Source organism: Rana temporaria, chromosome 1, assembly GCF_905171775.1.
Source record: "Rana temporaria chromosome 1, aRanTem1.1, whole genome shotgun sequence".
NCBI lineage: Eukaryota > Metazoa > Chordata > Amphibia > Anura > Ranidae > Rana > Rana temporaria.
Genome location: NC_053489.1, coordinates 652,203,715 through 652,275,803, shown reverse-complemented (window position 1 = coordinate 652,275,803; position 72,089 = coordinate 652,203,715).

Sequence of the window (72,089 nt, the reverse complement as noted above, 5' to 3'; positions counted from 1 at the left end):
AGGGATTGTGAGTGTCGGCTGATAACATGCATCTGTTCATACAGCAAGTATCTCCCCTGCATTCCCATCCTGTGGGATCCAGAGGAAAGGAGGAAAGAACAGCCAATCCACTCAAGGCATCCTTATGGGACTTATAGCTAAGGCTTGAGGTTCCACAGAGCATATGAGGATTGATAAAGAAAACAATACGAAGGAGTTTCTGCTGTACAATTAAGGTGAGGAGGCAGCAATTATGGGATTTCTCCCAGGACATAAAAGACATAGGGAAAGGAAAATAAAACGTAGAAGCACATGTATTGGCTCTATAAAAAAAATTAGATGTTGCAACGCCTGCTTATACTGTCAGGACCATCTGCCCCTTTAAAAAATCACGTGTAGCGGATGGTTGCTACTAGTTACTAACACCCACCATATCACCCTGCTACCAGACCTCCATCTATCACCTCAGAGACAATGAACAGTCATTTGCGTTGTTTTGTTTTATTTATTGGGGGATATAACTTGGTTGGGGAAAAGGGGATATGGGATGCCCATAGAACATGATGATTTGCCATTAAAGAACTTGAAATTTGGTTGACCCTTGAAGTAATAATGCACAGATAATGGGCCGGATTCAGGTAGGGGCGCGCATTGTTACGGTGGCGCCGCCGTAAGTCAGAGAGGCAAGTGCCGTATTCACAAAGCACTTGCCTCCCAAGTTACGGCGGCGTAGCGTAAATGGGGCCGGCGTAAGCGCGCGTAATTCAACTGAGGACGAGGGGGCGTGTTTTATGTTAATTTATGGTGACCCGACGTGATTGACGTTTTTCCCGAATGGCGCATGCGCCGTCCGTGGAATTTCCCAGTGTGCATTGCTCCAAAGTACGCCGCAAGGACGTCATTGGTTTCGACGTGAACGTAAATTTCGTCCAGCCCCATTCACGGACGAGTTACGCAAACGACGTAAAATTTTCAAATTTCGACGCGGGAACGACGGCCATACTTAACATTGGCTACGCCACCTAGGGGGCATCTTTACGCGGCGTATCTCTTACGGAAACGGCGTACGTTCGTGAATCGGCGTATCTAGTAATTTACATATTCTACGCCGAAATCAACGGAAGCGCCACCTATCGGCCAGCGGAAAAATTGCACCCTAAGATACGACGGCGCAGGCTACTGTATACGACGGCGCAAGTATCTACTGATACGCCGGCGTAACTCTTTGTGAATCCGGCCCAATATCTACAGTCACTTCCCTTGCATCACTATGCAGACTATTGCTCCTCCTCTGCATATCTCCTGCAGTCTATTTCTCCCAGGACTTCTCTCCTCCTGCACAAACTTCACTGTAGATCCTTATCTTTTCTGTCACATCCCCCTCATGTAAGCTAAAGAGGCCGCTCTGAACAGTCTCAATGGCTGGCTATCAAAGATGCCATTACTAGGCAAGAGGTCTGCAGTACCTCTCCCCGGCGGCCTCGTAATTTAGTAGCACGTGTTTGAAGGACTACTGCTCAGAGCTAGTCTGGTCTGCAAATCCTGCACCCTCAGGCTGCATCGCTTTGACACTTTCCCCACAGTCTCTACTCTGGCCTCGCACCAAGCTCCCCTGGCATGCCTCATCCAGAAATCCACTGTGTTCCACTCATTGACCTTTTCCTGCCCAGAGTCTATGATGAAGAACTTTATCTGGACACACGTTCCGACAGCTTCTCCAGCCCCTCTGTTCCAGGACATTCCATCCATGACCGTGTAAGGATGTAGCTCCCTCCCAGCTCTCCCAAGCTCCTCCGCAATCGGCACCCCCCGATTGGCTCCTGCTGCTGCCTAATGCTCCATTCTCCATGTGTCCTGGTCGACAACGTCTCCCCAGTGGGCTGGGACCAGCTTATATGGGAGGCCTGCCCCCTGCCAATACCAAGTGGGGATTGGTCAGGGCTCCTCACATGAGCTGCCTGCCACTACTGCTTCTGGTCCTGCCCTTCTTCCAGAACCATCCACTGAAAGCAGGGGAGGCGTCCAAGTACTGAAGCACAGGTGATCATACCCACTGCTACACTAACCACTCCCTGTCCCCAAATCAAAACAAGCAGGCCTAGCCTGAAGCATAGGCCTGCCTAAATTTACCTGCACTGGCAGTTTCCCTAGCAAAAAATCCTATTCTAACACCTACCTACAGTAGAGGGTACTACACACGTAATGTTAGTACTATCTGTATAAAAAAAAAGGGTAATTTATACTTTAGTTACCCCCATTTTTATCCTGCAGTGCTTAGATTCACATTTCTTCTTGTTAGAGTCTTTTGAATACAGAGAAGTTAAAATGTAATTAGAAGACGCTCTACATTGGACTTTTTGTGAGGGTTCACTTGCTCTTTCCAGATGGCTGGTGATGTCACACCAGGTGATTTGGAAGATGGGGGTAAAGTAAGTAAGTAAGCTATCTAACTTTGGAACTACTAACTTTATGAGACTTTTAAAGGGGGAGGAACATTGTTTGTGGACCTTGCAGGTCTCCTTTAATAAACCTTAGGGCTCATTTACACTTGCTTCGGCTTCAACAACCATTAAAGCGCCTGCCGCTTCAACATGCTTTTTTGCTGCTTTGGTGGCGCTTTGGTGGTGCTTCAATGATGCTCCAGTGGGGCTTCGATGATGCTCCAGTGGGGCTTCGATGATGCTCCAGTGGGGCTTGGATGATGCTCCAGTGGGGCTTCGATGATGCTCCAGTGGGGCTTGGATGATGCTCCAGTGGGGCTTCGATGATGCTTCAGTGGGGCTTCAGTGGTGCTTCAAGTGAGCTTTCTCATAGACTTTTATGGAGGCTTTGAAGATGATGCACCACTAAAGCGATTTACGGTATAATTTTGGAAGCAAAGCAAGGTGTAAACAGGACTGTAAGCTAACCATTTTATTTAGTGACATGAGCTTTGACTAGTGTTCAGAGAGCTTTAACAAAGCGTGTCCAAAGCCTTGTTTTGAGGCAAGTGTAAACTAGCCCTTAAAGTAATACTAAACACCAAGGGCCAGATTCAGAAAGAATGGCTTAAGTTTAGGCGGGCGTAGCGCATCTCATATAAGCTACGCCGCCGTAACTTAGAGAGGCAAGTACCGTATTCACAAAGAACTTGCGCCCTAAGTTACGGCGGCATAGCGTAAATTGGCCGGCGCAAGCCCGCGTAATTCAAAGTAGGCTGGTAGGGGGCGTGTTGTATGGAAATGAATCGTGACCCCACGTAAATGACACGCCTAACCAACGGCGCATGCGCGCGCATGCTCAGTATCACGTCAAATTTTCTCCCTAAGTTACGCCGGCTCAATGCTTAGTCGACGTGAACGTAACCTACGCCCATCCCCATTCACGCACGACTTACGCAAACAACGTAAAATACGACGCTGTTCCGACGTTTCCGCCGTCCATACATTTTCTCCCTTAGTTACGCCGGCTCAATGCTTAGGCCCCGTACACACCCGTACACACCATAGAATCCATCCGCTGAAAAATCTCAGCGGATCGGTTTCAGCGGATAGATTCTATGGTGTGTACATTCCTGCGAATATTTATCCGCGGAAATTTCCCAATTCCAGCAGATAAAAATTTGTAGACATGTCTACAAATCTATCCGCTTAAATTGGCTCCCGCGGATCGATCCGGTGGTCTGTACAGACTCACCGGATCGATCCGTCCGAAGGGATCCCCCGCATGCGTCGTAATGATTCGACGCATGCGTGGAATTCCTTATATGACAGCGTCGCGCTCATCATCGCGGCGACGGCGCAACACGTCATCGCGAGGGGATTTCGGCGTGGATTTCGATCCTATGGTGAGTACACTCCATCGGATCCAAATCCGCTGAAATCCTCGAGAGGATTTATCCGCGGAAACGGTCCGCTGGACCGTATCCGCGGATAAATCCTCTCGTGTGTACTAGGCCTTAGTCGACGTGAACGTAACCTACGCCCATCCCCATTCACGCACGACTTACGCAAACGACGTAAAATACGACGCTGTTCCGATGTTTCCGCCGTCCATACCTTAACATGACTTACCCCTGCTTTATAAGGCGTAAAGTTACGCCGGACCGACGCCTTACGTAAACGCCGTAGCTAAATCCGACGGGAGCAAGTACGTTTCTGAATCGGCATATCTACCTCATTTGCATATTCAATGCGGAAATATACGGAAGCGCCCCTAGCGGCCAGCGTAAATATGCACCCAAGATACGATGGCGTAGGAGACTTACGTCAGTTGTATCTTGGCAGGATTCAAGCGCAAATGATTCTAAGAATCAGTCGCATAGATACGACGGCGCTCATTCGGACATACGACGGCCAAACTGTTTCATTTACATTATCCATTCTATTTCTAAATGTGAATAATGTCATTGCAATTATTTAAATAAACTTCCAAAAAAAGTACCTTTTTTCTAATCAATATATAGCTGTCACATGACCCAGATCTTTCCATCTGCAGGGAAACATAAGCAATGAGGAGTTTCTAGTCCTCTGCTACTGGTCACATGTCTAAAAAAAAAAAAAAACAGCCTTTGGAATACAGAGTAAATATAAATTAAAACATTTTTTTTTTTTTTTAAATTAATATCAATAAACAAACTGTACAGGTTTAGGAGATATCTAGGGTAGCTACAGGTAAGCCTTATTATAGGTTTACCTGTAGCATAAAGTAGTTGTAAATACTCACCATTTTGTCCCTCCTGTTGGGGCCATAGCCATCATGATTGTGGGCATGTGGAGCCCGATCAATAACTCTTCCTCTATAAGTGTTGGAGAGGTGCATGCTGGCTAACCAGCATGCACCTCTCGATTTCGCGCATGCGTGATTCACCGGCGGCCGTAGCGCCGATTGTTTCTAAAGTTGCCATAACAATGGGGGCACGGAGGAAGGCCCCGCCCCATTGTTATGGCTACCACCTTAAATCGCATCATTTCCTGTCAGGAAATAACACGATTTTTGATCACAGTACTGCCCACAGACTCCTGGGAAAAGATGACACATCATTTCCCAGGAGAACAGGCGAGGGAGGAAGTGACCAGGAGCTCCACGGACCAGGAAGTGGCAGATTAGGAGGACTGCATAGCAACAGGGCTTTCTGGTAAGTATAAAAAAAATTTTTTCCTCCAAATGTTTATTTCTAAGTTAAAAGGAGTCTGTTAACGAAAAAAAAAAAATTCAGGGTGGAACTCCGCTTTAAAGCAGAACTATACTGACCTTTAGTCCAGCCCGTCTCAGAGCTCCCCCTGGCCGTTGACATCTTCGGGTGGCTGGCTTACGGGATTCGATTGCCAGCCACTTTGCCAGCTTCGACATTGCGGAATTTGTACAGTGAGCCCTCCTTAGCTCTCCTTTATTTTGTTGCATTTTTTTTCAAAACACTGGTGGTAGATTCATGTAACGCTGCGCACTTCTTACGGAGGCGCAGCGTACCGTTTTTACCCTGCGCCTACGTAAATTATCTGCGCTACGCTTCATTCATGAAGCAGTAGCTACGTAATTTGCGCGGGCGCTCCTTAAAAATGCCCGATGTAAGGGCGCGTAATTTAAATGATCCCGTAGGGGGCGTGGATCATTTAAATTAGGCGCGTTCCCGCGCCAAACGTAGTGCGCACGCTCCGTCGGGAAACTTTCCCGACGTGCATTGCGGCAAATGACGTCGCAAGGACGTCATTTGCTTCAAAGTGAACGTAAATGGCGTCCAGCGCCATTCACGATTCACTTACGCAAACGATGTTAAATTTTAAATTTGCGACGCGGGAACGACGGGTATACGTAGCATTTGCTGCCCCTGCTAATAGCATGAGCAGCCATACGCGGAACCCGACGAATGTAAACGACGTAAACTGCGTACGCAGGGCTCGCGTAGGGTTGTGAATCGGCGTTAGTATGCAATTTGCATACTATACGCTGACCACTACGGGAACGCCACCTAGCGGCCAGCGTAAGAATGCAGCCTACGATACGATGCCAGTCATATCTTAGGCTGCAGTCGGCGTATCGAGCTCTCTGAATCAGGAGCGCTCGATACGCCGGCGCAACTAAGCAATTGCGCTGCGTATATATGGTTACGCAGACGCAATTGCTTTCTGAATCTACCCCACTGTTTTTTTTTTGTTTTGTTTTTTGTATACCCAAAAAGTAAAAGAAAAAAACTTCCTTTATTCTCTTTGGAAATAACTTTGCCATGCTTTGTTCTGCAAACATTTTTTTGGTGTCAAAATAAACTGGACAATTTATGGAATAAAATTGGCACTTTATACTGTATCTATAGTAACGCTTGTTATTTTAAAATGATCACTTGCCAAGTGTAAAACATTTCCCTTTTTTTGTTCTTTTATTCATTTTTGCCTTTATAATATATAAAAGTTTAAATACATCTTCGAAGACAATACCTCCCAAAGAAAAAAAAATATATAATAATACATACCTCACTTCTCCATCATAATTAATACCTTTAGTAACACTTGTTATTTTAAAAATAATCACCTGTCAAACTGAAAACATTTTACTTTTTTTTTTGCCTTCAAAATATATAGAAGTTTAAATACATTTTTGAAGACAATGCGACCCTAACAAAGCCCTTTTTTTCTAAAAAAAAAATACTTCTCTTACCCCTTATAATTAATATCTGTAGTAGTAACACTTAGAATTATTATTATTGTTTATTTTTTTTTTTTATTTCAATATTATTAATTTAAAATGACAACTTGTCAAGCTGAGAACATTTTTCTTTTCTTTTATTACTTCTTTTTGCTATTAAAATATATAAATGTTTAAATAAATCTTTGAAGACAATGGGTCAGATTCTCGTACTTTCTGCGGCGGCGTAGCGTAAGCCATTTACACTACGCCGCCGCAACTTACTGGAGCAAGTGCCGTATTCCTCAAGCACTTGCTCCGTAGTTTGCGGCGGCGTAGTCTAAATGGCCCGGCGTATCCCCGCGTAATTCAAAGGGGGCGGCTTGTATTTAAATTAAGCGCGCCCCCGCGTCGATTGAACTGCGCGTGCGCCGGGCTGAAAAATAGCCCAGTGCGCATGCTCCAGCTCACGACGGAAAACGTCAATGACGCCGACGTGTGCGTCATTGACGTGAAGTCGTATTCAAGATCGACTTAGGAAAACGACGTACCCGACGGGAAAAGACGACGCGGACCCGACGCCATACTTAACATGGCATACGGCGGACTGGCGTAAGGTTACCCCTCATATAGCAGGGGTAACCTTACGCCTACGGAAACGACGTAAGCGATGAGTACGAGACGCAAATTCGTTCAGGAATCGGCGTATCAGGCTCAGGCTTTTCAACAGAAAAAAAAAAAATCAGGCTCATTTGCATAAACAAATGAGACCTGAACGTAAACGCCACCTAGCGGCCGGCGGAGTAATTACATTTAAGATCCGACAGTGTAAGTGACTTACACATGTCGGATCTTCAGCGTATCTATGCGAAAATGATTCTAAGGGCCAGATTCACGTAGCTCAGCGGATCTATAGATCCGCTCGATCTACGTGAATTAAGATCCGCTCCCGCAAGTTTAGGAGGCAAGTGGCTAATTCACAAACCACTTACCTCCAAACTTGCGACGGCGGATCCTAAATCCCCCGGCGGAATTCAAATTCCGCGGCTAGGGGAGTGTACTATTTAAATCAGGCGCGTTCCCGCGCCGATTTAAATGCGCATGCGCCGTCCGGGGAATTTCCTGGCGTGCATTGCTCCCACTGACGTCACTAGGACGTCAGTGGTTTCGACGTGAGCGGGGCTTGCGACGCGCGTGTTCATGAATCGGCGTACGCAAACGACGTTGGAAAATTCAAATTAGACGCAGGAACGCCGGCTATACTTAACATTGGCTGCGCCTGCTAAAAACAGGGGTAAGTATACGACGGGAAAACCGCTACGGAAACGACGTAAGAACACTGCGACGGGTCCGCGTACGTTCGTGAATTTGCGTATCTCGCTGATTTACATATTATTTATCGTAAATCAGCGGGAACGCCCCCAGCGCCATTTTTAAATTGAAAAAAAGATCCGACAGTGTAAGTCAGAGATACGATGGTGTATCTGTAGATACACCGTCGTATCTCTTTGTGAATCTGGCCCTAAGAATCAGTCGCATAGATACACTGGCCAAAAAAGAGAGATACGATGGAGTATCCTGAGATACTCCATCGTAACTTTACTCAGAATATGGCCCAATGCCACCTAAAAGCCCTTTTTGTTTCAAAAAGAAAAATATATCTTACTTTTCCAAGTAATAACAAAGATATTGCTGCGGCCTGTAGTTTAAAATATATAAAAAAAAATGGTGATGGAGCCAAAGTCCATAAAATGACCACTTTCCGCCAAATCTCGTACATGATTGACTTCAAGTTGTTATACCGGGGTTATGGCTGCAGCTGTCAGCCATAACCCTGGTATCGTTTTTTTTCAGCCGGTGATGCCCTACAAAGTAAAAGCAATCCTGCAGCTAATTAGCCATTGGATTGCTTTTACAAACCCCCTCCCGCCACACCCCAGGGCCTCTCTGGGCCCTCCTGTCCTTGCAGAGAGCCCGGTATCCGATCCAGTAGTTGCGCCGGCTTACAATAGAGTTGTTTGGAGACCAGATTGTCTCCAATCACCTCTATGGTATAGGAGACCAGAAGCGACATGCATTTTTGTCACTTAGAGTTAGAGCAGATGTGAACACTGCCGTTTTCTTCTGGAAAGGATGAGATCAATGGCCCAGATTCACGTAGGAGAGCGCATCTTTGTGCGGGCGTAACATATCCTATTTACGTTACGCCTCCGCAACTTTGACAGGCAAGTGCAGTATTCTCAAAGCAAAGTTGCGGCGGCGTAGCGTAAATAGGCCGGCGTAAGCCCGCCTAATTCAAATGTGGAAGATGTGGGCGTGTGTTATGTAAATTTAATGTGACCCTACGTAAATGATGCTTTTTCCGAACGGCGCATGCGCCGTCCGTGAAAGTATCCCAGTGCGCATGCTCCAAATTAACCCGCAATAAGCCAATGCTTTCGACGTGAACGTAAATGACGCCCAGCCCTATTCGCGAACGACTTACGCAAACGACGTAAAACGTGAAAAATGTGTCGCTGTTCCGACGTCCATACCCAACATTGGTACGCCTCATATAAGCCTCATATAGCAGGGGTAACTTTACGCCGGAAAAAGCCTTACGTAAATGGCGTATCTGTACTGCGACGGCCGGGCGTAAGGTCGTGAATAGGCGTATATAGCTGATTTACATATTTTTAGGCGCAAATCAGTGTACACGCCCCTAGCGGCCAGCGTAAATATGCAGTTAAGATACGATGGCGTTAGGAGACTTACGCTGGTCGTATCTTATACAAAGTCTGGCGTATCTGATTCTTTGAATCAGGCGCCAAGATACGACGCCTCACACTCAGAGATGTGACGGCGTATCTGGAGATACGCCGTCGTATCTCCTACGTGAATCTAGGCCATTGTCTTTTTTCCTTATCTCATGCTTTCAAGGGTTCTTTCAAGAAGAGATCCACGGTCAGATGTCTCCATAAAGAGGACCTGCCATGCTTTATTTTTATCACATGGGATACTTACATTTGTGATAGAAATAAAAGTACAAAAAAAATAAAATAAAGGAACAGTGTTTAAATAAAATAAATAATAAAAAATAAAATTGAAAGCGCGCTCCGCTCCACCGTGCTCACGCGGAGAGTTGAATGCATACGCAGGTCACTCACGCATATGTAAATGGTGTTCGCACCATACATGTGAAGTATCGCTGTGAATGTTATAGTGAGAGCAATAATTCTAGCTCCAGACCTCCTTTGTAACTCAAAACATGTAGGGGCAGATCCACGTACCTTTGCGCCGGGCGCAGCGTATCTAAGATACACTACGCCGCCGTAACTTATTTATTTTATTTTGAATCCTCAAAGAATTTGCGCCGTAAGTTACGGCGGCGTAGTGTATCTCTGGCGGCCTAAGGGCGCGGAATTCAAATGGATGTAATGGGGGTGCGTTTTATGTAAATACGTCGTGACCCGACGTAAAACATGTTTTTTTTTAACTGCGCATGCGCCGTCCGTGGGGGTATCCCAGTGCGCATGCTCGAAATTAAACCGGAACCAGCCAATGCTTACAACGGTGACGTCATTCTACGCAAATTCCTATTCGCGAACGACGTAAAAAATGCAAAATTGGACGCGGGAATGACGGCCATACTTAACATTGAGTACGCCTCAGAATAGCAGCTTTAACTATACGCTGGAAAAAGCCGAACGCAAACGACGTAAAAACAATGCGCCGGCCGGACGTATGTTCGTGGATCGCCGTAACTAGCTAATTTGCATACTCAACGCGGAATTCAACGGAAACGCCACCTAGCGGCCGCCGAAAAAATGCAGCTTAGATCCGACGGCGTACTAAGACGTACGCCTGTCGGATCTAGCCGAGATGCCGTTGTATCTTGTTTTGAGGATACAAAACAAAGATACGATGCGCAAAATTTGAAATTATGTGGCGTATCAAGAGATACGCCGGCGTAATTTCTTTGTGGATCTGCCCCGTAACCTGTAAGAAATTTTAAAGCATCACCTATGGGGAGTTTTAAGTATCGCAGTCTGTTGTCATTCCATGAGCGTGTGCACATTTATTGCTATTCACTCGGCATAACCATATCTTTTATATCTTACAAAAAATGGGTTATAAATTGTTGTTTGTTTTGTTTTTTTAATATATTTTTCCCCCCAAAAAATTACTTGAAAAAAAGCAGTGTAAAAACCGTGTGACATAAAAAATTGCAACAACCACTCTTTTATTTTTTAGGGCCTCTGCTAAAATATATATATACAGTGGAACCTTGGATTACGAGTACAATCCGTTCCAGGGGAAAGGTTGTAATCCAAAGTACTAGCAGATCAAAGCGAGTTTCCCCATTGAAGTCATTAGAAACGAAAATCATTTGTTCCTTCAATGGCATGCAATACCACATAAGGCCAGATGTGGGGGGGCGCCGTAGAGCCTTATAAACATTCGGAAAGGGTTGAGGACACCTCGGCTGAACTCGGAATACCTCGGAAAGGCTCGGGAGTATTTGTGGGATTTTACGAGCATTTCTGAACGGCGCCGGCGCCCCCCCACCTCAGGCCAAACGCTAAGACAACACTCGCAAACCGAGTCAAAATATTTAAAATACATTGCTCGTATTGTGAAACGCTCGTTAACCCCGTCAGTCGCAATCCGAGGTTCCACTCTATGGGCTAGATTCACATAGATTAGCGGATCTTTAGATCCGCGTAATCTATGTGATTTTCGATCCGCCGGCGCAATTTTGCGAGGCTAGTGCAGTATTCACAAAGCACTTACCTCCAAACTTGCGCCGGCGGATTGTAACTCCCCCGGCGGAATTCAAATTCCGCGGCTAGGGGGAGTGTACAATTTAAATCAGGCGCGTCCCCGCGCCAATTTAACTGCGCATGCGCCGCCGGCTAAATTTCCCAGTGCGCATGCTCCAAATGACGTCGCTAGGACGTCATTGTTTTCGGTGTTAACGTAAATTACGGCCATCCGTATTCACGTCCGACTTACGCAAACGACGTAAAAATTCAAAACTCGGCGCGGGAACGATGGCCATACTTAACATTAGCTACCCCTCATATAGCAGGGGTAACTATCCGCCGGAAAAAGCTGAACTCAAACGACGTAAAAAAAAAAGCGACGGGCGGGCGTTCGTCTCATTTGCATATTCGTTGCGAGTAAAACACGAAGCGCCATCTAGCGGACAGCGGAAGATTGCAGCCTAAGATCCGACGGTGTAAGTCACTTACACCAGTCGGATCTCAGAGATACGACGGCGGATCAGGAGATACACCGTCGTATCTCTTTGTGAATCTGGCCCACTATATATACATATATACACACTATATTGCCGAAAGTATTAGGACGCCTGCCTTTACACGCACATGAACTTTAACTTCAGGCTCCGCTCTAACTCATCCCAAAGGTGTTCTATCAGGTTGAGGTCAGGATAGTTTGACCTTTCTTCTAGAAGCGCATTTGTGAGGTTGAGGTCAGGACTCTGTGCAGGCCAGTCAAGTTCCTCCACCCCAAACTTGCTCATCCAAGTTTTTATGGACCTTGCTTTGTGCACTGGTGCGCAGTCATGTTGTAACAGGAAGGGACCATCCCTAAACTGTCCCCACAAAGTTAGGAGTGTAAAAATTGTCCAAAATGTCTCGGTATGCTGACGCCTTAAGAGTTACTCTCACTGGAACTAAGGGGCCAAGTCCAACCCTTAAAAAACAAACCCACACCATAATCCTCCCTCCATCAAAGTATTTGGACCAGTGCACAAAGCAAGGTCCATAAAGACATGGTTGAGCAAGTTTGAGTTGGAGGCACTTGACTGGCCTGCACAGGGTTCTGACCTCAACCTAATAGAACACATTTGGAATGAATTAGAGTGGAGACTGCGAGCCAGGCCTTCTCATCCAACATCAGTGCCTGACCTCACAAATGCACTTTTTGGAAGAAGGGTCAAAAATTCCCATATACATTCCCTCCTAAACCTTGTGGACAGCCTTCGCAGAAGAGTTGAAGCTGTTCTAGCTGCCAGGACCGGGGCTACCACTAGTTAAACTAGGCAGCCGCCTAGGGTGCACTGCTGCCTTGGGTGCCCAGCCACTGGTGTTCCTACTCTCTTCTTCCTGCAGCAAGCCACTAAGTCTCAGCATCAGCAGGCAGCCGCCCTTCCATTCGCACATAGTGTTAGAGGCGCAGCGGCGGCGGAGGACTGTGTCTGTGTCCCGACTCCTGAATGAATCAAAGCAAGAAAACATTCATTGATGGGCACTGGTAGGCTGCATTGATGGGCGCTGGTGGGGTTGCATTTGATGTGCACTGGTGAGAGTGGATTGATGGGCGCTGGTGAGAGTGCATCGATGGGCGCTGGTGAGGCTGCATTTGATGGGCACTTCATTAAAAAGGTGGGGTATATATGGGCAGGGCAAAGGGCGTGGAGTCAGGGGTGGAACCAAGAGGGGGCGACGGCAAAATGAGGTTTCGCCTAGGGTGTCAAAGATCCTTGCACCAGCCCTAATAGCTGCAAAGGGTGGGCCAACTCAATATGGAACCCTATGGACTAAGACTGGGATGTCATTTCATATTTTGGGGCAGATCCACAGACATCTGTGCCGGGCGCAGCTTATCTAAGATACGCTACGCCGCAACTTATCTTTTTTAGTTTGAATCCACAACGAATCCGCGCCATAAGTTACGGCGGCGTAGTGTATCTCTCACGGCGTAAGGGTGCGGAATTCAAATGGCTGTGATGGGGGCGTGTTTTATGTTAATACGTTGTGACCCGACGTAAACAAAGTTTTTTTGGAACTGCGCATGCGCCGTCCCTGGGGTATCCCAGTGCGCATGCTCGAAATTAAACCGGAAACCCGCCAATGCTTACGACGGTGACGTCATTCTACGCAAATTCCTATTCGCGAACGACTTACGCAAACGACGTAAAAAATTCAAAATTGTACGCGGGAACGACGGCCATACTTAACATTGAGTATGCCACCATAAAGCAGCTTTAACTATACGCCGGAACAAGCCGAACGGAAACAACGTAAAAAAATGCGCCGGACGTACGTTCCTGGATCGCCGTAAATAGCTAATTTGCATACTCGACGCGTAATTCAACGGAAACGCCACCTAGCGGCCGCCGAAAAATTGCAGCTTAGATCCGACGGCGTACTAAGACGTACGCCTGTCGGATCTAGCCGAGATGCCGTCGTATCTTTGTTTTGAGGATTCAAAACAAAGATACGACGTGGGAATTTTGAAATTACGCCGGCGTATCAATAGATACGCCGGCGTAATTTCTTTGTGGATCTGCCCCTTTATGTGAGTGTAAATGCAGGTGTCCCAATACTTTTGACAATATAGTATATATATATATATATATATATATATATATATATATATATATATAATGTTTGGGGGTTTTAAGTAATTTTAAAGCAAAAAAAACACTGGGGTAGATTCAGAGAACAATTACGCCGGCGTATCCATAGATACGCCGCGTAATTGCTAAGCTGCGCCGGCGTATCTACTTTCTGTATTCAGAAAGCTAGATACGCTGACATTAGCCTAAGATACGACTGGCATAAGTCTCTTACGCCGTCGTATATTAGGGTGCATTCTTACGCTGGCCGCTAGGTGGCGCTCCCGTAGTTTTCAGCATAGAGTAGGCAAATTGCCTACTTACACCGAATCACAAACGTACGTTCGCCCGGCGTTCGTTTTTTACGTCGTTTGCGTTAAGGCTTTTCCGGCGTAACGTTGTTCCTGCTATTAGGAGGCGCAGCCAATGTTAAAGCGGTGGTTCACCCTCCTTAACGTCATTATACCATTACATTCGGCATCGTAGCGCGAGCTACGGTATGCCGGTCTTAAATTTTTAATCCCCGTACTCACTGTGCTATCGATCATTGAAGTTTCCGACTCCCGCGGGGAATGGGCGTGCCTATGGAGAGGGAGGATGATTGACGGCCGGCTCTGGCACGTCACGCTCCCCGAAGACAGCCGGAGTAGGTCTCGGCTCTTCACGGCGCCTGCGCACAGGCAATGCGCAGGCGCCGTGAAGAGCCAAGCCTATTTCGGCTATTTCCGGAGAAGCGTGACGTGCCAGGGCCGGCCGTCAATCACCTTCTCTCACCATAGGAATGCCCATTCCCCGGAATCTTCAATGATCCATAGCACAGTGAGTACGGGGATAAAAAATGTAAGACCGGCATACTGTAGCTCGCGCTACGATGCCGAATGTAATGGTATAATAAAAACATTTTTTTTTTTTTTTTTTTTAATAGGGTGAACCCCCGCTTTAAGTATGGACGTCGTTCCCGCTTCGAAATTTGAATTTTTTACGTCGTTTGCGTAAGTCGTTCGCGAATAGGGCTGGACGTAATTTACGTTCACGTCGAAACCAATACGTCGTTGCGCCATACTTGGAAGCAATGCACACTGAGATATGTACACGGAAGGCGCAATCACGTCAGGTCATCATAAATTTTAATAAAACACGCCCCCCTTCCACATTTGAATTACGCGCGCTTACGCCGGCCCCTTTTACGCTACGCCGCCGCGACTTGCGGAGCAAGTGCTTTGTAAATACAGCACTTGCTCCTGTAAGTTACGGCGGCGTAGCGTAAATATGATATGCTGCGCCGCCGTATCATTGCGCGCCGTACGTGAATCTACCCCATCGATGTTTACATGTAGGAGAGAAGGGTCAGAATATGCCCGGGTCTCTAAGGGGATAAAGAATACCCACGTGGATATAACCTGATATTATGCCAGATTATGGATGGCTTTTTGCCTGGATTAAAATCCTTCAAACGGTCAAGTGTTTGTCATCATCACGATGAAAGGAGCTTCTTTACTGCCCTGGGAAGATAATACATGTACTTTGCATCTATTTATTTGTATCACACTGTTTGTATTGACAAGTATTTATGCACTGAAATGAAGTGGAACCACCTCCTCATTATGCGACCCCATCTTCCTGGATGAGCTCCTTACCCATTTACAGGAAAGGCGCTGTGAAGGCGCATGATAACCCCGCAGAACGAGGAGGGGGGAGGGGGTTAAACTAATGTCAACAGGCATAAATCTGCTTTATTCTCCATGCTTTTTAGCTGATTCACCTGCGCTGACTCTTAACTAAATGTACTTCAGTTTTCAGCATTAATATGTAAGAGTAGGATTTGTGTAGCGAGGAAATTGAGGCATAATTGAGCGAAACCGTTGAGGACCACTTGGAAAACAAAGCTAAAGGATCTCTAATGTATACTTTAAGTTTACAGAGAGGATTAATAGAATGCATCTTTGAAGGTAATAGGTTTTATAAGGGAAGAATGTCGTTGACTGGTAAGTTTTAGTTCTCGTAAAGTAGAGAGGGAGATTAAACGCAGGTCAATGTTATACAGTATGGCTGTTTATTTAACCACTTAAGCCCCGGACCATATTGTTGGTCGAAGACCAGAGCACTTTTTGCGATTCGGCACTGCGTCGCTTTAACTGACAATTGCGCGGTCGTGCGACGTGGCTCCCAAACAAAATTGGCGTTCTTTTTGTCCCACAAATAGAGCTTTCTTTTGGTGGTATTTGATCACCTCTGCGGTTTTTAGTTTTTGCGCTACAGTGGGTGACTGCGCTATTGTGTCAATCTCGCTCCCTTTCTCAGCGAGATTGACCACCTACGAGCCCTATCGCGGGAGCCAGCACCGAGCTGGCTTGCCGCGATGGAGACAAAGCCGTCATAGAAGAGACGGGGATCTGACTTGGATTCCCGCCAATACTAGCTGCGGCGTTTGGTATGCATCCTGAGAAGGAACTCCACGCCAAATTTTAAATAAAAAGCCGGCATGGGTTCCCCCCCAGGAGCATACCAGGCACTTAGGTCTGGTATGGGTTGTAAGGAGACCCCCCCTATGCCGAAAAACCGACGTGGGGGGTCCCCCCACAATCCATACCAGACCCGTATCCAAAGCCTGGTACGGCTCAGGAGGGGGGGGGGGGGCGCTCGCTCGTCCCCACCCCCATTCCTGACCGGCCGGGCAGCGTGCTTTGGATACGGGTCTGGTATGGATTGTGGTATGCTCCTGGGGGGAACCCATGCCAGTTTTTTATTTAAAATTTGGCGTGGAGTTCCTTCTCAGGATGCATACCAAACGCCGCAGCTAGAATTGGCGGGAATCCAAGTCGGATCGCCGTCGCTTCTACTGTATGACGCGCTCGCTGGAATGTGCTTTGTCTATTCCAGCGAGTGCGAGATGTCGGCACCATGTACTGTATAAACAAAAATAGAGCGACAATTTTGAAAAAAATGAAAAATTTTTACTTTTTACCATAATAAATATCCCCCAAAAATATATACAGTATATAAAAAAAAAATTTCCTCAGTTTAGGCCGATACGTATTCTTCTACATATTTTTCGTAAAAAAAAATCGTAATAAGCGTTTATTGATTGGTTTGCACAAAAGTTATAGCGTTTATAAAATAGGGGGTAGTTTTATGGCATTTTTATTATTATTATTTTTTTACTAGTAATGGCGGCAATCAGCGATTTTTTTTTTCGGTACTGCGACATTATGGCGGACACTTCGGACACCTTTGACACATTTTTGGGACCATTGGCATTTTTATAGCAATCAGTACTACAAAAATGCATTGATTACTATAAAAATGCAACTGGCAGGGAAGGGGTTAACACTAGGGGGCGGGGAAGGGGTTAAGTATGTTCCCTGGGTGTGTTCTAACTGTAGGGGGGGTGGCTTCACTAGGGGAAATGACTGATCGCTGTTCATACATTGTATGAACAGACGGTCAGGCATTTCTCCCCTGACAGGACCGGGAGCTGTGTGTTTACACACAGAGCTCCCAGTCCTCGCTCTGTAACGAGCAATCGCGGGTGCCCGGCGGCGCGCACGTGCCCCTATTGGCTGCTGGGCGAGGTGACGTATAGCTACATGCTCTCGCCCAGCAGAGCCGACCTGCCGCCGTAAAACTGCGGCGGCTGGTCGGCAAGCAGTTAAGCAACAGAGCATACTGATAATAATGTCAACTCAAATTACATAGGCTATATCCAACGCAATGCAAAAGTGGACGTACTTTTTTTAATAACATATATAGGTCGTTCAACTTTTCCAGGTTGGTAGAGTAAAGCCCCGTACACACGATCGGAATTTCCGATGGAAAAAGTCAAACTGACTTTTTCCATCTGAAATTCTGACCGTGTGTATGCCCCATCTGACTTTTTTCCAAGGAATTCCGTCAGAGTTTAGATAGAGAACATGTTCTCTTTTACTCCCGTCGGAATTCCGATGTGAGTTTGGCCGGGCAAAAGCCAGATCCTGTGTACGGGGCTTAACTTTTCCTCTATAGCCCATACCGTATTTATAGGCGTATACCGCGCACTTTTTTGCCCTGAAAATCAGGGCAAAATCGTGGGTGCGCGGTATACGCCGATACCCGCTTTCCCACGCCGAGTTTTGAATACTGCGCCGACATATACCGAGCACAGTACACTCGGGTATAGTCGGCCAGTCTCGGCTTCTTCCGCGCTCACGTCCTGGACGTACAGCCCGCAGACGGACCCCGGACCCGACGAAGAGGACACCCGAAGCCCGCAGACGGACCCCGGACCCGACGAAGAGGACACCCGAAGCCGCAGAAGGGCGCCGGACCCGACGAAGAGGACACCCGAAGCCGCAGACGGCCGCCGGACCCGACGAGGCCGCCGATGGACGCCGCGCAAGACACCAAAACTGTAAGTACAAAAAAAAATGTTTCCACAGGATTCGGGGCCACTTTAGGGGTGCGCGGTATACGCGGGATCGCGTTATACCGCGATAAATACGGTATGTCAAACACAAGGCATGTGGGACTTGCCATGTGGCCTTGCCACCCAGTTTTGCAGCTGTATCTTGGAGGAACCCCATTTTGACAACCTCCGCTCCTGCTCTCCACTGTCACTTGTAAACAAAGTGTGTTTACAAGGCACAGCTTTGCTTATAGTGGCTTCCAGATATAACAGATCCCTTGCGGTAGGGTAGGGTATGGCAAAGACAAGACTGAATATGAGAGCAAGAACTATCTCCCTGGGAGGTAGGAGAGAGTAGAGATACAAGGAAGCTTTGGGGAGGTGTGAGGTGGCTGGGGAGTTTGGTGTTGCACACCGTGCATAGTGCACCCCTAAACCCTGCACTATGTACATAGCACACCCCTGAACTCTGCACATAGCATACCCCTAAACTCTGCACTCTGTACATACAGTAATGCACTCCTGAACTCTGTACATACAGTAACACACTCCTGAACTCTGCACTCTGCACATAACGCACTCCTGAACTCTGCACTCTGTACATAACGCTGTCAGGGAAATGGCCGTAGAAGAACTGGCAAAGTAGCCAAAATCCATCATGGGCACATCTGGCAAACTTCCATGCGCAATGGCGCATGCAGTGGAAAACCGGCGCATGCGGATGCACAATGATGCAAACAGGCAAAAGCGTTTGCACAATGGCGTGACATCGTTTGAAAGGGACAGCTTTGCTTATAGTGGCTTCTAGTTATAACAGATCCCTCATGGTGGGGCATGGAGAAGACATATTCTCCTGAATATGAGAGCAAGAACTATCTCCCTGCGAGGTAGGAGAGAGTAGAGATTAGGGATGAGCCGAACATCGCCCCGTTCGGTTCGCACCAGAACCTGCGAACAGGCCAAAAGTTTGTGTGAACGTTAGAACCCCGTTAAAGTCTATGGGACTCGAACGTTTGAAAACTAAAGTGCTAATTTTTAAGGCTAATATGCAAGTTATTGTCCTAAAAAGTGTTTGGGGACCTGGGTCCTGCCCCAGGGGACATGTATCAATGCAAAAAAAAGTTTTTAAAACGGCCATTTTTTCGGGAGCAGTGATTTTAATAATGCATGAAGTGAAACAATAAAAGTGAAATATTTCTTTAAATTTCGTACCTAGGGGGTGTGTATAGTATGCCTGTAAAGTAGCGCTACCCCCGAAGGAGCCGCTGATTGTTTTGGGATCGGTGTATTAAGTTACCCTGCAGTGTGTCTAGGGGTGATAGCAGGGAGCCAAAACAGTGAGCGAATGTCCAGACAGTGAATAAAGGTTTTTTTCCAATGCTTTATTTCCAGGCCAACATCAACATTAAGTGGGAAGAGCAGGTTGATGAAGAAAAAAAGGAGAACCTTGCAGTATCAGGCCCGGATATTAATTGAGCAGTCCTTGCTCAATAAAGTACCAAATTATAACACGTCACCACTCTTAGCTGGAGTGGGTGAAGTGCCCCCGGACAGACCCCTCTCACAAGCCCATACTTGCCAACTGTCCCGTTTTTAAAGGGACAGTCCTGTCAAATAGGACCTAGTCCCGGCTAATTTAGCCTGCCGGGACTTGTCCCGGCTAGTGCAGAGCTGAGCGCACATCACATTTGTTCCCCGCCGCCTGGGGTGGGATTACATTACTGCACGTTGCAACGGCGGACTAAGCACACTGGGGGGTGTCAGGCCAACGCACCCCCTCCGCGACTAAAGCATGGGCGGTGAAAGCATGGCAGCGCCACGCCGCCAGCGCAGCGGCATACTAGGTAAGGTAACACTGTCAGCCTGGCTATTGGGGGGGGGGTGGGGTGCGTGCGAGCAAGCCGCACCCGAGTGATACCCGGGACCCGGGCCGGCCGCAATGATCCCCTTCGTGGAAGCGCAGCGCCGCGGCTCTGAAACTATCGGCTGTGTGACTGTCTGAGTCTGACAGTCACACAGCCCAGCAGCGTGAAGCTGCGGCCGCCTCTCCCTCCTCCTCCGTACAACTTACAAGTGCTCTGTGTGACATGCGGCGCGCTGATCATTACATCAGCATTACGGGACTGAAGGCAAGGGGGTGTCTGTCTGCACTATAGTAAAGGGGGGGTGTTCTGTATATGAGGGGGGTTTCTGTATTGTGGGGGGGTGTTCTGTATAGGGGTGTTCTGTATTGTGTGGGGGGGGGGTGTTCTGTATAGGGGGGGTTCTGTATTGTGTGTGGGGGGGGGGGGGTGTTCTGTATGTGGGGGGGGGGGGTGTTCTGTATATGAGGGGGGGTTCTGTATTGTGTGGGGGGGTGTTCTGTATATGAGGGGGGGTTCTGTATTGTGGGGGGGGGTGTTCTGTATGTGGGGGGGTGTTCTGTATATGAGGGGGGGTTCTGTATTGTGGGGGGGTTCTGTATATGAGGGAGGGTTCTGTATTGTGGGGGGGGGTGTTCTGTATATGAGGGGGGTTCTGTATTGTGGGGGGTGTTCTGTATGTGGGGGGTGTTCTGTATTTTGGGGGGGTGTTCTGTATGTGGGGGGGGTGTTCTGTATTGTGGGGGGTGTTCTGTATATGAGGGGGGGTTCTGTATTGTAGGGTAGGGGAGTGGTATCTGTATAGGAGGGTGTTCTGTATTGTAGGGGGGTCTGAACTGTAGGGGGGTTCTGTATTAGGGGGGGGGGGGGGTTCTGTATTGTTGGGTCTGTATTGTAGGGGGGGTGTTCTGTATTGTAGGGGGTCTGCACTGTAGGGGGGTTCTGTATTGTAGGGGGTGGTATCTGTATAAGGGGGTTCTGTATATGGGGGGGTTCTGTATTGTTGTTGGGTCTGTATTGTAGGGGGGTCTTCTGTATTGTAGGGGGGTCTGCACGGTAGTGGTGGGTCTGTATTGTAGGGGGGTCTGTATTGTAGGGAGGGGTCTGCACTGTCCAGAGGTGCAGTCTAGTGTAAAGGGGTCCAGAAGTGCAGTGTAATGTAAAGGGGCCAGTGATACAGGGTGCTGTGTAATGTAAAGGGGTCCAGAGGTGCAGGGGGCTGTGTAATGTAAAGGGGCCAGTGATACAGGGTGCTGTGTAATGTAAAGGGGTCCAGAGGTGCAGGGTGCTGTGTAATGTAAAGGGGTCCAGAGGTGCAGGGTGCTGTGTAATGTAAAGGGATCAAGAGGTGCAGGGTGCTGTGTAATGTAAAGGGGTCCAGAGGTGCAGGGTGCTGTGTAATGTAAAGGGGGTCCAGAGGTGCAGGGTGCTGTGTAATGTAAAGGGGCCCAGAGGTGCAGGGTGCTGTGTAATGTAAAGGGGGTCCAGAGGTGCAGGGTGCTGTGTAATGTAAAGGGGCCCAGAGGTGCAGTGTTCTGTGTAATGTAAAGGGGCCCAGAGGTGCAGTGTTCTGTGTAATGTAAAGGGGTACAGAGGTGCAGTGTTCTGTGTAATGTAAAGGGGGTCCAGAGGTGCAGGGTGCTGTGTAATGTAAAGGGGGTCCAGAGGTGCAGTGTTCTGTGTAATGTAAAGGGGGTGCAGGGTGCTGTGTAATGTAAAGGGGCCCAGAGGTGCAGGGTGCTGTGTAATGTAAAGGGGGTCCAGAGGTGCAGGGTGCTGTGTAATGTAAAGGGGGTCCAGAGGTGCAGGGTGCTGTGTAATGTAAAGGGGCCCAGAGGTGCAGTGTTCTGTGTAATGTAAAGGGGGTGCAGGGTGCTGTGTAATGTAAAGGGGCCCAGAGGTGCAGGGTGCTGTGTAATGTAAAGGGGTCCAGAGGTGCAGGGTGCTGTGTAATGTAAAGGGGTCCAGAGGTGCAGGGTGCTGTGTAATGTAAAGGGGTCCAGAGGTGCAAGGTGCTGTGTAATGTAAAGGGGTCCAGAGGTGCAGGGTGCTGTGTAATGTAAAGGGGTCCAGAGGTGCAGGGTGCTGTGTAATGTAAAGGGGCCCAGAGGTGCAGGGTGCTGTGTAATGTAAAGGGGTCCAGAGGTGCAGGGTGCTGTGTAATGTAAAGGGGTCCAGAGGTGCAGGGTGCTGTGTAATGTAAAGGGGTCTAGTGATGCAGGGTTAGGCGAAGATTATGCGGAGTGGGTGGAGCTTCGGGGAAGTGAGTGTGGTAATTAATAGCTGTGCTGCAAAGTGTCCCTGGAATTTTTTTTCAAATGTTGGCAACTATGCAAGCCTGGCAGCCGAAGTGTCACTTAGGATTTTCTGGGAGGAACAGATCTCTCTCACAGACCTGGCTCTAGGGCCTCTGCCACAGGCCAATTACTTTAAATGAGCTAAGTGGTTGAATGGAGCGAATCCTCCCAGTAGATTTCTGCATAGGTCACCAGATGACAGTAAAGCATACCTGTCAGCATTCCGGTCACCGGATCCCCGATTGGTTCGTTCAAGCCCTGCTGGACAACCTGCCTCCGGGTTCTCCTCGAGCCGACCCCCAATCGAATGGCACCCAGCCTGGGATCCTCTCAATAGAACCGGGAACCCAGTAAGTCACTGGGGTCCCCTTTCACCTCCGGATGAGGGTTTGTGTAGCCTGCAATTCTGGCCTGGTGGGCCGCGCTGGCGGGGTCCATGGATGCACGCACCCTGAAGGTGGATGCCGCACCTGGAACCGGGACCTCGCAAAACTTGTCCAGCACATGACACCTGTCACAGATATACCCCTCCCCAGCATGCCTTGCGAGGGAGAAACTTCTCTAATTGGCTGCTGGGGAAAGTTGCTCTGCCAGAACCCCTCTGGTGCCAACTGCTGGCCAGGGGTGGTATTGCATCCCTGGAGCACAGACTGACCCAGTGGACGTTTCTGGAGTGACAGAAATCCCAATTTAGCAAATTGTGAATGGGAGCAAAATAACTCTCCCATTCCCCACTAACTTTAGCGTAGTGCCCATACTGAAAGTAAGGGGGCGCTACACTTGTTTCCCATGCTTAGAACTATCCCTGCACAAAGTGTCATTTCTGAAGGAAAAAAAGTAATTTAAAATCACTCGCGGCTATAGTAAATTGTCGGCTCCCGGCAATTCAAAGAAAAGTCATTCATAAAAAATGTAAAAAAGCGTGGGGGTCCCCCCAAATTCAAATTTTTAAAAAAATTACGTGGGGTTCCCCCCAAATATCCATTCCAGACCAGACCCCTTATCTGAGCACGCAACCTGGCAGGCCGCAGGAAAAGAGGGGGGACGAGAGAGCGCCACCCCCTCCTGAACCATACCAGGCCACATAGCCTCAACATTGGGAGGATGATTGGGGGGTCTATGACCCCTCAAAGCACCATGTCCCCATGTTGATGGGGACAAGGGCCTTATCCCCACAACCCTTGCCCTGTGATTGTGGGGGTCTGCGGGCGGGGGGTTTATCAGAATCTGGAAGACCCCTTTAACAAAGAGGACCCCCAGATCCCACCCCCCATGTGAATTGGTAATGGGGTACACACACACCGTGGAGAAAGTCCTTTTTTTAAAAAAAATAAGTAAAAAATCCAGCGGTGGTAATCCACTCTTGGTCTCCGCTCCAACGCTGTCGGTATTCTGCAACGGGTGATTTCCTCTCTGCCGGGGTCTGGCGATGAGAAGATCTCCTCTTTATCCAGGTCCGGTATCCAGTGCATGCATCGCTTGTCTCCACCGGAGACAGCCCGGCATATGACGCGGCTTCAGCACTGACAGCTGAAGCCGCGTCATTCGCCGGGCTGTCTCCGGTGGAGACAGGCGATGCGTGCGCTGGATGGATATCTCATCGCTGGATATCTCAGCGCTCTCTCGTCCCCCCACCTCTTTTCCTGCGGCCTGCCATGTTGCATGCTTGGATAAGGGGTCTGGTGTGGATTTTTGGGGGAACTCCACACCATTTTTTTTTAAATCTGGGGTGGAGTTCCACTTAAAATCCACACCTGACCTGAAGGGTCTGGAATGGATATTTATGGGGAACCCCACGTTCCCCACAATTCATTATACCCCTCCTAAGTTACGGCGGCATAGCGTAAATGGGCCGGCCTAAGTTCGCCTAATTCACATACGTTCGTGAATCAGCGTATCTAGGCATTTACATATTCTACGCCGAATTCAACGGAAGCGCCACCTAGCGGCCAGCCTAAATATTGCACCCTAAGATACGACGGCGCAGGCTGTCGTATCTTAGCTAGGTTTAAGTGTATCTCAGTTTGAGAATACACTTAAATTTACGACGGCGCAGATTCAGAGTTACGTCGGCGTATCTACTGATACGCCGGCGTAAATCTTTCTGAATCCAGCTATTAGTGCGTAAGGTTCAAAATGAGTTGGCCCACTCTTTGCAGCTACAGTATAACAGCTTCAACTCTTCTGGGAAGGCTGTCCACGAGGTTTAGGAGTGTGTCTATGGGAATGTTTACCCAGTCTTCCAGAAGCGCATTTCTGAGATCAGGCCCCTTATGTTGGATGAGAAGGCCTGGCTCACAGTCTCCACTGTAATTCACCTTTACCCATAGACACACTCCTAAACCTTGTGGACAGCCTTCCCAGAGGAGTTAAAGCTGTTATAGCTGCAAAGAGTGGACTAACTCAATATTGAACCCAACTCAATATTGACTGGGATGCCATTAAAGTTCATGTGCATATAAAGACAGGTGTCCCAATACTTTTGGCAATGTAGTATATATACACAGTGGCCCAGATTCAAGAAGCTATTGCGCCGGCGCAACCATAGGTTGCGCGGCGCAATAGCTGTTTTGCTCCCGCGTAGCGAATGCCCCTGATTCAGGAACATCGCTACGCGGACTGCAGCCTAGGATATGACAGGCATAAGCCTCCTTATGCCTTCATATCTCAGGCTGCATTCTTGCGTTGTCCGCTAGGGGGCGCGGCCATTGTGATCGGCGTATAGTATGCAAATTGCATACTACCACCGATTCACAAAAGTTGCGCGGGCCCTGCGCACGCAAGGTACGGAGTTTCCGTACGGCGACTTTAGCGCAAGGTTGCTCCTGCTATAGCAGGGGCAACCAATGCTAAAGTATAGCCGCCCTTCCCGCTCGTGAAATTTAAATTTCACGTCGTTTACGTAAGTGATTCGTGAATGGCGCTGGACGCCATTCACGTTCACTTAGAAGCAAATGACGTCCTTGCGACGTCATTTGCCGCAATGCACGTCGGGAAAGTTTCCCGACGGAGCATGCGCTGTTCGCTCGGCGCGGGAGCGCGCCTAATTTAAATGATTCCCGCCCCCGGCGGGATCATTTACATTAGGCGCCCTTACGCTGGGCTATTTAGCATAGCGCCCGCGCAATTTACGGAGCTACTGCTCCGTGAATCGCGGGCATATCAAAATATTTGCGTGGGCGCAGAGCAAAACTCGTTGCCCTTTGCCCACGCACATATTGCGCGGATCTACCTGAATCTGGCCCAGTATATATACGTTTTATATATATATATATATATATATATTTGAGGGGGTGTTCCAATGAGGGAGGAGGCAAAACACTGGGGGGGGGAGGGGGGATCTGAGCCTACTAGGATTTAAATTAAGACCTCCTAGGAAACTTGATTTTAAAATGGAACTTCCCCTTATTCGTCTCCTCCCCCCCTTTCGGTGCCACATTTGTCACCTTTCAGGGGAGAGGAAACAGAGACCTGTTTTTCACAGGTCCCCTTCCCCACTTCCGGGAGTCGGGCCGTGGCGAAGTACGTCAGCAACTCAGGCGTAAAGAGTTCCCCCTTGTCCTCCTTTTGTTGACCATAAAGTGAATAACTGAATGGCAAGTTTACTATATGGACCACTTATGTATTTGTACATGTTGATTATATCCCCCCCAATCTCATTTTCTCAAGAGAGAAGAGGAGATTTAGGGGGTTACATGATCAACATGTACAGTATGAACCTTGGGTAAGGTTCAGGCTGCATTTGGATAAAGGTCTGGTTTTAGATTTTGGTAGGGACTTCACGCTTTTTTTTTTTGTTGTTCTTTAAAAGAAAAATTATAATCGGGTACCCTTATAAAATATAAAATCTATTTTCAGTGGGTAAGCAGTGTCTTTCTTTCTTTTGCTAGGAGCTACCTTTTAAAATCCATACTAAACTAATCAAACAAGAATAAAAAAAAAAAATTCCCCCCAAAAGCAACAACAGACCGTTGTTGCTTTTGATGTAAGTGTGGTGTGGGGGGAGGGATACAGGTTTGTTCACTCTTTAAAATGATCTTTAAGAGATTTATCCAGTACAGAGATATAGTTCCCATAAATGTACTGACTAAAAAGAAAAGCAGTGTCCTGCTTTCTACATTAGAAAAACAAACAAGGCGCCTCAGTGCAGAAATATAAAACATTTAATATCCCCTAAAGGGGTTAAAAACACTTACAAGATGGTGGATGAAGCAGGCATGTAGCAGGTAAGTGTGTCCAGAAGATGTTCCAGTGGCAGGGCAGTCCCAGTCTGATGATAAAGCTTCCAGGGAAGTCCACAGGATAACCTAGGTCACTGGCTGAAGAAGGAACCAATGAGCTGTTCCGAAACGCGTCCCGCCTCTATGACACACTTCCTGCCCTCTTTCTGGTTGTGTTCCATGCTGGTTTTTGTCTCGCTTCCTCTGACATCATCCCCAGGCTCCATCACCATTGTGTTCTCTAAACACTCACAGCACAAATTGGCTGTTATCCTGTGGACTTCCCTGGAAGCTTTATCATCAGACTGGGACTGCCCTGCCACTGGAACATCTTCTGGACACACTTACCTGCTACATGCCTGCTTCATCCACCATCTTGTAAGTGTTTTTAACCCCTTTAGGGGATATTAAAAGTTTTATATTTCTGCACTTAGAGGCGCCTTGTATGTTTTTCTGTTCCTATTAGAGATTGCTTGTCTCCCTGAGTGCTGCCTAAAGTGTGTGAAGATCTGCTACCCTCTCCAACACAGACTTTATCTGTCAGGAGTAAAATTCTTGGAGCGCCCTGGATATACACATTTTGCTTTCTACATTAGTAGACGTATGTTTGCCTGTATGTTGTCTGGGACTTCACTACACTGATAACTGTTTAGGTCATCTTATACATAAAAGTTATTCTGCCCTTCTACATTCAGCACTCCAGCAGCCATTTTGTTCTAAACAAAAACTCTGCATTCGTACAGAACGTCTTTCATGTTACTTGGCAACTCAGTGTAAAGGTGGACTTCTAATCACTTTATTCGTTGAATGGAGAATAACATTTCATGACATACTGTATGGATGTAAGAATGTAAACATACAATAAAGGGTTGTTTCATACATTTAATTTTGATTTTATTTTCAACAGATGAATTAAGGTGAATTTCCACTTTTGCAGTCAAGATTGAGAACCACCACTACCACCACGTTATGTTAAGCAAGGCTTGGAGAGAAAAAAAAAAAAAAGCATAGGGCAGACATGACCAGGTAAAGAGGGGAGAAGGGGTGGCCCAACTACCTTCCTTGCAGTCCAGTAAGTTCTGGAATATAGTGGGTTGGGAGAGGAGGACTCTATGCTGAATATTTATGCAGCCTCAGCCAATCACTGGTTGAGAGGGTGGCCAGCAGGGGGCAGATGTGTGTGTAAATATCATGGGGCTTGGAACAGCAGGGTCCTTGCTCTAGTGTAGAAAGACCCAGTCTGGGGGGGGGGGGGCTTACATTTTACTCTGCTCAGTTATCACACTCGCTCACTGTGTCCAATTCCTGACAGCGGGAGAGGAGACGGGTGCGGGGGACGAGGGGGGGGCGAAGGAGGGGGACAGGGGCGGTGGAAGAGAACACAGGGGCCGGAGGAGAACAAGGGGGGGGGGGGCGAAGAAGGACACGGAGGGGGCTTGGGGGAGGAGCACACAGAACAGCAGGGAATGATCGGTGCGGCGGCAGAAAACAGCTGTGAACACTGATCTCACTGTAAAGCTTCTTAGCTGTAGCTTAGCTCTATACAAAGGAAATCGGTGTTCACAGGTGTTTTCTGCCACACCGATCATTCCCGGGAGATCGGGAGGCGCTTGCGGGTGTGCGGGAGCCGCGGCAGAAATGCGGGAGTCTCCCGCACCTCGCAGGAGACTTGAGATGTCTGCCCTGTAACCTATCCAAGTTTTTCAAGCAACCAATCCCAAAAAAATTGCCTTTTGCCTGGTTATTGCATGGAGGGACTGAGAAACTGATGTGTCCCTGGCTACTGTGCACCCAATAGGTTATATAACTTGGGACATGCAGAGAGACCAGCTTGGGGGTCTGTGCTACATATGTAACTATGCACCATTTCTCAATTGTAAAGAAATAAAGAGGGGCATGTGCCCGTCGGGCCTTCAGTATTGCTGTTTTGCCTGCAAACTTGAAGCTGTTAACCATTGCAGTGCCATAAGTTCAGAGCCAGGAGGAGGACAGGGCATCCCTGCACTGAAGATACAGCGGCCCATCCAACATGGGCAGGGTCGTTTGAAGGAATTTGGGGGCCCCAAGCATAGAGGCGTGGGGGCTTACTGAATTTTATTAAGTTAAGGCCTGGGGGGGGGGGATTGCTGCCAAAAACATTACATAATTTGTTAGGATATCTTACAATCTTCTCTAGCCTGCATACACGTGAGGATACCGCTATACCCCCGCTCAAGACAGTCTACCTTTATCCTCCGCAGAGCCTAACAGGACGCCAGCCATTGCCGCACCGCTGCTTCCTCCTGCAGTCCGGTCAGCCGCGCGGAACAGGAGATTCAGATTGCTGTTCCCGGGCCGGACTGAAAGGAAGTGAACACTCAGTGTGTGCACTTCCTGTCAGTCCGGTCGGGAACAGGAAACGAAATCTCCTGTTCCGCGCAGCCGACCGGACTTCAGGAGGAAGCAGCGGTGCGGCAAGGGCTAGCCCTGCTGAAGCCATTAGAGAGACGTTATGGGCGGTCTAACCGTGAGCAAGTCTCGCTGTCAAGTATGAGCGGAGTCTGAAGTGGAAATAAAAAAAAAAACAAAAAAAAAAGGACAAATTGCCTGTATGTTCATCTGGTTTGGTCCACTTTCACAGAGAAAAACAGCAATCACTGTCCTCCAGGAAACTAACTCAGGAAGCTCTCTGCCTTTTAATATACCCTTACCCAGAATGGCGCTTAACATGGGCATCCGCTGAAATTTTTTCAGAGGGGGGCGCTTCGGCAGCGGCAATACACAGTCGCATTTTACCCTTTCTTCGACCGCTAGCGGGGGTTAAAAGTGCCCCCCCCCCCACGTTAAAATGGAAAAACACCCCACTGTGCCCCCTGCATCTTTCAATATCTCTTTGTCACTACTGTGTACCCCCTCTCCACAACTGCACCTCTGGACCCCTTTACATTACACAGCACCCCACAGCTCTGGACCCCTTTACATTACACAGCACTCCACAGCTCTGGACCCCTTTACATTACACAGCACCCTGCACCACTGCCCCCCTTTACATTACACAGGACCCTGCATCACTGGGCCCCTTTACATTACACAGCACCCTGCATCAGTGCCCCCCTTTACATTACACAGCACCCTGCATCACTGGCCCCTTTACATTACACAGCACCCCTTTCGCTTGACTGAAACACTACACTATATTGACAGTACATTTATTTCAGGTCTAAAAGAGGAACCTTTTGGAATGAGGGACAAATGGATTTGATTCCAGAAGAGGAACAGGCACTCTAATTAAGGGACAACTAGAGGGGAGGGTAGAGCTGCAGTCACCGCTTAAAGTGGAGTTCCACCCATAAATATAACATTACATCAGTAGTTTTAAAAAAATGTCATTAGTCCTTTAAGACATTTTTTTTTTTTTTTAGATGCCTTCAAAGTGTTGTTGCTAGGCAGAATAGTTAATCTTCCTTCTTCCTGCACCTAGGTGCTTAAGCTTCCTAACCTACACCGCACAGACTCCTGGGAATGTAGTGGGTGTAACTTTCCAGGAGTCTGAAGTGTCAACTTCCTCTGACACTCCCATTGCTATTGAAACCTGATCTGAAACCTATTACACTGCTTGTGCAGCACTGAGCATGTGCGAGATCTGCAAGGCTGAAATCCAGGAAGTCATACAGTCTGGCTTCATGATGCCCACACTTAAGATGGTCCCAGTCAATTTCTATTGTATAAAGTGTCTAAATGCTGTAACAACCTAACAAAACGGCCCTTAGTTTACAGACAAACTTTACTAGAATACATTAAGCTTGTGTATTACAGGGGTATTTATATTTAAAAAGTGAAATTGTGGCCGGAACTCCACTTTAAATCGGCCCCAGGGCCAGTTCGGCCCTTCTCCTGGCTCTCCCTGGCGATTCCAGGGGGGCAAACGACCCCTCTTGCCCTATGGAGCGGACGCCCATGGCGCTTAACCTTACTGGCTTCTGAGTTTTCCCTGATTATGGGGACATCTAGTGGCTTAAGAGGGGACTACAACAGGATGCCTCTCTACCCTACCCTGTAATAGTACCCTGTGACGTGGGAGTGGTTAATGCTAATAGACTCCTGCCAAGCACATGGTGATATTACTGCGTCATCCTCTGGTTCCTTCAAAACAGCAGATTCCAAACAGCAAATGGTGACAACAGTATTGCAGAAGGGTGCTGCAGCGTTGTCACCCCACTAATAGAAATAATAGAACAACGGTTAGGATACCAGGAGTAGGGGGATTGTCTTTTTCAAATTACCAAAAATTTCAATAACACGTTTAAACTGGTTTAACCACTTGAGACCCGCGCTATTGACAAAAGACGTCAACAGCGTGGCTCTCAAGTGCCAACTGGACGTCTTTGGACGTCATTTAAAAGCATTACCCGCGCGTGTCCGGCGCATCGCTGGGAAGCCGATGCATGTACCTGGCGGCCGCGATGTCCGCCGGGTACACGCGATCGTCGGTAACCCAGCAGGTACGTGGAGCTCTGTGTGTAAACACAGAGCTCCACGTGCTGTCAGAGGAGAGAAGACCGATCTGTGTCTCTTGTACATAGGGACACAGCATCAGTCACCTCCCCCAGTCACCCCCCTCCCCCCACACAGTTAGAACACACCCAGGATACACATTTAACCCTTTCCAGTGTTAACCCCTTCCCTGCCAGTCACATTTATACAGTAATTAGTGCATTTTTATAGCACTGATCGCTGTATAAATGTGAATGGTGCCAAATTTGTGTCAAAAGTGTCCGATACGTCCGTCGCAATATCGCAGTCCCAATAAAAATCCCAGATCGCCGCCATTACTAGTAAAACAAATTATAATAAAAAAAATCATAATTCTGTCCCCTATTTTGTAGGCGCTATAACTTTTGCGCAAACGAGTCGCTTATTGCGTTTTTTTTTTTTTTTTTTACAAAAATACATCGAAAAATACGTATCGGCCTTAACTGAGAAAAAAAATAGTTTTTTTTTAAAAAAAAACTGGGATATTTATTATAGCAACAAGTAAAAAAAATATATATTTTTTTTAAATTGACGCAATTTTTTTGTTTATAGCGAAAAAAATAAAAACCGCAGAGGTGATCAAATACCACCAAAAGAAAGCTCTATTTGTGGGAAAAAAAGGACGCCAATTTTGTTTGGGAGCCACGTCGCACACCGCGCAATTGTCAGTTAAAGCGACGCAGTGCTGTAAGCTGAAATTTCGCCTGGGAACGAAGGGGGGTTTATGTGCCCAGTAAGCAAGTGGTTAAAAAGTGTTGCTGTATAACATTTTTTTTTTATCCCTTCGTTCTACTTTAATTCCCTCCAAAAATTAACAAAAAGCTCAATTAATAAACACTTTCTAATGACTTCTTTTCATTTCATGTTGCTGACGCAGCAGCTGATTCAGCCCTGCCTGTCTTATCTCCGCTTCACTCAGACACTTCAGTGGTGAAGGAGCTTCCACTGCTAACCGGGGACACGGCACTGGCTCGCCGCCAACTCTCGCTCACAGCGGTCATCCCTCGTTTAATGCTGTGCATCTGGCCAGCCCGGAACATACAGCTAAGATGTTCCATAACACTCCGCACCATTTATCTTCACTCAGGCCGCTTGGAATAATCCTTTAATGGATAACTAGGATGGAAAACTGAGATATATACCATGGGCCAGATTCACAAAGAGATACGACGGTGTATCTACAGATACACCATCGTATCTCTGACTTACACTGGTCCTATCTATGCGCCTGATTCATAGAATCAGTTACGCATAGATAGGGCTAGATCCGACAGTGTTAGGCCCCATACACACGAGAGGATTTATCCGCGAATACGGTCCAGTGGACCGTTTCTGCGGATAAATCCTCTCGAGGATTTCAGCAGATTTTAAGGCGATGGAGTGTACTCACCATCGCATTGAAATCCGCGCCGAAATCCTCTGGCGATGACGTGTCGCGTCATCGCCTCGATTATGACGCGGCGACGTGCGCGACGCTGTCATATAAGGAATTCCACGCATGCGTCGAATCATTACGACGCATGCGGGGGATCCCTTCGGACGGATGGATCCGGTGAGTCTATACAGACCAGCGGATCCATCCGTTGGGATGGACTCCAGCAGATGGATATGTTCTGCATGTCAGCAAATATCCATCTGCTGGAATCCATCCCAGGGGAGAAATATCCGCGGAAAAAGATCCGCTGGCGTGTACACACCATAGGATCTATCCGCTGAAACCCATTTGCTGGGATTTTTCAGCGGATGGATTCTATCGTGTGTATGGGGCCTAACACTGTGTCGGATCTATTTTTAAATTTAATGATTTACGATAAATAATATTATTTACGACGTTTCCGTAGCGGCGTACCCGTCGTATACTCCTTCTTTTATCAGGCGCAGCCAATGTTAAGTATAGCCGGCGTTCCCGCATCAAATTTAAATTTTTTAACGTCGTTTGCGTAAGTCGTTCTCGAATACAGACGGACGTCATTTACGTAAGCGTCGAAACCACTGACGTCCTAGCGACGTCAGTGGGAGCAATGCACGCCAGGAAATTTCGCGGACGGCGCCTGCACATTTAAATCGGCGCGGAAACGCGCCTGATTTAAATAGTACTCTCCCCTAGCCGCGGAATTCGAATTCCGCCGGGGGAGTTAGGATCCGCCGTCGCAAGTTTGGAGGTAAGTTGTTTGTGAATTAGCCACTTGCCTCCTAAACTTGCGGGAGCGGATCTTAATTCACGTAGATCGAGCGGATCTATAGATCCGCTGCGCTACATGAATCTGGCCCCATGTGTGTGTGTGTGTATAGATACCGTATTTATCGCGGTATAACGCGCTCTGGCGTATACCGCGCACCCCCAATGTGGCCCCCAATCCTGTGGGAAAAAAAGATTTTTAGTTTTTTTGTACTTACAGTTTTGATGTCTTGCGCGGCGTCCATCTGCGGCCTCGTCGGGTCCGGCGTCCTTCTGCGGCTTCGGGTGTCCTCTTCGGCGGGTCCGGCGTCTGTATTCGGCGGGTCGGGTGTCCATCTTCGGCGGGTCGGGTGTCCATCTTCGGCGGGTCGGGTGTCCATCTTCGGCGGGTCCGGTGTCCATCTTCGGCGGGTCCGGCGTCCATCTTCGGCGGCGTCCTCTCGCTCGTTTCCCGCCACGACTTTGAATACTGCGCCCGCATATAGCGAGCGCAGTACACTCGTGAATCTTCGGGCAGGCTCGGGCGCCTCTCGTACTGACGTCCTGACGTCCTGAGCGTACAGGACGTCAGTACGAGAGGCGCCGAGACTGGCCGAAGATTCACGAGTGTACTGCGCTCGCTATATGCGGGCGCAGTATTCAAACTCATGGCGGGAAAGCGGGTATCGGCGTATATCGCGCACCCACGATTTTGCCCTGGTTTTCAGGGCAAAATAGTGCGCGGTATACGCCGATAAATACGGTAGTTAGATAGATTACATTGCAATATATAGATAGGTAGTTATAAATTGCTGTGTAAACAGTTTGCGCTATATAAATCCTGAATAATAATAACAATAATAAAAATATATATAGATAGATAGGGGCAGATCCACAAAGATCTGCCCCGGCTCATCGTATATGAGATACGCTACGCCGCCGTACCTTACCTGGCTTTGGTTCGAATCCATAAAGAATTTGCGCCGTAAGTTACGGCGGCGTAGTGTATCTCAAGCGGCGCAACGGCGCGTAATTCAAATGCGGCGAGTAGGGGGCGTGTTTCATTTAAATGAAGCGCGTTCCCGCGCCGAGCGAACTGCGCATGCTCCGTTCCTAAATTTCCCGCCGTGCATTGCGCTAAATGACGTTGCAAGGACGTCATTGTTTTGTCGTGGAAGTAAACTACGTCCATCCCGATTCACGGACGACTTACGCAAACAAATATTTTTTTTTAATTATACGCGGGAACGACGGCCATACTTAACATTGCGTACGCCACCAAATAGCAGGTTTATCTATACGCCGAAAAAAGCCGACTAGAGACGACGTAAAAGAATGCGACGGCCGCTCGTACGTTCGTGGATCGTCGGAAATAGCTAATTTGCATACTCGAAGCGGAAAACGACGTGAACACCAGCCAGCGGACGCCGAAGAATTGCATCTTAGATCCGAAGGCGTACGAAGACGTACGCCTGTCGGATCTAACCCAGATGCCGTCGTATCTCGTTTTGAGGATTCAAAACAAAGATACGACGCAGGAAATTTTAAAGTACGCCGGCGTATCAGTAGATACGCCGGCGTACTCGCTTTGTGGATCTGCCCCATAGTAGATAGATAATGATGGATAGATATATACATATAGGGGTAGATTCAGGTAGTTTGGCTTATTTTTCTGCGGGCGTAGCGTATCTCAGATACGCTACGCCGCCGTAACTTAGTGAGGCAGGTTCTGTATTCACCAAGAACCTGCGCCCTAAGGTACGGCGGCGTAGCGTAAATCTGCCGGCGTAAGCGCGCCTAATTCAAATTGTGAAGAGGTGGGCGTGTTATATGTAAATAAAACATGACCCCACGTAAATGAAGTTTTTGACTAACGGCACATGCGCCGTCCGTGAAAGTAACCCAGTGCTCATGCTCCAAACTAACCCGCAAAAAGCCAATGCTTTCGACGTGAACGTAAATTACGCACAGCCCCATTCACGGACGACTTACGCAAACAACGTAAAATTTTCAAAATTTCATGCGGGAACGACGTCCATACTTAACATAGGATACGCCTCATATAGCAGGGGTAACTTTACGCTGGAAAAAGCCTAACGTAAACGACGTAAAAAAATGTGCCGGGGGGATGTACGTTTCTGAATCGGCCTATCTACCTAATTTGCATATTCCTCACGTAAATATACGGAAGCGCCACCTAGCGGCCAGCGTAAATATGCAACTAAGATACGACGGCGTAAAAGACTTACGCCGGTCGGATCTTAGTCAAATCTATGCGTAACTGATTCTAAGAATCAGGCGCATAGATACGACGCCGCACTCACAGAGATACGACGGCGTATCTGGAGATACGCCGTCGTATCTCCTACCTGAATCTGGCCCATAATTATTATATACAGGATTTATATAGCGCCAACAGTTTGCGCAATACTTTAGATAGATACTACAGACTACAGACTAATGGTCGTGTATCTGGTCAACCAGGAACAAGCAGCTAAGACGTTCCCTAAGGTTAGGCTCACAGCTTGTGCATGTTGGAAATGTGAGCGAAATTCTATGCTTTCCCAATACGCACAGAAACGCGTTGCCCTTTGGCAGATGCACAGCAGACCACTAATTGTTACTGGCACCCCCCACACATCTGCTAACAGGCGTATTTTCACGCACGACAAACCGCCATGCAGTTTGTTGCGGCGTGATTTTGGAAGGGTCAGAGACTTCTGTTCTACTGTTATCGTGTGTCGAAAAGTCCATTGTGATGAATCAGCTGCCCTACGCACAACATGCTGGAACCTGCGGAAATGCGCATGCAAGTTCACCTGTATGGTATGAACCTAGCCTAATACTCCGCACCTCCATTACAAGCGCTAGTTTTACCAGAACGAGCGCTCCTGTCTCATAACTTGCTTCTGAGAATGCACGTTTTTTTCACGTCGTTAAAGCCCACACACGACCATTTTTCGCGCCGTGAAAAACGACAACTTGAAAAACGATGTTCTAAATTTGTAATGCCCATTTTTCACACCTACACATGATCGTTTTATAATGACATTTAAAAAAAAAAAGACATTTTTCACGTCATGAAAAACGATCGTGGATTACTGGAACCATGTCTTGTGGTCTGATGAGACCAAGATAAACGTATTTGGTGTCAGATGGTGTCAAGCGTGTGTGGCAGGAACCAGGTGAGGAGTACAAAGACAAGTGTGTCTTGTCTACAGTCCAGCATGGTGGTGGGAGTGTCATGGTCTGGGGCTGCATGAGTGCTGCCGGCACTGGGGAGCTACAGTTCATTGAGGGAACCATGAATGCCAACATGTACTGTGACATACTGAAACAGAAAATGATCCCCTCCCTTCGGAGACTGGGCCGCAGGGTAGTATTCCAATATGATAATGACCCCAAACACCAAGACGACCACTGCCTTGCTAAAGAAGGTGGAGGAGCGCAAGGTGTCTAACATCCACCAGCTTCGTGCTTAGTTGCCATCAGGTGCCCCCAGCAGAGTCCCTCCTTACATCAGGCATTCTCAGCAGAGTCCGTCCTTACATCAATTGCCCCCAGCAGAGTCCATGCTTACATCATGCATTCTCAGCAGAGTCCGTCCTTACATCAGGTCCCCCCAGCAGAGTTCATCCTTACATCAGGTGCCCCAACCAGAGTCCCTCCTTATATCAGGCATTCCCAGCAGAGTCCCTCCTTACATCAGGTGCCACTAGCAGAGTCCCTCCTTACATCAGGTACCCCCAGCAGAGTCCCTCCTTACACCAGGTGCCCCCAGCAGAGTCCCTCCTTACATCAGGTGCCCCCAGCAGAGTCCCTCCTTACATCAGGTGCCCCCAGCAGAGTCTCTCCTTACATCAGGTGCCCCCAGCAGAGTCCCTTCTTACATCAGGTGCCCCCAGCAGAGTCTATCCTTACATCAGGTGCCCCCAGCAGAGTCCCTCCGTACATCTGATGTCCCCAGTGGAACCCCAGTCCTTACATCAGTGTCCCTAGCGGAGCCCCAGTCCTTCCTTGCATCAGTGTCCCCAGTCCTTGCATCAGTGTCCCCAGCCCCAGTCCTTACATCAGTGTTCCCAGCCTCAGTCCTTACATCAGTGTCCCCAGCGAAGCCCCAGTCCTTCTTGCATCAGTGTCGCCAGTCCTTACATCAGTGTCCCCAGTCCCAGTCCTTACATCAGTGTTCCCAGTCCCAAGGAGGGCCCCAGTCCTTCCTTACATCAGTGTCCCCAGCGGAGCCCCAGTCCTTCCTTACATCAGTTAGTTACCCCCTCCCCATAATTACCCCCGCTGTAAATATTACCCCCTCCCCCTGTACATAATTACCCATCCCCATAATTACCTCCCTGTACATAGGTACCCCCCTCCCCCTGTACATTGCATCCTCCATGTACACAAGACAATGCACGCTGTCCCCATACATATGGTGGAGATATTGCAGTAATGGCGGGGGTTATAGCTGGTGATGTGTCGCTGGCCTGGGCTGTACACCAAACATCCCTGCATAACACACAGACTGCAGAGCTGAGAAAACTCTCACAACAAGCGGTGTGTTCAGTGGAGCGGGGACTGGGAGGGGCCTCCAATCCATGTAGCCAATCGGTTTCAGTGTACAAGAGAATAGTCTACTTGTACACTGAAGAGAGAAGCCGATTGGCTGCCCCTCCCCTCTCCACTGAACACACAAGGAAAGACACCTCGCAGCAGTGGGCATTTTTCTGTGGCCCGCCGTCACTCTTTGCCAAAAACAGTCCTGATTCCCGTGACAAACGCAAAATCCTGGGATTTTTATCGGGTCGGATTCAAGTCGGGACGTGAGTCCAAAAATCGGGATTGTCCCAGGAAAATTGGGACTGTTGGCAAGTATGTTGGTGATGTCATCATGGAGGAGGGGAAGAGACTCCAGTGACAACCTGTGATGCTCTGGTGAACTCCATGCCCAAGAGTGTTAAGGCAGTGCTGGAAAATAATGGCGGCCACACAAAATATTGACACTTTGGGCCCAATGTGGACATTTTCACTTAGGGGTGTACTCATTTTTGTTGCCAGTGGTTTAGACATTATTGGCTGTGTGTTGAGTTATTTTAAGGGGACAGCAAATGTACACTGTTATACAAGCTGTACACTCACTACTTTACATTGTAGCAAAGTGTAATTTCTTCAGTGTTGTCACTGTGAGGGGTGTACTCACTTTTACAAGATACTATGGGCCAGATCCACAAAAGGGATGTGCAGGTGTATCTCCTGATACGCCGTCGTATCCCTGTTTCTATCTATGCGGCTGATTCATAGAATCAGTTACGCATAGATATTCCTAAGATCCGGCAGGTGTAATACTTTTACACTGTCGGATCTTAGGATGCAGTACCTCGGCCGCCGCTGGGGGCATTTCTCGTCGAAATTCCGCGTCGGGTATGTAAATTAGCACTTACGGAGATCCACAAAGCTTTTTCCCTTCGTTTTTTTTCCGTAAGTATTAGTTTGCCGTCGCAAAATTAGGGCTGCTTTTACAAAGTGTAAACTTAGTACACCATTTAAAAGTAGACCCTTCTTTCCCGCGTCGCTGTCAAATTTTTTTTACATTTTTTTTTTCCCGCCGCAACTCTTTTTTTTTCTTTTACACCCGTCACGATTCTCAAAACTCGGCGCAACGTAAATCCGCGCAAAGCATGTCGGGAAAATCGCGTCTGGAGCATGCGCAGTACGTCCGGCGCGGGAGCGCGCCTAATTTAAATGGGACTCGCCCCATTAGATTGGGCACGCCTTGCGCCGGACAGATTTAAGTTACACCGCTGCAAATTTCTAGGTAAGTGCTTTGTGGATCGGGCACTAACTTGAACAATTTGCGGCGGTGTAACTTAAATGGGAAAAGTTAAGTTACGCTCGCTATTTGTGGATCTGGCCCTATATCTCCACCCAAAGCACAGCCTTCTTTGATGCATTTCGACACTCCTGGCTTGATTTCAACGATAGGGAAACCTGTGTTTTAATCTAAAAAAATAAAAAAATAACATAAATATTATAATATTAATATTACTAGTAGTAGTAGTACTATTTAATTAATATAAAAAAATTAAAGATTATTAATAAAAAAGAAAAAAAAAAAAAGGTCAACTTGGGCTTGATGACATGTGAAGCTGGAATGTTCCATGATTTTATTTTTATTTTTTTATATCCCGTAATGACAAACAGCCCCAAAAGATTAAAAATATAATGGATAAATGTATAGGCCCAGATCCACGAAGCATTTACGCTGGCGTATCTATTGATACGCCGCGTAACTTCTATTTTGCTCCGGCGTATTTTTGTTTTGTATCCACAAAACAAAGATACGCCTGAAGCTGGGCTAGATCCGACTGACGTACGTCTTAGTACGCCGTCGGATCTAAGTTGCATATTTACGCTGGCCGCTAGGTGGCGCTTCCGTCGATTTCCGCGTCGAGTATGCAAATTAGCTAAATACGGCGATCCACGAACGTACGTCCGGCCGGCGCATTTTTTTTTTACGTTGTTTCCGTAAGGATTTTTTCGGCGTATAGTTACCCCTGCTATATGAGGCGTACGCAATGTTAAGTATGGACGTCGGGCCAGCGTCGAATTTTCCGTCGTGTACGTCGTCTGCGTAAAACGTTCGCGAATAGGGCTTTGCGTAGAATTACGTTCACGTCGAAAGCATTGGCTTGTTGCCGGTTAATTTGGAGCATGCTCACTGGGATACCCCCACGGACGGCGTTAAAAAAAAACGTCATTTACGTTGAGTCAAGACGTATTAACATAAAACACGCCCACAACTTAGCCATTTGAATTGCGCGCTCTTACGCCGACAACGCCGACACATTTACACTACGCCGCCGTAACTTACGGCGCAATTTTTTTGTGGATACGGGAAATACGCTGTAAGTTACGGCGGCGTAGTGTATCTGAGATACGCTACGCCGGACGTAAAAAAAGCGCCGTGCTACGTGGATCTGGCCCATAGTGTGGTTGAACTACATCTTTTTAATAGCCTGTTTCCTTTTTGCTCCAGAGAGGATGATGCATCCTAAATTTCTGCTGAGCCGTGTTAGTATCTGCCAAGATCTGCTGGGCGTTGGGAACATACAATCTCCCTTCATGGGAAAATCATATATTTGTATGTGCAATTGTTAATCAACTATTGTCTTGGAAGAACACTCTGTACTGCCACCTAGTGGACAAAGAGATTCATGACCTCACTCACGTGAGTCAGTGGCAAAGAAAAAAAAGAGACATAAAAGAAAAACTCAAACTGGGAAAAACAAAAATAAAACAAGGACAAATAATTAAAACTAAATTCTGAGCACAACACTTTCATTTAACCTCTTGGCGCCGGCCACGCGTAAATATGCGCTCTTTCAGTGGGTGGGCAGTGGTCGCATATTTGCGTGCAATTTTGCAAATACAGCTGTGACGAGAGCACGCGCCCTGGGTGCCCCAAGCAAAGTTACTGGAGGCTAACAGAAAGCTGCTTGTGATCGGTAGCTTTCCGATCATGTGACCGATGTGACAGCTAATCATAACCGATCACCTTGTAAAACAGCACATTCAGTTTAAAATATAAATGAAAGGTAAAACATGTTTGTATAGATATATAAAAAAAAACAAAAAACCACTGGGGTGGATTCAGGTACGACTTGCGCCCTCTTACGGAGGCGCAGCGTACCGTTTTAACGCTGCGCCTCCGTAAATTACCTGCGCTACGCTTCATTCATGAAGCAGTAGCTACGTAATTTGCGCGGGCGCTCCTTAAAAATGGCCGGCGTAAGGGCGCGTAATTTAAATGATCCCGTAGGGGGCGTGGATCATTTAAATTAGGCGCGTTCCCGCGCCTAAACGTAGTGTGCATGCTCCGTCGGGAAACTTTCCCGACGTGCATTGCGGCAAATGACGTCGCAAGGACGTCATTTGCTTCAACGTGAACGTAAATGGCGTCCAGCGCCATTCACGATTCACTTACGCAAACAACGTAATTTTCAAAAATCGCGACGCGGGAACGACGGGTATACTTAGCATTGGCTGCCCCTGCTAATAGCATGAGCAGCCTTACGCAGAAACCGACGAACGCAAACGACGTAAAATGCGACCGCTGTGCGCGCGTACGGTTGTGAATCGGCGTGAGTATGCAATTTGCATACTCTACGCTGACCACTACGGGAACGCCACCTAGCGGCCAGCGTAAGAATGCAGCCTACGATACGACGGCATAAGAGCCTTATGCCAGTCATATCTTAGGCTACAGTCGGCGTATCGAGCTTTCTGAATACAGAAAAGTCGTTACGCTGTCGCAAATTAGCAATTACGCTGCGTATCTATGGATACGCAGACGCAATTGCTTTTTGAATCTACCCCAGTATAAATACCTATTTGCCCTTTTTTTTTTATAAATGATCACCTTCCCTCTGTTCTCAGCTGCATAAGAGCTGAGGGAGAAAAAGCAGCAGCACACTGATCTTCCCAGTGAATAGCTGTATGGGGGGGGGGGGATTATTGGAGCAGAGCACACTGAGTTACCAGCACAGCTAGAGAACTGACTATTGTGTGCTTCCCTTGCTTAGTGTGGTCAGTTTTTAATAGGAAAGCAGAGGGACTGGCAGGAACACCAGGGATTTCACATAAAGGAAGCGATACAAAGAGAACAGGAGATTTTCTCATACAAGTACATGGTACAGGAGGCACATACACTATATTATCAAAAGTATTGGGACGCCTGCCTTTACACGCACATGAACTTTAATGGCATCCCAGTCTTAGTCCGTAGGTTCAATTTTGCGTTGGCCCTCCCTTTGCAGTGGTCTAGTGTGGATGGCCATCCCTGGTGGTCCATTGCAGCACCCTGGTGGTCCTGGGCGGGCATCCGAGGGGGGGGGGGGCTGTGCTGATAAACAATCAGTGCAGACCCCCCCCCCCACTGTCAGGAGAGCAGCCGATCGGCTCTCCTCTACTCGTGTCTGTCAGATGCGAGTGAGGAAAAGCCGATCAACGACTCTTCCTGTTTACATTGTGATGAGCCGTGATTGGACACGCATACCTCCCAACTTTCTGAGATGGAAATGAGGGACACCTATCGGCAAAAGTATGCAGGCATATGACACACCCCTTGCCACGCCCCCTTAAAGGAGAATTGTACAAAAACATACGGTTGGTTAAACCCACAAGTGCTTTTTTACCACTACTATTTCTTTATATTGGCTCTTGGAATTTACAAATGCAGCAATTTAGAGATCAGATGAAAGGTTTAGCACTGGGAAACACTTTTTGATAGCTAAAAAGTGCATTTTATATACATCTATATTGTAGATCAAACCAAAATGAGGGACAAATGAGGAGAATGAGGGACAGAGGGACATTGCTCCAAATCAGGGACAGTCCCTCAAAATCAGGGACAGTTGGGAGGTATGGACACGGCTGATCACGTGGTAAAGAGCCTCCATCGGAGACACTTTACTGAGATTGGTGTAGAGGTGTGTCAGACTGATACACCGCACTACCGATCGCCATGTTGCGCACCCTCACGTGCGTGCGGCATCTGTTATCCTGCTGGACCACATATGACGCCCAGTCAGGATAACTGAACCAGTAATCAGTGGCTATTTTTAGCTTTGATCGCTGTATGTCAATGGTCCCAAAAAAAGTGTCAAAAGTGTCCAATCTGTCTGCCGCAATGTTGCAGTCCCGATAAAAATTGCAGATCGCCACCATTATTGGTAATAAATAAATAAAAATGGCATAAATCTATTTTCTATTTTGCATTCTTAACTTTTGCACGAACCAATCAATATACGCTTATTGTGATTTTTTTTTACCAAAAATATGTAGAATAATATGTATCGGCCTAAATTGATGAAGAAATATGTTGTTGTTTTTTTTTGGGGGGGGGGGGGGGATTTATTATAGCAGAAATATTATGTTATTTTTTTCAAAATTGACGCTCTTTTTTTATTTATAGCGCAAAAAAATTAAAACCGCAGAGGTGACCAAAAGAAAGATCTATTTGTGGGAAAAAAGGACATCCATTTTGTTTGGGTACAACATCGCACGACCGTTATAGCAACGCAGTGCCGTATCGCAAAAAATGCCCTGGTCATTAAGTGAGTGAATGAGTAACTTGTAGAGCGCTACAAATGCAAACTAAATCGCCTCAAGGCGCTGTATCCAATGTCGTCGTCCAGCCACGCTTTAGAATAGATGGGTCTTAAGTTTTTTTCTGAAGGCCCGATGGTTCACTTCCATCCGAATGTCTGTAGGTAGAGCGTTCCATAGCCGTGGTCCTTGGACTGCGAATCTTCGTTCTCCTTTAGATTTGTAGCGGGACTTGGGGATGTGGAGGAGGTTCTGATTAGTTGATCGTAGGGCCCGATTTGGGGTGTAGTGTTTTATTTTTTTGCATAAGTATTGCGGCGCGTTTCCTTGCGTGCATTTATGGGTGAGGCAGAGCGTCTTGAATGTTACCTGATCCTTTACGGCTAGCCAGTGAAGGGACCTCAAGACCGGGGAGATTGGTTCCCACGTTTTTTTACCTGTTACCAGTCTGGCTGCAGTGTTCTGGACGACTTGTAGACGAGACAACTGGTATGTCGGTAGTCTGAGTTAGAGGGAATTTGCATAGTGGAGTCTGGAATTGATAATTGTTCCCACTACTACTGCTTCGTCTTCTTCCGGGATGAAGGGGATGAGTCTACGCAGCAAGCGGAGAAGATAGTGAGATCCGCTGACCACCGATCCTATTTGTGCGTCCATAGACATGTCTGAGTCAAAGATAACTCCGAGGCTTTTTACTTTTATGCTTGGGGTGATGGTTAGTCCAAAGATGGTGGGAGGAGTCAATGTCGTTCTAGATTATGTCTTCCGGTTTGCGTGGAGAAAGAGAAGTTCTGTTTTTGATCCATTGAGTTTGAGGGCGTTCTCTGTCATCCAATTATCTATCAATGTCGGGCATTTTTCAAATCCGTGATATTGGTCTTTTTTGTTGGTGATACGCAGATAAAGTTGAGTGTCGTCCACGTATGATTTGTAGAACAGGTTTTGTTTGCTAATGATTGTGAGGAGTGGGCGGAGTTAGATGTTGAAGAGTATGGGCAACAGGGGTGACCCTTGAGGGACTCCGCATGTAACGGTGAAGGCTCTTAGTTTCACTGTCTGTGATCGATATTCTACATAGGTATCTCCCCGTTCTGCCTCTCCGTGACACGATCGCGGGCCGCCGGCGAACATCGAGTTTGCACGCTCTCCGAACACGCGACAGGGTCGCGCGCGGTGGCAAATTTGTGCCATTCTGCCAACGTATATCTACGTGCGGCGGTCGGCAAGTGGTTAAAGCGAATTTTTGGAGTGGAACTCCGCTTTAAATACCACCAATAGGAAGCTCTATTTGTGTGAATAAATTATAAAAATGACGTATGGGTACAGTGTTGCATGACCGCGCAATTGTCATTCAAAGTGTGACAGCGCTGAAAGCTCAAAATTGGCCTGGGCAGGAAGGGGGGTGAAAGTGGCAAATAGGCAAGTGGCTAAAGTTGCTATTATTTATTATTTTCATTAGATTTTTCATATTTATTTATATAAATATATTTATATATTTTTTTATATTTATCTTTTAGTTATATTTATATTATTATAATACATAATTATATATATATATATATATATATATATATATATATATATATATATATATATATATATATATATATATATATATATATATATATATATATATATATATATATATATATATAATTTTTTTATATATATCTATATTTGTTGATTCATATTTGTTAGCATATGGTGCTTAACAAGCGTTGCCTATTTTATGACACCGTTTAATAGCAGGATATTGCTTTTCTTCCCCCGGGGCACTGATTCCCTTACAGGAAGGTCCGAGGCTTTTTATGTTGGGTCAGCATTGATGAACGGCATGTTGCACCACATAAGGTTACTATCTATATAATGATAAGTAGAGTAGAATCACACTTATCCTTTAAGTGCTCTTTGCCTCTGACAATTCCTTTTTAGCATCTGAAAATGAATAGAAGTTAAAGACATGGAATGAAAAAGTGAAGGCAAAACCAAGACCTTGTAGTGTAATTCTAATAGAGAATAGACATATATTACAGCAATTCTACATTTGCAAGGTGAATCTGGAAATCACGGTGTCAGACTTCAGTATTAGTTTAGTAAATAACTGCTCAATTAGATTGCACCGGTGTCTCTTTCGCTGCCTCTTGGCGCGGTAACATCTTTTGATCGCCTGAACAACTGATTGGACCCTTCATGGTCATTCTGTAGTCTCCTCGTACTTCCTTATGTCTCTAGTATAAACAGAAAAGCCAGTGCTACTACCCATACACCACATAGATAGCAGAGCTCCTGTGTGCTCCATCCACAGTCAGATGATCCGCACTCAGGTCGTTGCTCTTCAACCACTTCAGCCCCGGACCATTTTGCTGGTCAACGACGGGCCACGTTTTGCAATTCGGCACTGCGCCGCTTTAACTGACAAATGGGTGGCTCAACGCGATTGGCACTGCGCTGACAAGCCATTCACCTCTGCAGCTAGGGGTTCGGATCCCGATCTCGGCTACATGTGAATTGAGTTTGGTGGTCTCAGCCCGGCTCCCGGTGGGTGTGCTATGCGAGGTAAGCCTGCGCTTAGTACGCCCACGCCCCTCTCACAAAAACCACCACACCTACACACGCACTCGAAATTGGGTTAACATGCACGCACTTTGACCACGCGGTCTCTAAAAAGAGAGGCGAAGGGCTAACGGGGCTGGTTGAGCGGGGTAGATCCTCTCACTCCCTTATAGGGAGTCCCTCTGCCCCGTTGGGCTTCAAAGCGGAGCAGGTAGGGCGGGTTGTGTGGGAGGACCCCCTCACACCCGCCATTGCCACCTGGGGCATGGAGAAAGGTGGCAGATTGCCTCTGGGGGAGGCCTGCCTACTCCCAACTCCTGCAGTCCGGATCCTCTCTCGAGTTCACGCACAAAATACACTTTAAAAGAAAAAAAAAAACTGACAAATGCGCGGTCGTGCGACGTGGCTCCCAAAAAAAATTGGCGTCCTTTTTTTCCCACAAATAGAGCTTTCTTTTGGTGGTATTTGATCACCTCTGCGGTTTTTATTTTTTGCGCTATATACAAAAATAGTGCGACAATTTTGAAAAAAATGCAATATTTTTTACTTTTTGCTATAATAAATATCCCCAAAAATATATAAAAAAACTTTTTTTTCCCTCAGTTTAGGCCGATACGTATTCTTCTACCTATTTTTCGTAAAAAAAAAATCGCAATAAGCGTTTATTGATTGGTATGCGCAAAAGTTAAAGTTTCTACAAAATAGGGGATAGTTTTATGGCATTTTTATTAATATATATTTTTTTAATAGTTATGGCGGCGATCAGCGATTTTTATCGGTACTGCGACCTTTTGGCGGACACTTCGGACACTTTTGACACATTTTTGGGACTATTGGCATTGATTACTGTAAAAATGTCACTGGCAGGGAAGGGGTTAACACTAGGGGTCGAGGAAGGGGTTAATTGTGTTCCCTGGGTGTGTTCTAACTGAAGATGGGGTGGGACTGACTAGGGGAAATGACAGATCGCTGTTCATACAGACACACACAGCTCCTGGTTCTCGCTCTGTAACAAGCACGCGCCCATAATAGCTGAAATGCTAAATGACGTAATATTACGTGATTTCGCGCAGCCCAGCCGACCTGCCGCCGTAAAACTGCGGCGGCTGGTCGGCTAGTGGTTAAAAAAATATTAGTTTTTATTGACAAACGACAGTGGACAAGGTAGTCAGCCTATAAGTTCACTGTGGCTTGTCAATAAAAAACAAAGGGCTAGATTCAGGTAGCCGGGCGCATTGTTACGGCGGCGTAGCGTATCGTATTTACGATACGCCGCCGTAAATAAGAGAGCCAAGAGCTGTATTCACAAAGCACTTGCCTTCTAAGTTACGGCAGCGTAGCGTAAATGGGGCCGGCATAAGCGCACCTAATTCAATTGAGTATGAGGGGGGCGTGTTTTATGTAAATGGGCAGTGACCCGACGTGATTGACGTTTTTTTACAAACGGCGCATGCACCGTCCGTGTACATATCCCAGTGTGCATTGCTCCAAAGTACACCGCAAGGACATATTGTTTTCGACGTGAACGTAAATTGCGTCCAGCCCTATTCGCGAACGACTTACGCAAACGACGTAAAAAATTCAAAATTTGACGCGGGAACGACGTCCATACTTAACATTGCGTACGCCTCATAGAAGCAGGAGCAACGTTACGCCGGAAAAGCCTTACGCAAACTACGTAAAAAAATTCCGCCGGGCACACGTACGTTTGTGAATCGCCATATCTAGGTCTTTTGCATATTCTACGCCGAAAACGACGGAAGCGCCACCTAGCGGCGAGCGTAAATATGCACCCTAAGATACGACGGCGTAAGAGACTTACGCCAGTCGGAATTTTGCCTAATTTCGGCGTATCTTGCTTTCTGAATACAGAAAGAAAATACGCTGGCGCAGCTTTGAATTTACGCGGCGTATCTAAAGATACGCCGGCGTAAATTCTTGCTGAATCCGGCCCATTGATTTTTTAAAGAGCAACGACCGTAGTGTGGATTATTTTTTCCTCTTCCTTATCTCTCTTGCATTCACACCTGAGAGTTTTGTCGCCTGAAGCGCGACGCTCAAAAACGCTAGAGGGGAAAAAATACATTATTCTCTATGGAGATGGTTCACCTCTCCACTCCAAAACGACTGACGCCGAACGCCTGAAGCTCAAACAAGTTCCGGACCCTTTTTTTGTCGCGCGTATCGGGCGGTTTGGTCGTTTTTGAGCGTTTCCTTTTCCCATAGAAAGAAATGGAAACGCTCGATTCAAGCGACTAGCGCGACAACGGGCGTTTGCTACGGGCGTTTCGTCTCTTTAATCAATAGAACATTTCACCCAGGCAGAAGATAAAAAAAATCTACTAACATAGCAACAAGTGATGAAAAGATTATAATTTTTCCTATTGGCTAAAATAAAAAACATCGAAAAAACAAAAACGTCGGACGACGATGTATGCAAACGCGCAAATAAGCATGAATACGCCAGAAAAAACGACCAAATTACCGAACGACCGACGCTCAGGTGTGAATGCAGCCTTAGCTGGGATGGAACTTGGAGGTGCCTGTACTATCATGAAGGTTGTTAAAATGGTCCTAGGTACACTGTAAGCTTTTCTTTTATATGTACAGTGTATCCGGAAAGTATTCACTTTCTCCTCATTTTATTATGTTATAGTCTTATTCCAAAATGCATTAAAGTAAATATTTTCCCCTCAAAATTCTACAAACAATACCCCGTAATGACAACGTGAAAGAAGTTTGTTTGAAATCTTTGCAAATTTATTAAAAATAAAACATGAAAAAAAATCCCATGTACATAAGTATTCACAGCCTTTGCTCAGTACTTTGGTGAAGCTCCTTTGGCACCAATTACAGCCTCAAGTCTTTCTGAGTATGATGCTACAAGCTCGGCACACACCTATTTTTGGGCAGTTTCTCCAATTCTTCTTTGCAGGACCTCTCAAGCTCCATCAGGTTGGATGGGGAGCGTCGGTGCACAGCCATTTTCAGATCTCTCCAGAGATGTTCAATCGGGTTCAATTCTGGGCTCTGGCTGGGCCACTCAAGGACATTCACAGCTTTGTCGCATAGCCACTCCTTTGTTATCTTGGCTGTGTTCTTAGGGTTGTTGTCCATTTGGAAGATGAACCTTCACCCCAGTCTGAGGTCCAGAGCGCTCTGGAGCAGGTTTTCATCAAGAGTGTCTCTGTAGATTGCTGCATTCATCTTTCCCTTGATCCTGTCTAGTCTCCCAGTTCCTGCCATTGAAAAACGTCCCCACAGCATGATGCTGCCACCACCATGCTTCACAGTAGGGATGGTATTGGCCAGGTAATGAGCTGTGCCTGGTTTCCTCCAGACATGACGCTTGCCATTCAGGCCAAAGAGTTCAATCTTTGTTTATTTCAGACCAGAGAATTTTTTTCTCATGTTCTGAGAATCCTTCAGGTGCCCTTTGGCAACCTCCAGGTGGGTTGTCATGTGACTTTTACTGAGGAGTGGCTCCCGTCTGTCCACTCTACCAAACAGGCCTGATTGGTGGAGTGCTGCAGAGATAATTGTTCTTCTGGAAGGTTCTCCTCTCTCCACAGAGAAACGATGGAGCTCTGTCAGAGTGATCATTGGGTTCTTGGTCACCTCCCTGACTTAGGCCTCTTTCACACTGAGGCACTTCTAAACTGCCAGTAAAACACTGAGCGCTTTTGAAGAGCTTTTTAGGTGCTTTTGAAGAGCTTTCCATTCATTTCAAAGGAGAGGAGTGTTCTTTAACCACCCTGCCAGTGCACTGCCCCAGTGTGAAAGCATTAATTGATTTTAATGGAAATAGGTTTTCGTGAGCTTTTCAATAAATTTTTTTAGCGTGAAAGCGCCTGAAAAGCGCCTCTGTGTGAAAGGGGCTTAAGGCCCTTCTCTCCCGAGTTTGGCCCCTTTCACACTGGGGAGGCGTCGGCGGTAAAGCACTGCTATTTTTAGCGGGGCTTTGCCGTCGGATTTGCGTCGCTATTTTAGCAGAGACCATAGAAAATGAAATACCGATCATTGCAATATTTTATGTCACTCAGTTTTTGCGCAATAGGAAGAAATTCTGGACAGCCGCACTCCAAAAAAGTTTTTGCCTTTTATTCAAAAATGGACATCAAAAATACATGCCACAGCAGAACAGAACGGACACAAGAGCCGACGCATTTCACACTAACAAACAGTGCTTAGTCACAATCCTCTTTCTTGAGAGATCTGGGGTCAAAAAGACCCCAGATCTCTCATTTACCTTTAAAAGAAAATAAAATATAAAAAAAAAAACTGCTGCATCAGATTGCTCTTGGGCTTTACTAACGGGTCAGGTAAGCCCGGAAAGAGCTGTAAGCAGAGGGGGGGGGGGGGGCATCCCACCGCCTCTAAAAGTGATCCTAAGGCGAATCAGCCCACAGGACAACTTTTATCTGACACAGAATCGGCTATAGTAATGCTGCTAGATCAGTGATGGCGAACCTTGGCACCCCAGATGTTTTGAAACTACATTTCCCATGATGCTCAACTACACTGCATCATTGCTTCACTTCCCGATTCCCTCGCTGAGGATAACGGCGGTGGCAGCCGAGAGCCGAGCGATTGATCGACTCCAGCTGCCGACATCGCGGGCACCCTGGACAGGTAAGGTAAGGTCCAGTATTACAGTATTTGCAGCTGCTGGCTTTGAATATTTTTTTTAGGCAGACCTCCTCTTTAACCGCTTAACGACCGCCGCATGTATATGTACGTCCACAGAATGGCACGTACAGGCATACATGTACGTCCCCGCCTTTCCGCAGGTCGGGGGTCCGATCAGGACCCCCCCGCTACATGCGGCGGTCGGAAACCCGCGGGGAACGATCCGGGACGAGGGCGCAGCTATTCGTTTCTAGCCGTCCCCTCGCGTTTGAGACACGATCGATGATGTCAGACCTACAGCCACACCCCCCTACAGTTGTAAACACACACTAGGTGAAGCATAACTCCTTCAGCGCCCCCTGTGGTTAACTCCCAAACTGCAACTGTAATTTTCAAAATAAACAGTGCAATTTAAATGCATTTTTTGCTGTGAAAATGACAATGGTCCCAAAAATGTGTCAAAATTGTCCGAAGCGTCCGCCATAATGTCGCAGTCACAAAAAAAATCAATGATCGCCGCCATTAGTAGTAAAAAAAAATGCAATAAAACTATCCCCTATTTTGTAAACGCTATAAATTTTGCGCAAACCAATCGATAAACGCTTAAAGAAGAATACGTATCGGAGAATACGTATCGGCCTAAACTGAGGGAAAAAAAAAATTTATATATGTTTTTGGGGGATATTTATTATAGCAAAAAGTAAAAAATATTGCATTTTTTTCAAAATTGTCGCTCTATTTTTGTTTATAGCGCAAAAAATAAAAACCGCAGAGGTGATCAAATACCACCAAAAGAAAGCTCTATTTGTGGGAAAAAAAGGACGCCAATTTTGTTTGGGAGCCACGTCGCACGACCGCGCAATTTGTCAGTTAAAGCGAAGCAGTGCCGAATCGCAAAAACTGGCCTGGGCATTTAGCTGCCTAAAGGTCCGGGGCTTAAGTGGTTAACGTCAAATGAATGGCATATTTTTGCTATGGGCCCCTTGTCATTACATATAAATCTAAAATTCAGATTTGACTGTAGAAGATCAGGGAAATTTTTCTGGTTTTGGGGATCCAAATAGTCAATAAAAGTACCTCCGGTTTACTCGGCAATGTTCTATGAGAAAGCAAGATTTTAAAAGTTAACAGCTGTAGCATATAAAAGGATGTGGTGCCTACAGAATATCTGGTTGTAAACTTGAGCTATAAAGTTTTCAGACCATTTTATAGTCTGGATATATCCTGTATATATTCTATGGTTTCCATTTATATAGCGATCATACGTAGGTGGAAATTGCATCCAAAATACTAACCGGTAGGTATCACTGTTACGCTTTTCTTCATTAAATAAATACATGCAAATCCACTAACTATTTTCACCTCTCAAATCCTCAGGCTGGATACCAAAATAAAAGAGAAAATGATTGTGTAGAGTGTTTTAACCCAATACACTTACATAACGATCCATTAGCCAGATTCAGAAAGCTTTACGCCGGCGTATCAGTAGATACGCCGTCATAACTCTGAATCTACGCCGTCCTAAATTTAAGCGTATTCTGGAAACTAGATATGCTTAAATTAGGCTAAGATACGAGCGGCGTAAGTCTCCTACGCCGTCGTATCTTAGGGTGCATATTTACGCTGGCCGCTAGGTGGCGCTTCCGTTGAGTTCGGAGTAGAATATGTAAATGACTAGATACGCCGATTCAGAAACGTACGTGCGCCCGTGCATTTTTTTACGTCGTTTACGTACAGCTTTTTCCGGCGTAAAGTTAGTCGAACAAATAGCTGGCCTAGTCAATGTTAAGTATGGCCGTCGTTCCTGCGTCGAAATTTGAAAATTTTACGTTGTTTGCGTAAGTCGGCCGTGAATGGGGCTGGACGTAATTTACGTTCCCGTCGAAACCAATACGTCCTTGCGGTGTACTTTGGAGCAATGCACACTGGGATATGTACACGGACAGCGCATGCGCCTTTCGTAAATAACGTCAATCACATCGGGTCACCAATCATTTACATAAAACACGCCCCCCTCATCCTCATTTGAATTAGGCGCGCTTACGCCGGTCCCATTTACACTACGCCGCCGTAACTTAGGAGGCAAGTGCTTTGTGAATTGCACTTGCCTCTCTGACTTATGACAGCGTAGCGTAAATACGATACGCTACACCGCCTGAAAGATGCGCCGCCCTACCTGAATCTAGCTGCATGTGTGCAGTCCCTTTAGGAATACAGGTCCCCAGTGCTATCAGTGAATGGAAAGCCCACTGTACTGCCCAATTAGAATCCAAGGTCATTAGTGCTCTGAGTGAATGGAAGGCTCACCAGATGAATTTGCAGTAATGGCCAAATCAAGGTCTCTAGAGTCTTCCCCTTCCAAGCTAGAGGACCGTCTTAGATTGTTCCACTCCACTCACTCACTTGAATTCTCCCTTCACTCCTCCAAAATTTGAGACCAATAATGAGCCACCTTCTAATTCCTTTTGCCTTACTGGCTCAGTATTTTAAAATGAAAGAATCTTCATAGTGTGACTTCCTCAGGAAGTTGTATGACGAATCTGACACAATCTTCATAGTGTGACTTCCTCAGGAAGTTGTATGACGAATCTGACACAATCTTCATAGTGTGACTTCCTCAGAAAGTTGTATGACAAATCTGACACAATCTTCATAGTGTGACTTCCTCAGAAAGTTGTATGACAAATCTGACACAATCTTCATAGTGTGACTTCCTTAGGAAGTTGTATTGTGGATACAAAACAAAGATACGCCGGAGCAAACTAGAAGTTATCAATAGATACGCCAGCATAACTGCTTTGTGGATCTGGCCCTGTATGTCTATTTTCTCCATCTGATCATCTCCCACAGCGATTACCTTTTGTTTCACTTGACCCTCCCATCTGGATTGTAAGCTCTAATGAGCAGGGCCCCCTGATTCCTTATTTATTGAATTGGTACGTAACTGTACTGTTTGCCCTCAGTTGTAGAGTACTGTGAAAACTGTTGGCTCTCTATAAATCCTGTATAATAATAAAATTAAGCGTATTGTAAAATTATTTCACCAACAGCTGGGGATATGGAGTTTTGCTCAGTGCAGGGAATAAGGGTTTGTTTGATTATCTTGGTAGAGCATGGTATTGCCCTTCTGATGACTGCAGAAAGCACAGATCAACAGAATGAATCAGAAGCATGGAGATCTTTGCACTGCAGGTCCCTTAGGTACAGCTCCCTCTCCAGCAAAGAGAACAGAGAGTAAAAGAGTGAGATCACCAAACCTCACTCCAAAAATTTGGTGAGGCAAGCAGTCATAGACAGCAGTGCCTTCGATGATCTCACGCTGCAGATATACAGACGTAGCAGTGCTTTGGTGCAGGTAGTGCACTGCTATTTTGCAGGGTAAATTCAAGACAAACTGTAAATCTTTAGATTGCCTCCTGAGAACAATCACCATTTCTAGATGTTCTCTAAAAGATTGCAGATCTTCACTTTTTTGCCGCGTACACACGGTCAGAATTTCCGACAACAAATGTTCAATGTGAGCTTGTTGTCGGAAAATCCGACCGTGTGTAGGCTCCATTGGACTTTTGCTGTCGGAATTTCCGACAACAAATGTTTGAGAGCTGGTTCTCAATTTTTCCGACAACAAAAGTTCTTGTCGGAAATTCCGATTGTCTGTAGCCAATTCCGACGCACAAAAATCCTACGCATGTTCGGAATCAATTCGTCGCATGCTCGGAATAATTGAACTTCATTTTTCTCGGCTCGTCGTAGTGTTGTACGTGTAGCGCTACCACCGAAGGAGCCGCTGGTTGATTTGGGATCGGCCTATTAAGTTACCCTGGCGTTGTCTAGGGGTGTAGTTGTGAGAACAGAGATAGTGAGCGAAGGTCCAGACAGTGAATAAAGGGTTTTTCCAATGCTTTATTTTCCAGGCCAACACAGCCAACATCAACACAAATTAAGAAGGATAAAGTTGAGGAGTAGAGAGAGAGGAAGAACCTTGCAGTATCAGGCCTGGATATTAAATGGAGCAGTGAGCACTGCTCTGTATAGTACCAACTTGTAACTCGTCGCCACTTCAACTGAGTGGGTAAAGTGCCCCCGGACAGACCCGTTTCTATGAGCCTGGCAGCCGAGATGTCACTCAGGATTTCTGGGAGGAACAGGCCTGTCTATAGGCCTGGCTCTAGGGCCCGTATCACAGGCCAATTACAATAACTGAGCTAGGTAGACAAATGGAGCGAATCCTCCCAGTAGATCTCTGCACTGGTCACCAGATGACAGCAAACATACCTGTCAGTTCTCTGGTCACCGGATCCCCAATTGGTTTGTTCAGGCTCTGTTGGACAACCTGCCTCCGGGTTCCCCTCAAACCGACTCCCCAATCAAACGGCACCCAGCCTGGGATCCTTTCAGTAGAACCGGGAGCCCAGTAAGTCACTGGGGTCCCCTTGTACCTCCGGATGAGGGTTTGTGTGGACTGCAGTTTCGGCCAGGTGGGCCACGCCGGCGGGTCCATGGATGCGCGCACCCAGAAGGTGGATGCCACACCTGGAACAGGACCCCGCGAAAATTTTAGAACACATGACACCTGTCACAGATATACTCCTCTCCAGCACGCCCTGCGAGGGAAAAAGCTCCTCTGATTGGCTGCTGGAGAAACTTACTCTGCCAGAATTCCTCTGGCGCCAACTGCTGGCCAGGGATGACATTGCATCCATGGACCACAGACTGACCCAGTGGACATTTCTGGAATGACAGAAGTCCCACATTTTAAACAAATAGTGAATGGGAGCAAAGTAACTCTCCTATTCCCCACTAACTTTAGCCTAGTGCCCATACTGAAAGTAAGGGGGCGCTACATACGTGACCGCGTTCTTGAAGTTCGGAATTTCCGACAACATTTGTGTGCCCGTGTGTATACAAGACAAGTTTGAGCCAACGTCTGTCGGAATAAAATTCACGGTTTTGATGTCGGAATGTCCGATCGTGTGTACGTGGAATATAGGTTCAGCTCCACTTTAAGGGCCAGATTCACGTAGATCAGCGGATCTATAGATCCGCTCGATCTACGTGATTTAAGATCCGCTCCCGCAAGTTTGAGAGGCAAGTGGCTAATTCACAAACCACTTACCTCCAAACTTGCGGCGGCGGATCCTAAATCCCCTGGCGGAATTCAAATTCCGCGGCTAGGGGGAGTGTACTATTTAAATCAGGCGCGTTCCCGCGCCGATTTAAATGCGCATGCGCCGTCCGGGGAATTTCCCGGCGTGCATTGCTCCCACTGACGTCGCTAGGACGTCAGTGGTTTTGACGCTTACGTAAACGACGTCCATCCGTATTCTAGAACGACTTACGCAAACGACGTTAAAAAATTCAAATTCGACGCGGGAACGCCGGCTATACTTAACATTGGCTGCGCCTGATAAAAGCAGGGGTAAGTATACGACGGGTACGCTGCTACGGAAACGTCGTAAGAAGACTGCGTCGGGTCCGCGTACGTTCGTGAATTTGCGTATCTCGCTGATTTACATATTATTCAAGGTAAATCAGCGGGAACGCCCCCGGCGCCATTTTTAAATTGAAAAAGAGATCCGACAGTGTAACACAGTTACACCTGTCAGATCTTAGCCCTATCCATGCGTATCTGATTCTATGAATCAGGCGCATAGATAGGACCAGTGTAAGTCAGAGATACGATGGTGTATCTGTAGATACACCGTCGTATCTCTTTGTGAATCTGGCCCTAAAACTTTACTTATTTTCTGGTCCTTAGCACAAAACAACTAAAAACACTTCAGAAGGTTTGTTTAGAGCCACACAGTATGGATCTGCACCCCATCACAACCCCTTAGAAATCATTTTCCATCAATGCGATTGGTTGCTCTGGGTTGTTACACTTATATTTTTGATCATTGCATTGCATCAAATAAACCTTTTTCTTATGTTTCATTAACCCATAAAGATAATGAGATCAGCTCATAAAAGGAAAGAATCTGGCTATTCAGGCCATGAGAACATCTGTCATGGGCCCAGCGAGACAGGCACCCACCCGCTGCCAGACAATTCTGCAATGAAACCTGGCTGAGAACCCTGCAGAGAGACAAGACGGTACAAGGAAATTGAGAATTGTTTGAAATAGAGTAATCTCTGGTTTCAAGATGGAGACTAAATGAACTTTGATCATATCTTGACAATCTCCTAAACCTGCCTGATTGCGACCTTTTATTTGATTGTGTTTGAAAAGACATCCTTCAACATTCACAGAAGTATGTTTAGAAGTTTGCGTACCGTGACCTGATTAAAGATACATGTTTGAAATTGTATACGAGCTTATTACCTTCTAAACAGCAACCTCTGCCTTCCCTTTTCAATCTCCAAAGTGTCTTCCACTCTATAAGATTCCTGGACATGATAGTACTAGTAAATATAGTGGGCCAGATCCATAGAACAATTATGCCGGTGTATCTATTGATACGCCGCGTAATTTCAAATTTTGCGCGTCGTATCTTTGTTTTGTATCTACAAAACAAGATACGACGGCATCTCGGAGGGATCCGACAGGCGTACGTCTTAGTGCAATTTTTCGGCGGCCGCTACATGGCGTTCCCGTCGAATTCCGCGTCGAGTATGCAAATTAGCTATTTACAGCAATCCACGAACGTACGTCCGGCCGGCGCATTTTTCTACGTCGTTTGCGTTCGGCTTTTTCCGGCGTATAGTTAAACCTGCTATTATGAGGCGTATTCAATGTTAAATATGGCCGTCGTTCCCTCCTCGCATTTTTAATTTTTTACGTCGTTTGCGTAAGTCGTTCGCGAATAGGGATTTGCGTAGAATGACGTCACCGTCGTAAGCATTGGCTGGTTCTGGTTTAATTTCGAGCATGAGCACTGGCATACCCCCACGGACGGCGCATGCGCAGTTAAAAAAAAACTTTGTTTACGTCGGGTCACGACGTATTTACATAAAACACATCCCCATCACAGAGGGATGAATGGCGCGCCCTTACGCCGCCAAAGATACACTACGCCGCTGTAACTTACGGCGCAAATTCTTTGAGGATTCGGGGAAAAATAAGTTGCGGCGGTGTAGTGTATCTTAGATACGTTGCGCCCGGCGTATTAATGCGCCGAGGTACGTGAATCTACCTCAGTGTGTATCTCTCTCTCTGTGTGTATATATATATATATATATATATATATATATATATATATATATATATACAGTGGGGATTGAAAGTTTGGGCACCCCAGGTAAAAATTTGTATTAATGTGCATAACGAAGCCAAGGAAAGATGGAAAATCTCCAAAAGGCATCAAATTGCAGATATAGACATTCTTATAATATGACAAAAAAGTTAAATTTTATTTCCATCATTTACACTTTCAAAATTGCAGAAAACAAAATAATGGCGTCTGCAAAAGTTTGGGCACCCTGCAGAATTTATAGCATGCACTGCCCCCTTTGCAAAGCTAAGACCTGTCAGTGTCATGGCTTGTTCTCAATCATCGTCTGGGAAGACCAGGTGATGTCAATCTCAAAGGTTTTAAATGCCCAGACTCATCTGACCTTGCCCCAACAATCAGCACCATGGGTTCTTCTAAGCAGTTGTCTAGAAAACTGAAACTGAAAATAGTTGACGCTCACAAAGCTGGAGAAGGCTATAAGAAGATAGCAAAGCGTTTTCAGATGTCAATATCCTCTGCTCGGAATGCAATTAAGAAATGGCAGTCATCAGGAACAGTGGAAGTTAAAGCAAGATCTGGAAGACCAAGAAAAATATCAGACAGAACAGCTCGCAGGATTGTGAGAAAAGCAATTCAAAACCCACGTTTGACTGCACGATCCCTCCAGAAAGATCTGGCAGACACTGGAGTTGTGGTACACTATTCCACTATAAAGAGATACTTGTACAAATATGGCCAGATGATGCAAACTATTGCGAAACGCGTCGGGACTTTGCTGCTGCCATGCGCCACCTTTTATTGATGCCCTTTGTTTTCATCAGAATTGTAAGTGTTTTTAACCGTTAATAAATTTCACTAGTATTACGGTATTACACTATGCGACTTTGTTTTCTTTTATGTGCCTTGGATACGGTTTGAACTCTTGGGAGTTACAATCAAGACGTTGTCACTCCCCCTGCTCTGGTCTAAAGTGATGTTTTCAAGCCATCGTTTTCTCTGTGTATCCAGATCCGATTGATGTGGTTCTACCAACTCACATACAGTCTATATTGACCCTCTAGGCGTATGCTTATCAGGGTTCAATATTTCCGGTAAGCCTCCCTTCCCGGTGGTGGTCATTTCCTCACATATTTATCCATTTCCATTTCACCGTGGTGTCCACAATTGTCCATCATAGGAAATCATTCACTGGCGATCCATCTTTTCAACGACCCACTGCTTTTTGATATATTATATATGGACTTTTTATTTGTTCACATTGTTATACGATTTAGTTTATTATAACATTTTCTACATCATCATTTTCCAGCGCCACTTAATTGTTTTCGTATATTTTATCACTTTCTTGTTTCACTAGATTGTTTGTGGCAGCTTTTCACACAGATAGCGCAGATTTATGCTTGTTTTTAGATCTTTTCATGTGACAACACTGAGGAAATTACACTTTTCTACAATGTAAAGTAGTGAGTGTACAGCTTGTATAACAGTGTAAATTTGCTGTCCCCTCAAAATAACTCAACACACAGCCATTAATGTCTAAACCGCTGGCAACAAAAGTGAGTACACCCCTAAGTAAAAATTTCCAAATTGGGCCCAATTAGTTATTTTCCCTCCCCGGTGTCTTGTGACTTGTTAGTAGGGTTGCCACTTGTCGGGGATTCACCCGGACAGTTCGGGTTTTGAATCATGTGTCCAGGTTTCAGACTGCCTAAAACCTGGACACATTGGGCCAAATTCTCAAAAGAGATACGCGGACTTAACTAAAGTTTTCTAAATTTACACGGCGCATATCTTTGCGCCCGATCTTCAAAACAAGTTAAGCCTAGATTTCCGGATTTTCCGTCCTACCTAAAATAGTTACACCTGCGCATCCCCGGGCGCAAATTACGCTAGTCTCGCCGCTGTTTTTGATAGGCAAAGATGCAAATGAGGGAGTTAGGGCGATCCACAAAATTAAGTGTGTGCGGCGTATTTTCCGCCCTGTGCGCACCTGTTAGTTTCCCTGTGTAAATTTCCACATTATAAAAGCAGCCCTAATTTTACACATGCCGTGGAAGGGTTTGCTGAAGGTAGTGACTAGAGCTATACTTGTGAAGGATCTGTCTGGAAAAATGCCTGGGACATCAATGATTCTGACGGCACTTGCCACCTTACAGGCACAAAGGAGGAGGAGGGCACAGAGGAGGAGGATGAGGGCACAGGAGAGAGTTTATCGGCCACGGCGTGATCTGTTTCAAATGCCAGATTATGAAGTGTATGGCAACTTCAGGTTTGATAGGGAAGCCATCCTGGAGCTCACCCAACTACTTATGGAGGATCTTATCACCCCAACCAGACGCTCCCATGCCCTGCCACCTCTACATAAAGTTATGGCAACCCTCCATTTTTTATCTACAGGCTCATTCCAGCGTGCATCTGGAGGTCTGGCTGGGATGGTGCAGTCGACAATGAGCCGATGTGTCCATCAGGTGGTCCCTGCCATACTGCGGTGCATGACCAACCAATTTGTCAAGCCCACCCAGGAGGAGCAGCGTCTGCAAGCCATGACTGACTTTTACAGCATTGCTGGCTTCCCAAGGACCATTGGGGCGATAGATTGCACGCATGTGGCACTACAGCCCCCCCCATGAAACTGAACACCTGTTCAGAAACAGAAAAGTGTGGCATTCCATCAATGTCCAGATGATTGTAGATGCCCATGGCCTCATCTGGCACGTTTGTGCCAAGTTTCCAGGGTCGTGCCACAACAGTTTTATTCTACGGCAGACCAAGATCTACCAAGACTTGGAGATGAACGTTTATGGAGACAGCTGGCTGATTGGTGAGTGACATTGGTGTCAGGTATGCCCCCCCCCCATGATGCAGACATCACAAGGGGCACATGCATGACTAATATCCTCCTGTCTTTTCCCTTACAGGTGACTCTGGATATGCGTTGGGACCCCATCTCATGACCCCTTTTAGGAACCCCCAAACACCCGGAGAACGCAAATTCAACGAGGTGCACATCCACACCCGGTCAATAGTAGAGCGGACATTTGGCCTTCTCAAGTCCAGATTCAGATGCCTTGACAAGACTGGGGGTACACTCCAGGCAACCCCCCCACCCCCCAACCACCGCTACCCGGTCTGCTGAGGGCCAGGCAATAAGGAGACAACTGGCTGAAGGCATCTTTGCCCAGTAAATGGACCTTAATTCTCTCTTTTTTTTTGGTTTGACAACAAAAACTCACAGAGATTATGTGACCTTTAAACATTTACTTTGCACATAAAATGCACATTACTTATATGACAATGAGAATGTCTTTTTTTTACACAAAACGCACATTAATTATCTCACAATGAGAATGCATGAATGCACGCCACTGTGGTCCCTAGCACAGACACATCACATGCACATCGAATTGGATTAGATCCAAGTACCCCCCCCTTTGGTACTTGGGAGCAGTAACGCCCCGCCACGGCTCCAATTATGTCACTGTGCATTCATACACCACTCAGGAACCTGGGATGACTTCTCCCTGGTCCTGGGGATCCCTACTCCACCAAAACTGAGGGTGACACCCTTATGTTATCAGGAATGCCACCCCCCCACATTCACACATCTTTCACACACATTAACCAAATCATAAGTACAGTATAATAAAAAAAAACAAAAAAAAACAAAACAAAAGTACCCCTGCAACTTACTGATGTTGCCGAGTGCTCCTTCTGGGCTGACCACGGGCACGGCCACGGCCACGGCCAACTGGGGGATCTTCACGGGGGGGGGGTCTGTGCAGGGGAGGGAGTATCTTCACGGGGGGGGTCTGTGCAGGGGAAGAAGGAGCCTCCCCTGGTGTCTGTCCTCCTGCTGGCCTGCCCTCCAAGGCCACGGCTATCCTTGTCAGACAGGCAGTGATGTCAGCCGTATTAGCCTGGCCAGCCCGGGTATTGGCCTGCACAGCCCGGGTATTGGCCTGCACAGCCTGGGTCAGGGCAGTCACCTCCTGGGCCACGCCTGTTGTGGCGTTCCTCAGGTCCCACAAACAGGTGATGACCCCCACTGAGTTGGTGGCCACGTCACCCAGTGAATCCCTCATTAAACCCAGGCTGTGCTCCACCTTGGTCATTGTTTTTTTTAATTTCACCCAGACTGCGGGTCTGCCGGGCATTGTCCCTCAGCAGACTGACCGGCAGACGCTCAAACCCCCCCCTGGTTTCCGGGGTCGGCCTCCTACTTGCCCCTGAGGCTTGTGGCCTTGGAGGAGGGGTTGGAGTGACCCATGGGGGCTGCTGCATGTTGGAGGAGGGTTGGGAGGGGCCACCCCTGATGGTGGCCTGACTGCTGGGAGCCTCTGGGGTACCCTCAGGGGATGACTCAAAGGTCCTATCTTGGCCCATCAGGATTTGCTGGCCAATTACAATATTCTCATCTTCCTCCCCCTCATCCTCCTCCCACTCAACATCCAAATTAGGGGTGTTGTGGGCACTCCCCTCCCATGGCGAATCCTGCCCTTCTTGGGACTCAGCATCAGCCTGTCTTGGGGGTGGTGCAGCAGCCTGCCCTGATGGGCCAGCAACCTCCTGGGCTGATGGGGCTGCCACCTCCTGGCCATCTGGGGAGGACACAAAACAATCACAGGTTGGTGGATCCACACACTTGGCACATCTTCCCTTCCCCCACCCACACATGCTAATCACCAGATAGAAAAAAAAAAACTTACCTGTCCTCACAGGAGCATCAGAGTCAAAGCCAGGCAGGCCCACCACCTGCTGTGGGTGGAAACACTGGGCCACTGCCCATTCCTCCTCACTCATCCTGACTGGGCAGGGTCCCCCTCCTCCAGTGCCCCTGGTATGGGCATGCAGCGTTGCCAGCTTGTTCCGGGACACGCTCTTCAAATCGTTTATTTTTTTTTTGGATTCCAGCGATGGTCCTGGTCTCCCCCCCCCCCCCCGCCGCATTGATCCGATCGGTGATCTTTTTAAGGATCTCCTTCCTCCTGGCCGGGGTGGTATTGTGGCTCTCAGGGCCATGGAGAAAGCGCCCATATTTTATGACGCCCTGAGCAAGAATATGCTTCTCTGCCACTGAAAAATTTAGCTTCCTGCGCTTGGTGGCCATCACAGACACCACCCAGCAACAGGAAACTCACCCAAAAAACAATCAACAATACACACACAACAAAGAAAAATAAACACAGCAAAAAAATAAATAAAACACAAACAGACAGCTACTATAAATTCAAAAACAAACAGGCAAAAAAGGGAAACAAAAAACAATCACACACCAAAAAACAAACACTTATCAAAAACAAACAGGCAAAAAATCAAAACAAATAAATTATCAAAAACAAACACCAACTAGACTCTACAACTCCTCAACAACTTTTCTCACAAACAAATCTTACCAACAAACACTGACAAACGTTCAAAGCAGAAGCAACTTGCTTTAGGAAGGGAACATAGGGAAATACTTTTGCAAAGGAAGTGTGTTTGACTGGGGCTATTTACACACAGGGCGATCCTCAAACTAAGTACGCTTGGCCTTTTACCTATCTCACTGATTGCGATGAGCAAAGTTCTGCACATGCCCAGTGAGGTCCAGATTCGTGCGCGCATGCACAGTACGGCCGGCCCTTCATTTGCATGGGGTCACGGCTCATTACAATGAAGCACGCCCACTTCATTCCCACTTGCCATAACCACGCCTTACGCCTCGGAATTTAGGTTACGGATGGCGCAATTTTGTGTGCAAATGCGCTGTGGATACGGCACTTACGACACCAACTTAGGGCGCCGTAACTTAAATGACATAAGTTAGGTAATACTAAATTTGCACAGCTTTTTGAGAATTTGGCCCATTATTCTGACCAGACTATGGCTTCCTAGCAGGGTTTCTGGCTGCAGTTGTCTAAGCTGAGAGTGTCTGTTAAACTCTCTTTCATGCTGCCCAAAGCCAACACTAACAATCCCCCCTCCCACACTCACAGACAGAAGAGGAGAGAGGGTTCAATCTGCTCCTCTACCTCTTGCACCTACCCCTCTGTGTCTGCCAATCCCTGGCGCTGTGCCTCAAAAAAGGAAAGCGAGGGCGGGAAATTTGGAGTCCGGTGTAGTGTCACATTCTGCTCCCTATCACAGAATGCCCGGCAGTGACGTTTCCTCGCCGCCATCTTGCTACACCCCCCACCATTGCACAGTAATGATAGAGTGTGAAGGGGGCAAGCGGACATTTTGTTACACCCACCGGAGTTTTAGATTTCACAGTTATTTTTAACACAAAACGGAGCTTATATGCTTAATTACAGTATTTGTAAATCCGACTGACTGTTTACATGTTAAATGTGAAAATGAGAGGTGTTCTGTCACAATAGCAACCATGTAAGGTCAGCAGGTTTGCAATGTAACATGTAAACAGTCCGTTGGATTTCCAAATACTGTAATTAAGCATATAAGCTCCGTTTTGTGTTGAAAATAACTGAGAAATCTAAAACTCCGGTGGGTGTAAGAAGATGTCCGCTTGCCCCCTTCACACTCTATCATTACTGTGCAATGGTGTGGGGTGTAGAAAGATGGCGGCGAGGAAACGTCACTTCCGGAGCAATCTGTGATGGGGAGCCGAATGTGACAACACACCGGCAGCCTCAGATACATCTGGATGAGAGATACTGACTCCCAAGGGGTAAGTGAGCTCACCATCCACCCCTGTCTGTGACTGAAGTCTCCACCCTTCTCTCTCCTGCCTCTGAGTGAGTACACTAAGGTAAATCAGGGTTCTCAGAGCACTCCTTACATAAGAGTTCCCCTTTACACCAAAGGCTGTAGTGTTCCCCCTTACATTAGAGTCCTCTCTGTACATCAGAGTTCTCAGTGTTCCCCCTTAAATCAGGGTTCCCAGAGCATCCCTTATGTCAGAGTCTGCAGTTACCAGAAGCGCTACTAGACCCGCTGGGGTCTTTATTTGAGGTGAGAGGCTGGGGCACACTATTGGTGAATTACGGATGCTGGAAGCAAGTGTGAATACACCTTATAAGAATTTATGTTTTTTCCCTGCACTTGATTGCTACACATCTGCTATTAACATGTTTATGATTATTAATCATTTTTGATTGCACATGCACTTTTTTGATTATTAGAATCAAGGGGCCAGATTCACAAAAGGGATACGACGGCGTATCTCCTGATACGCTGTTGTATCCCTGTTTCTATCTATGCGACTGATTCATAGAATCAGTTACGCATAGATAGCCAGGTGTAATTGTTTTACACTGTCGGATCTTAGGATGCAATACTGCGGCCGCCGCTGGGGGGAGTTTGCGTCGTAAACCAGCATCGGGTATGCAAATTAGGAGTTACGGCGATCCACGACGGATTTTCGCGTTCGCTACGTCGCGCTAGTCTAGTTTCCCGTCGCAAAGTTAGTCGTCGTTTTGGGTGCCCTAACTTTAGTCAGCAAACGTATTGCTGTCTAAAGTATGGCCGTCGTTCCCGCGTCGAAAAAAAATGAACGTCGTTTGCGTAAGCCGTCCGGGAATACGGAATTACGGTACGCGCATCGCCGTTCGAAAAAATGAAAAATGAAAAATGCACAGTAGGTCCGGCGCGGGAGCGCGCCTAATTTAAATGGCACACGCCCATTTGAATTGGCCCGCCTTGCGCCGGAGGCCGCCGGAGTAGTTTTCATCGCAAGTGCTCTGTGAATCAGGCACTTGCGATGAAAACTTGCGGCGGTGTAACGTATCTACGATACATTACGCCGCCGCTCACCTACGTGAATCTGGCCCAAGGAATTTTACTTGTTTTTTTGCACATTCACTTTTTTGCACTTTGTTGTTATTTCACTGATTGGACTTTAGTTTGAGTTAGCGCAACATTTATTTCACTATATATTTTTTTTAGATTTTACAACCCATTTCAGTTTGTTCAATTAAGCTTTGACAATAAAATGTGGAAGCTGATTGGTTTCTATGCAGAGTTGGACCAGATTTTGCACGCTCCAGTTTTAGTAAATCAGCCCCCAATGTTTTAGTAAATGTCACTCAGATTTACATCTACTTTAACAAATTAACAGATTATTGCATTGTTTATTTTTAAGGTGCTATTAACCACTTCAGCCCCTGAAGAATTTACCCCCTTCCTGATCAGATAATTTTTTGTGATTCGGCACTGCGTCGCTTTAACTGAAAATTTACGCTCTTTTTTTCCCACAAATAGAGCTTTCTTTTGGTGGTATTTGATCACCTCTGCGGTTTTTATTTTTTGCGCTAAAAACAAAAAAAGAGTGACAATTTTGAAAAAAAAAGCAATATTTTTTACTTTTTGTTATAATAAATATTACCCCCAAAAAAAATATATATATATATATAAAAAAAAAAAAATCCTCAGTTTAGGCCAAAATGTATTCTTATATATAATTTTGGTAAAAGAAAAAATTGCAATCAACGTCTATTAATTGGTTTGTGCAAAAGTTATAGGGCCAGATTCAGGTAGACTTACGACGGGCGTATCAGTAGATACGCCGTCATAAGTCCGAATCCCCGCTGTCGTATATTTAAGAGCATTCTCAAACTGAGATACGACAGGTGCAAGTCTCCTACGCCGTCGTATCTTAACTGCATATTTACGCTGGCTGCTAGGGGCGTGTACGCTGATTTACGCCTAGAATATGTAAATCAGCTAGATACACCTATTCACGAACGTACGCCCGGCCGTCGCAGTTAAGATACGCCGTTTACGTAAGGGGTTTTCAGACGTAAAGATAAACCACCAAAACGATGGCGCAGCCAATGTTAAGTATGGATGTCGGAACCGCGTTGAATTGTTCAAGTTTTACGTCGTTTGTGTAACTCGTCCGTGAATGGGGCTGGCCGTAATTTACGTTCACGTAGAAAGCATTGACGATTTGCCGACGTCATTTGGAGCATGCGCACTGGGATACGTCCACGGACGGCGCATGCGCCGTTCGATCGAAACGTCATTTACGTGGGGTCACACTTAATATACATAAAACACGCCCACAGCTTCAACATTTGAATTAGGCGGGCTTACGCCGGCCCTAATACGCTACACCGCCGTAACTTCGGGCGCAAAATCTTTGAGAATACCATACTCGCCTCTCAAAGTTACGGTGGCGTAGCGTATAGGAGATGCGCTACGCCCGCCTAAATGTATGTGAATCTAGCCCATAGCGTCTACAAAATAGTTTTATGGCAGTTTTATTATTCATTTTTTTTACTAGTAATGGCGGTGATCAGCGATTTTTATTGTGACTGCTACATTATGGTGGACACATCGGACACTTTTGACACTATTTTGGGACCATTGTCATTTATACAGCTAAAAAAATGCACTGATGACTGTATAAATTACTCTGACAGGGAAGGGGTTAAACACTAGGGGGGGATCAAGGGGTCCTAGGGAGTGATTCTAACTGTGGAGGGGATAGGCTACCACTGACACGATAGCAATTACTGCTCCCGATCATAGGGATCAGTAGATCCCTGTTATGTCACTAGGCAGAACAGGGAAATGCCTTGTTCTGCCTCACGCTCGCGGGACACCGGCGGACACCACGGACACGATCACAGAGTACGCGGTGCGCACGCAAGCGCCCGCACGGTGGCAAAATCAAAGGGACGCACAGATTCGCCCATTTGCCTGTACGGGCCCTTCTGCCGACGTACATCTGTGTGCGCTGGTCGGCAAGCGGTTAACAAACTTGTTTAAATTGCACTAAATATTTAATTTATCATTCAGATTAATTCATTGTTTATTTTTAAGACGCTATTAAAAAAGAAAAGTAGCAGTGAATAAAAGTTTCAAATCCTGTATATTATTATTTTCTTGTACTATAATTTGGCATTCATATCTCCATGATTGGAAGGCATGGATGTGGCCATTACATACATATGTGGTCCTTCATTCCCATCCCAGAATGTAGGGAGGTATCCATACTGTATACTGTATATGTTGTATTGTTTTTTGTTATAAACTCCGGTTGGGTTTCTTGTCTAGTAACAGGGCATGGTGTTTGTGCTTTATGGATTTTCTTTTAATAAAAGTTTAGTCAGTTGAGACCAACTAAAAACAACTGAGCACAGTGTAACCAATTAACACCGGGAATGATTAATTCGAGATGTACAGATTGATTACCACTAAAGCCAAGGATTGGTGAGCAGAAACATATTTCCTAAAGAAGAGACCAGCATGTAGGCAGGTTGCATTCAGGTGTATTGATTTAGCTACTAGCTGGCCCAGGAGAAAGAGTCTATGTGTGTTCTGCGGGTCCTGGGCTTTTTGGATCCAGCCTACCCACCAGTCACATAAAGGAAGGCTGGGTTCAAGGCCCTCGAACAGGTCACATTGGGATGGACATGCCATAACTACTGTGGAGGAGGGCTGCTGCTGCGCCTTGCAGTCTCCCGGAGGCACTGGAGATTTCAGAGATCAACCAGCACTTGGGGACAGGCCCGTCGGAACAAGACAGGCAAAGCAAGCAACTGCTTGGGGCCCCGAGCTGGCCAGGGGCCCCAGCAGGACGGGCCCTTACCGCGCCGCTGTGCAGCCGCTTAGGGTGCCTATGTCTGTCCCTGGTCCCGTAACCAGTGATGTCACAGGGGAGAGAGCAGGGACAGCAGCTAGCTGGAAGTGCTGCATGATGATTGATGGTGGAAGTTGAACCGGCCAGGGCGGGTGAGATGGAAGCCCTGCATGCAAGCCACATGCTTGCCGCGATGTCCGATCCCCCCCTCCTCCTGGTCGCTCAGGGATCTGTTGTCAGAGGAGTAGACAGACGGGCAGCAGCGCCGTTCTCCTTCAGTAAAGACTTCACCCCCGCTGGCTCAGGTACACAATAGAAGCACAGTCAGGACGCTCAGTGCTGCAGCCTGCACACTGTCACAAGAAATTATAAAATGTACTCTGCTGTCAAGTTTACATTGCACTGTGTACAGAGGGGGAACTGGTTTGTGTGTGTGTGGGGGGGGGGGGCAGATATGTGTGTGTAGGGAGGGGGGGTTACAGAGTGGGAACGTGTGGGGGGGGGGGGCAGATTGTGTGTGTGTGTGTGTGTGTGTGTGTGTGTGGTACAGAGTGGGAACTGGTGTGGGCGGAGACAGGTGTGTGGGGGGGTACAGAGTGGGGACTGGGGGGGAGAGCATGGGAACTGCTGTGGGGGGGCAGATGTCCATGGGGGTACAGAGTGGGAACTGGAGGTGGGCATAAAAAGAACATAGGGAGGGAGGAGGTAAAAAGAACATGGGGGGGTTTGCGTGCGTGCGAGGGGGCCTCCATGTCCATTTTGCTTGGGGCCCCCATATTCCTTCAAACGGCCCTGCTTGGGGAGCCCCAGTATAAACTACAGTACTACCTGGTAGAGGTATGCCTGGGCAGCCAAATGGTTGTAGTTAGGGACAGGTTGTGGGCATCGTTCATGTTGAACTATATTGCCAGAAACTTTTAAGTAAAGTTACAAAAACTGTTCCGAACCTGGTCTTACGTTATTTAAAGGGGTGAATATTGGTTTTGGCATATCAAACGAACCAGGGTATAGCACATGTGGAGTATGAAGACAAATCTCTACCAAAGGTCTACTCAGCAAGGCAAGCAGGAAGAGAAATTTACTTGCCATTGGTAATGGAGGTCGAGAACAGGCTATAACACAACCAGTCATTAAGCGTGGTACCTGGTAACTGGTGACACCTCCGGTAGAAAGGAGGGTCAATGTTCTGGCTCCCTCCCCAGTGAAAGGCGGTTAGAGTTCCCCCATAGATATCAATGCATTGATAGGCTATAGTTCCCCTATACTGATAATGCATTATAAGGCTTGTTAGAGTTCCCCCTTAGTGATTAATGCTTGTATGAAAATGTATCCTTGAGCTTCTAGGAGAAGCCAGGAACCTTGGCAATATTATTGTTATTATGTCCTAGGCAAAGAGCATAAACATTAGATAAGCTGCAGTAGAAATGAGATGTCTGTAGGGCACAAAGAATATTTTTATATTTTACACACAATGTATAATTGTGACGAATATTACTTGTATAACCTAATAACTTAGATATGATTGACTGGGACAAGGGCGTTCCCTTCTTGTATGATTTGATTATGAACAAGTACGCATTAGAAAATAAAGCTAGTGTGGACATACCATGTGTGCGTGTGGATGTTTTTCACTACCAATGCATTGGGGAGCTTCCATCATCCAGATTGTACCCAGCAGTCTGTTTCCAGTTGCAACTGGAACCGATCCTGCATTACGGAGGTTCATGGCCTGATTACAAGGGTACGGTAAAGTATGTGCAAGGATAAGGCCCCTTTCACACTTGTACAACTTGTCCCACGATTTGGGACTGCAAAGTAGCATGACAAGTCATTCCCCATGATTTCCAATGACAACCATTCATATTAGTATGGCTTCAAGTCGCTCCGACTTAAAAGTAGTCCCTGCACTAATTTGGTCCAATTTTGATGGCAATTACACAGGCATTCCTTGAAATTGCGGCCACGAATCGCGGCAAAATCGCGGGCGTGACTCGAGGCAAAATCATGGTAAAATTGTGAAAGGGGCCTAAGGTCTGGGAGTGAGGTAACAGAGGTACGCTGGACTGAAAGAGAGGGCACAGGCTCAGCAGTGCCCTGTTTAATGCAACCTACATCAAGTTACAGTGTGTAGTGATAGAGGACAGTACTTTCTCAGGTGAAATTTGCACTTTTACTACACATAGTGTGATGGCTCATCCCTAAGTCAGGGAACTGCCTTTAAAGAAGTTGCAAAAATCTCATTGTTTTTCACCTTAATGCATTCTCCAAACTTTGTAAGCAAACGGCCTGTCCTGCAAAGTTTGGGGGCCAGACTGTGGCCAGTGGAAGTAGAAAATGCCCCAGCGTTGAGGGGCGTGAACAATTTCTCAGGCTTGGTGGTTAGTAGGAAGAGGGATAATGACCCATCATTGGTATTGGTGGGTGAAAGAGTGCACCCATCATTAGTGTCAGTGGAAAAAATAGTGGCACATCAATAGTGTCAGTGGGAGGAATAGTGCCCCACTACTGGTGTCAGTGAAAGGAATGGTGCCTTAACTTTGTTGACAGTGGAAGGAATAGTGCCTAGTATCAGTGGGGAATAATGACCCGAGGGCCAGATAAAGGCAAACAAAGGGCAACATCCAGCCCATGAGCCACAGTTTGGAGACCACTGCATTAAAGGAAAACGAGCAACTCCCCTGCTGTACCTTTCCTGACTCCTATCTGTACTGCAATTTCATTGCCCTGAGACCCTACCCACAAAACAGGTCTGATGGCCAGAGCACTGTCACATGGAGCTAGGGAGCAAGTCTAGCAGAGTGCAGTTACTAACCATAAGGTTGACCAGTGTTCTACAGGAGCCGAATCAGGGTGGCCATCAGGGGTATGGAATCCGGAGGTCGAAGGATGCTTTCCACGAAAGTGGGGGGGTTCTTTTTTTTAACACAGATTCCCTTTACCACCAAAGAGCATTCTGTTAATGCTTTCCCAGACAAGAAATGAACACCACAACCATTCTTAATGTAGCACCACTACAGAGGGGTTAATGCTCACAAAGCAACAGGACAACCAGACTCCTTCTAACTTCCACCAGACACTCTTAAGTGAGCTCTCCAGACCATGTCCTTGGATGAGAGTTCCCTTCATGAATAGCCCACCCCCCAGCTATGCCTTACGTGGGGGTAGCCACCACAGTTGGATTCCCGCCACAGAGAACAGAAAACCACTCTACCCTAAATCTCAAAATATCTATGTGCCTCTCCAGCCACCTTCTGGGCACACCACCAGGGTATGGTTGTGTAACAGTCGCTTCCTGCGCCGCCCTGGTGCGTTCCGGCGCGGAGCGCATATATGCCGCAACGACGTCATTGCATGGCGCAGCGCGCGTTCCACCGTGGAACGTGGAAGTGCGCCGCAACTAGCGGCGGTTTCTTTTGAATAAGTGCTTATGCACTACAGCTGCCCCTATACTAAAAACAGAGCAGTGTGCTGACTGCACACCGTTCTATTATTGTCAGCCGTAGGTCGGCCACGCTACAAACAATGGTGCCATCGCTCCCCATGCTGCAACAACTGACCAGCCTGCAACTTCTGCAACAGACTACCATTGCCAGGGACAACCTTTGAGACCTTCCTTGCTGACACCCCTACACTGCGGAATCCCTTGTTGCTACACTGGAGCCCTGCAAATGGATAAGTAGCAATTGTGTCACTTGTAGTTCTATAGAAACATCTGCTGCATACTTTCCACCTAAAACAATTGCTGATATTTATTA